The sequence below is a fragment of the Pseudonaja textilis genome, chromosome Z (assembly GCF_049901715.1).
Source record: "Pseudonaja textilis isolate UNSWEBS1 chromosome Z, rPseTex1.2, whole genome shotgun sequence".
Lineage (NCBI taxonomy): Eukaryota > Metazoa > Chordata > Lepidosauria > Squamata > Elapidae > Pseudonaja > Pseudonaja textilis.
This window is the reverse complement of record NC_142008.1, coordinates 49,464,170-49,536,258: the sequence shown is the minus strand read 5'-3', so window position 1 is coordinate 49,536,258 and position 72,089 is coordinate 49,464,170. Positions and strand designations below refer to the sequence as shown.

The following is a 72,089-nucleotide window of genomic DNA, read 5'->3' as shown; positions in this document are numbered from 1 at the left end:
ACCAATTGTAGTTCGAAATAAAAATAGTAGAAGAAAGAAGCCAAATAGTAATGATTAAAAAAAGAAGAAGAAAAAAGGGAGGACAAAATTTCTTCAGGTTCTTGTATACCTTAATCCAATCAGTGGTTAGATGAAGAAAAAGGCTTGGAAAAAAAAGAAAAGGAAAAATCTTCAGGTTCTTCAACACCTTAATCCAATTGAGAGGTCTCAAATAGAAAAAAGTGCATAAACATAAACCAGAAAGGTAGATGAAAAACAAAAATACCAGGAAAGGAGAAAAAAAAAGGCTATTCCCTTTAAAAAAAGGAAACATTAATACTAAAGCTTTCCCTTTAAAATAATAAGCAAGCGTAGAGATTGGACTTCCAAAGAAAAACAAAGCAAGCTCCAACAAAGCCAAAAATCCAAATAGCTATTGCAAAAAAAAAAAGATAAAATGAAATAAAATAAAGCTGGTGAGGAGGGATAGCACAACTTAGAAAAAGTAAAAAGAGCACACTGCACTTTGTTTAATTATCCAAGGCTCTTATTATAACTCTATTCTCCAAAAACTTATCACCATTTTCCCCCTATGTTTCAACACCAGACTCCAGCTGTTGATAGAAACCCAGAAGAGCACCTGCAATAATACTCTCCCATATGGAACTCTATCTTATCAAACAGGCAGTGTCCTTGAAAAAAAAGTCTCAATTCTTTCTCAGCTTTGTCTGGCCAAAGGAAAAGTAGTCTCTAGTTGGCAGTGTTACAAAGTTTCTTTAGCTTTCACTTCCCCCTCCTTTTCCGGCCGAGTATAATAAGAATTAGTTAAAAAAGGAAGAAAATTTTTTTTAATAAAAGACTAAAGGGGAGTCTCTGGCTTAATATATTATAAAATCAAAAAGGGGAAAGAAAAGAGTAGATTAAAAAAAAAGGAAAAAACCAGTCCAGTTTCGAAATATAGGATCATCAGCAATAAGAAAATAAAAATAAAAATATTACTGTTTAAAATCACCGCTTATTCACTTCTGTCAAAAAACTTACAGATTCTTTCTTTCCCTCAGGGTGTCCTCTCAAATCTTTAAATAAAGAAAAGTTCTTACCAAACCGGCACACTTTCTCTTTCATTCTCTTTCATTTCAGAGCTGTCCCAACTTCAGCAGCTTTCTGGCAAAGGTTTTTGAATGGCATTCTGCTGCGTGGTGTCCCTCCTTTGCACACTTAAAGCAACCAGATGTTCTTGGAATCATGGTGGTTTGGGGTTTGAAAACTTCCCATTTCCCCAGGGGTGGGGATCTTTTCCAAAACTTGCCACTGTGGTACCAGTTACAAGTCATGTCTATCTCCGCCTTCTCTGCCATCATGTACCATTCATGCAGGAGGTTTGGGGTCCCACAGGCCAGGCAGGCAACATATAGGTCGTCATTTAGTCCATCTTTGAACCAACAGGATATCCTCTGGCCAGTCAACTCGGCCAGCCAGGTCATGAAATTCCTTGGTATAGTCAGCTACCGGGCAACAGCCTTACTTTTTTTTTTAATATGGTTTATTAGTTTTTACAATTAAAATCAGCCAACAATACATACACAAATAAACAAAAAAGAAAGGAAAGGAGAGAGGAAAGAAAAGAAGGAAAAGGAAAGAAAAGGAAAAAAAAGAAAAGGGGAAAGTTAAAAGCTTCCTTATTTTTACAATTTGCAAGATCATTTTTCATAACCTTAATTTATGTCATGTACCCACACCTGTTCTTTACTTATATCACTACCTCGTTATTATAAATTAATACTTTTCTCTTATGCCTTATGATATAAAATTTATCTTTGGTCAATCCAATTATACCAACATTTCCAGCTATCATAATATAGTGACGAGTCTTTGTTTTTTAGCTCCAAGGTCAGTTTATCCATTTCTGCACATTTGGAAATCTTTTTGATAATCATTTCATCTGATGGGATTTGATGTTGTTTCCAGTGTTGAGCAAAAGCTAATCTGGCCACTGTTAGAATATGTATTGTTATGTATTTAGCTTTTTTGGAAATTTGTTTATCAAAAATCCGTAGCAGGAAGGACTCTGGTTTGTATTCAATCTGCTCTTTTGTAATTTCTTTCAACCAAGTTTTGATTTTCTTCCAATACTTTTGGGTTTCTGAACAAGTCCACCACATATGGAAAAAGGTTCCTTCTTTTTTCCTACACTTCCAGCAATACAGACTCATGTTAGGGTGCATCTTCACTAACCTCGAAGGGGGGAGGTGCCATCTATAGAACATTTTATAAAGATTTTCCTTATATGCAGCCGATTTGGTAATCTTATTATTTCTGCCCCAAACTTTCTCCCATTCCGCTAATGTCATGCTGCGCCCTACATTCCTACTCCAAGCAATCTTACTTCCTTTTACGATTTCTTCTTCTAATTCTGTTTCTAATAAGTAGTTATAAAATTTTGTTATGTTTTTTTATCTGATCCTAATAAAATTTTATCTAATTGTTGCAATTTGTTGTTAATTCCAAATTCTTTCTTGTCTTGTTTGTATCTGCTTTGAATCTGTAGGTAAACCCATTGATCAATTTTTTGCCCTTGTTCCTGAAGTTCCTGCCTCAGTTTCAAATTTCCTTGTGGGTCCAATAAGTCTTTGTATTTAATCATTTTGGTAATCTCCAGATTGTTTGGGTGAATCATCGCCTCCATAGTTGAAATCCATATTGGTACTTTTGTATAATGTTTTTTCTGTATTTTCCTCCAATTTGTTAGTAGTGCGTCTCTGATTAAGTGTCCATGGAAATATTTTTGATTGGTTTTCCCTACATCCCATAAAAAGGCATGCCACTCCCTTTGTAAATCGTGGCCTTCTAGGAATAATATTCTTTTATTGGTTAAGTTCACCCAATCCTTCAACCAAACTAACAAGGTGGCCATATGGTATAACTCCCAGTTTGGAAATGCTAACCCTCCCCTGCTCTTCATATCCTGCATTGCTTTTACATTTATTCTGGGTTTTTTCCCTTGCCAAATAAATTTCAGGGTTATTCTATTGAGTTCTTCAAAAAACTTTTTGTGTAGTTTAATTGGGATCGTTTGGAATAGGTACAAAAATTTGGGGAGAATGTTCATTTTAATAGTGGTGATCCGACCTAGTAGTGAAATTTGAAGTTTACCCCATAATTCTAAATCTTTCTTTACCTGATGTGTCAATTTATCATAATTGTTTTCTTTAAGTGTCTTACAGTGGGGTGTTAGCCAAATTCCTAAATATTTCACTTTCTTTGTCACTTGTATATGCATTGTTTCTTCTAGTTCTATTTCCTGTTTTTCTGTTAGATTTTTAGTCATTAATTTGGCTTTTTTTTTCTATTTATTTTAAGTCCTGCTACTGCTCCAAATTTCTCTAGTTCACTCATCAATTTTAGTCCCCTATCTATTGGTTCTTCAATAAAGAAAATCATATCGTCCACAAATGCTTGCAATTTATATTCCTCTTTCTTAAGCGTTAATCCCTTTATATCTGAATTCCACCTAATTTGCATTAGTAATGTCTCTAATGCTAATATGAAGAGCAGGGGAGAGAGTGGGCAGCCCTGTCTCACTCCTTTTTCTATCTTTATTGGGTGAGTACATTCCCCATTTATTATTATATTAGCTTGTTGTGTGTGATATATGGTTGTTATAATATTTTCAAATTTGGTGCCCAGGTTCAGATTATAAATTTAGATTATCGAAAGCCTTCTCTGCGTCTAAGAACATAAATGCTACTTGTTTCTTGGGGTGGGCTTCATAAAATTCTAGAGTGTCTAGTACTATTCTTAAATTGTTCTTTATTTGCCTAGTTGGGAGAAATCCATTTTGATCTTCGTGTATATACAAATTCAACATTCTTTTTAGTCTGTTTGCTATAATAGAGGTGAATATCTTATAATCAGTATTTAAGAGTGAAATCGGCCTGTAATTGTTTATATATCTGGGGTCCGTATCCTCCTTCAGGATCAGTGAAATCAACGCCCCCCTCCATGAGTCCGACATCCTGGCTGCGAGTAAAACATCATTGAAAACACCATAAGTGGTCCAATTTGTTCTGCAATTGCTTTGTACAGCTCCCCTGGAATCTCATCTGGGCCTGGGGTTTTGTTATTTTTCTGGTTCTCTATTGCTGATTTCAATTCCGATTCAGTAATGTCTTTATTTAGTAGTTCTACCATTTCTTCCCCAATTGCCTTGTCTGTCACTTCATCTAAATAATTTCTTATTCTGTCTTCACTGACGTCCTCTTTTTTATATAGATCTTCAACGTATTTGTGAATAATTTCTTTTTTCTGTTCTATTTCTGGTATATATCTCCCTTACTATCTATTAACTGATATATCAATCTCTTTTCTTTCTTTCTTTTTAATTTATAAGATAGCCATCTTCCTGGCTTGTTGGCATGTTCAAAATAAGTTTGTCTAGTCAAATTCAGATTCACGGTCATTTTCTCTTGTTCAATTAAATTCAGTTTGAGTTTAACTATTCTTATCTGATTTGGCAGTTTTAAATCCTCTGGGGTATTCTGTAGAAAGGTTTCTAGCTCCTTAATTCTTTGTTGTAATTTGTTTTGTTGGGAATATTTTTCCTTGTTTCTCTTGGCATTATAAGAGATTGTTATACCTCTTATTACCGCCTTCATTGTGTCCCAAATATTTTGTTTCGTGGTTTCTCCATTATCATTTTCTTTTATAAAAAAATTTAATTCCTCCTTTAATTTATTAATATATTCTTTCTCTCTTATTAATTGAGTGTTTAGCGTCCATCTTTTCTTTGGTTTTGCCCTACCCTTCCATATTATCTGAATTGGGTTATGGTCTGCCCATTCATTAGGCAAAATTTCCACTTCTTTTGTCTCGTTTGCTATTTTCCCATTCATCCATGCCATATCGATCCGTGTCCATATTTGGTGGGGATTTGAATAAAATGTAAATTGTTTTTTTTCCGGGTGTAGTCTTCTCCATATATCTGTCAGATTTAGCTCTTTCATCATTTCCCTACAAATCTTAGGGAGCTCTCTCTTCCCCTTTTTATTCTTTCCGACATTACTGTGGTCTTTTTGAAAATCAGCAATGGAGTTGAAATCTCCTATAATACAATTCAACCAATTTTCTATATAGGTGTTTAAAAAACTCTTTTTGATCTCCATTTGGGGCGTAAATTACTACTAAAAGAATTGGGATGTCATTAATCCAAATCTGCAAGCCCAGAGTCCTTCCTTCCAAATCCCACCATATTAGCTCAGATTTCATATCCTCTTTCACATATACTGCAATTCCCTTCTTTTTCCTCTCATCCTCTGGTGTGGTAAATAACTTTCCTAATTTCGGGCATTCTAAATATTTTTCATCTTTCTTCTTTATATGAGTTTCTTGTAGGCATATTATATCGGCATTTTGTTTGATTAATTTAGTTAATATCCTTTTTCTTTTATTTGTCGAATTTAAACCATTTATGTTTATTGATAGTAATTTTTTTCTTTTCCCATCTATCTAGTTCTGTTTTGCTCTTTGTCGTGTAACAATTCCTCTCTCTTCTTGCACTTGTATTTGTGTGGTTCCTTCTGTCTTTTGTTGTAAGTAAGTATTCTCTTGGTTCCCTGCAGTTCCAGTTCTATTTTTATGTCCACCATATTCTTCCTGAGAATTTGTTTCTAATTCTTCCCTACTACTTTGCTCCTGTGGGCCCACCATCCATTCGTAGAAGTCCTGAGCCTTTTCCATAGTGTCTATTTTAATTTTCCTCTCTTTCCACGACACTAGCATCCCTTCTGGAATAAGCCATTTGAATGTAATTCTTTTTTGATTTAAATAAGCTGCCAGAAATTTATAATCACGCCTTTGTTCCCTTACTCTCCTCGGTATCTGTTTAAGGATCACAATTTCTTTATCTTTGTACATTATTGTTTTATCTCTAGAGGTTCTGTATATCATATCTCGGACACATCTTCTAGTGAATCGTATGTGGACTTCCCTAGCGCATTTGTGGCATCTTGCATAGTTTGTATTGACCCGGTAAACTTCGTCAAACTCTTTTTGAATGTCATCTTTGTCCATCTTCAATAGACCGGCCAATATTTCTGCCATAGGGAAGGCTATTGTGAAGGGTATACCCTGTGGACCCCAGGGACACTGCAAAGTCCCTGGATGACCCGGGAGAAGTCCCTTTTGCTGGCAGCGGAGAGGCAGCCCCCAAGCTGCTGAAGACGGGGCAGCTCTGGAAAGGAAGAGGCTGAAAGAGAAAGTGTGTCGGCTGGGTGAGAAACTTTTTTTTTCAACTTTTTGAGGTTTGAAAGGACACTTCGATTGCTAGAAGAAATCTGTGTGATTTTTGACAAAACTGATCAAGCGGCGTTTTTTTAAGGGAGACGTCAAAGCGAGGCTTTATTTTTTTTTATTTCTTTTTCGCTACCGGACTTCATTGTTATTTACTAGATAACCGGACTGTTCTTTTTTATATAGATATTTCCTATTCTCCCTTTGGATTTCTTTTTTTTCCCTTAGGCTAGAGGCTCCCTTTGGTTATTTTTTTATTCTTTGTACATATATGTATATACTTCTTGCATTGTTTTTTTTACTTTAATTATGCTGTTTTGAGAGGAGGGGGAAAGTGAGAACTAAGAAACTTTGTAACACTGCCAACTAGAGGCTTGAAAATATTCTACTTGAAGTGGAGAGAGATGTGAAAGACTCCTTCTCAAGGACATTCCTTGATAAGATAGAGGAAGAGCGCAGTAGAATATTATTACAGGTGCTCTACTGGATTTCTATCAACAATTAAATATTTATGGCTTGGCTTTGAAGCTTGTGGGAAAGGGAAGAGAGTCATAATAAGAGCCTTGGACAACTAAGCAGAGTGCAGTGTGTTGTTTCTCTTTTCTCTTTCTAATCTTTTTTAGTTTCGCTACCCCCCACCAGCATTATTGTATATTTTTATTCTAGTAAGGTCTTTATTTTTACTTTTTATTTTCAAGGGAAGCCTTAGAATTTTTTCATTTTTATTTTATTTTGATTTTTTTTTCTTTCTTCATTGGGATTTTTGCTTTTTTTATTTATGCTCTTGGATTATTTTGGTCTCCCTTTTTTTTTTTTCCAATTGAGATTTTTGGCTGGATTAAGGTGTGAAGAACCTGAAGAAATCTATCTTTTTTTTTTCTTTTTGGCTTTGGTCTTGTTTATTATTATTATTATTTGGGTCTTCTTTTTTTATTTTTATTTTTTATTGTGGACTATTTTATAATTGGACTAGGGTCAGGAAGAACCTGAAGAATTTTTTTCTCTTTTCTTTTCTCTTCTTTCTCCTTTATTATTGGGCTTTTTATTATTGGACTTTTCCATTTTGGATTATAATTGGCTACTTTCCTAATTGGATTAAAATTTGAAAGAACTTGAAGATTTTGAACCATCTAAAATGAGTAGGAAACTTATACCTTCAGGTGCCTCTGTGTCTACTTCTGCCTCCCCACCATCTGGACAACGTTCAATTCAGGTAATGTTAAAGCAAGACAAAGAACAAGAAAAAGTAACCTTACAGATGATTATGCAAGGAATTCAAAACCTTAAGATAAAAACAGACACCATTGAACAAAGAACAGAGAGGACTGAGGAAAAAGTGGAAAATATCCAACAGATGATGGCGAAGTATGATGAGAGACTCCAAAAAGTTGAAGAAGAGGGTAAATGAAGAGAGGAGAAGATTGGAAATATTGATAGCAGACTAACAGTGGTTGAACAAGAAAAAGTGGGATGCTGAAGTGGGAGATGGAGAGGTCAGAATTTTATCTTAGATTTCAAAATATAGAGGAAGAAAAAGGGCAAGATTTGGCTGCGATAATGATAGAAATTCTGGCTGATGCTTTGGAAATAACAGAGGAAAAGATGATGGATGGACTAGATGAGATATACCGAGTCTTTACAAGATATGCGATGAGAAATAATTTACCCAGAGAAGTCCATATTAGATTTACTAAAAAATCTATCAAGACACAAATTTTACAAGCGGCAAGAGAGAAGACGTTGAAATATAAAGGCAAAGAAATCTTGGTCTTAAAACAAATACCCAGAAGAGTGAGAGAGATGAGAAGAGAAGAGAATATCGATTTCTGACCAAAATGTTATTGAAAAAGGAGGTGAATTACAGATGGCTGATACCAGAAGGATTGATGTTTACATGGCAAGAACAGAGACACAGAATTGATTCAATTGAGAAAGCAGAACTTTTTTATGTAGAATTTTTTGGAAGGAGAGAAGAAGAGGCAGAAAAAGAGATCTCATTAATTGAATTCCAAGAGGAACAAATGGAGATTGAAAAAGAAGGCGCAGTAGGTGGACAGGTGGATATTAAAGATCAACGTGAACCAAGATCTATGAGAGCTGCTAAACCTAAATATAAAATATAACCATGGAAGAGAAAAAACTGATTACAATGAATATAAATGCACTGAATTAAGCTGCTAAGAGAAGGAAGACCTTTCATAAATTAGGGAAATTAAAATTTGATATAATTTGTTTACAAGAAGTACACATTAAAAAGCAACATGAACAATTGTTAGTACAACCAAAACTAGGGAAATTGTTTACTTCTTTGACCCAATGTAAGAAAAGAGGAGTGGTTTTATATATCAAAGAGGCCACCCCAGCAAAATTGATTTACGCTGATGAAGATGGGAGAATATTAATGGTGGAAATACCAGACAATAATATAAAGTTACTTTTGACTGCAATTTACGCTCCAAATGATAAACAGGAAGAATTCTACAAAAAATTACATATGAAAATGGCCGGACTGGACTACACTAATATAATTATGATGGGAGATTTTTATGGAGAGAAAGAAATGCTAAACTTAAGCAATATACTTTCTATTCAAATAGACATTTATCATGGTCCAGATTAGATATGATTTGGATTTCAACAGAATTAATATCTAGCATTCAAGAAGTAAACATTGAAACAAGTACTTGGGCTGACCATAATCCATTGACAATTAAATGGAAGGGACAAAAAAAAAGATCGAGATGGACGTTAAATAATACTATTCTAAAGGAGAAAGATTTTATACAATGGATGGAGAAAGAACTGGCCTTTTTTTTTTTAAAGAAAATAGAAAAGAAGATACTTCAATACAGAATGTGTGGGATACAATGAAGGCATATGCTAGAGGTTTGATAATAGACTACACAAGAAAAAAGAATATTAGGAAAAGGCAAGCCATTAAAGCCTTGGAGGATGAGTATAAAAGACTTGAAAAAGAACTACAGAAAATGCCACAGAAAAAAGATATCAAACTGAAACTGGACATAACTAAACATAAAATGGACTTAATAGAGAAAGAAGAACTGGCACAGAAAATCAGGAATGCTAAACAGAATTATTTTGAAGATGCAAATAAGCCAGGTAGATGGCTAGGATATAAGCTGAGAAAGGAGAAAGAGTCGAGGAAAATATCGCAGCTAATAGATGACCAAGGTCAAGTTTGTTATGGCAGCAAAGAGAAAAAAGAAATTATTCGAGATTTTTATGGACATCTATATAAGAAAGAGAATATTGATGAGGAGAAAGTTAAACAGTACTTGCAGAATGCAAACTTACCTAAGATATCCAAAGAGACTGAAGAAATGTTAGAAAGTAATATAACAATGATGGAATTAAGTCAAGCACTTAAGAAACAAAATAATGGGAAAGCACCAGGTCCAGATTGGTTCCCTGCAGAATTTTATAAAACATTACAAGAGTCACTGAGTATTCCACTGTTAGAAGTTATGAATGAAGCTATGTCAAAGAAGATGATACCTAAAACATGGTCAGAGGCCTATATTACACTTATTCCAAAAGAGGAGGCTGATCCACTGCAAATTAAGAATTATAGACCGATTTCTCTATTAAATGCAGATTATAAAATCTTTGCTTCAATATTAGCAGAAAGACTTAAAAAATATTTGAATAATTTTATTCATCCAGACCAAAATGGATTTTTGCCAAAGAGGCAAATTAGAGACAATATGAGAGTAATTTTGGACACTTTGGAATATTATGAGGCGCATCCTGAAAAGCAAATGGCTCTGATATTCTTAGACGCCCAAAAGGCATTTGACAATGTGAATTGGAGATTTATGTTACTCTTATTGGAACAGATGGGTTTTGCTAGAAGATTTATTCAAGCAATAGAAGCAATTTACCATGAACAAACAGCAAAGGTAATGATGGAGGGAGAATTTACAGACTCTATTAATATAAGGCACAAGACAAGGATGTCCCCTTTCTCCTTTGCTATTTGTATTGACCCTGGAAGTGTTGAATAGAAACATTAGAGAAGACAAAACTATAAAAGGAATGAAAATTAAAAAGGAAGAATTTAAATTACAAGCCTTCGCGGATGACTTAGTCTTTATTTTGGAAGACCCTGTAGAAACGGCTTCGAAGCTATTGGAAAAGATAGAGACATATGGTGAAGTGGCCGGTTTGAAAATAAATAAAGATAAAACAAAGATTTTGTCAAAGAATATGCTATTAAGACAAAGAGAAGAATTGGCAGATTTGTTGAAAATTCAAGTTACGAATAAGGTTAAGTATTTGGGGATACATTTGACATCAAGATGTAGTACATTAAAAGAGAACAATTATATTAAACTTAAACAACAGATAGCTTTAGACTTGAAGAAATGGGAAAATCTACAACTGTCATTAATAGGGAGGATTTCAACAATTAAGATGAATATTTTACCCAGAATCTTATTTTTGTTTCAAACAATACCAATTAGGCTCAGGAAAGACTATTTTGAGGATTTAAATAAAATTGTGTTGAAGTATATATGGCAAGGTAAGAAAGCGAGGATAAAGCTAAAACTCCTGCAAGATGCTAGAATTAGAGGAGGTTTTGGCCTGCCTAATTGGGAGCTGTACTACCAAGCTGCAAATTTGTTGTGGGTTAAGGAATGGATAACATTAAGGAAGACTAGATTGTTGACATTAGAAGGTCATGATCTGTTGTTGGGTTGGCATGCTTTTCTATGGTACAAGGGAACTAAGACACAGGGCTATTTTCGAAGACATTATATACGGGAGTCTTTGTGGTTAAATTGGGAGAAGATAAAAAAACAATGTTATTTGAAAATTCCAGTTTGGTTATCGACGATAGAAGCATTTTCTTATCCTATTATCTACAAGAAGGAACAAACAGTTAGATATGGGGAATTATTAGATGAAAAGGGTGAACTTAAATTGATACAAAATCTAGAGGAACAAGGTATAAAGATGAATTGGTTTTCATATGTGCAAATACACTCAAGGTATGATGAGGATTCCAAAACAGAGGGATTTTATGATAAACAGACTGATTTAGATAAGATCTTGATGGGTACTAATGAAAAGGTGATTAAAAAATTATATGGTTATTTATTGGAAATTAAGCTAGAGGAAGAACAAGTTAAAGAAACTATGATTGCTTGGGGGAGGAATTTTGGATATGGGATTGATTTAGAGAAATGGCAGAAACTATGGTTGCAAAATTATAAAATGACAATGTCTACAGCTTATAAAGAAAACTTGTATAAGATGTTTTACAGGTGGCATTTTCCCCCGACAAGGATAGCAAGAATGTTTAAGAATAAATCTGAAAAATGTTGGAAATGTCATCAGATACCTGGCTCATATTACCATATGTGGTGGACTTGTGAGGACGCTAGAAAATACTGGACTAAAATCCGCATGTGGCTGGAAAAAATGACAAAGAAACATATAGATTTGAAACCGGAGTTCTTTTTATTGGGAATTCTACCAGATGTATACAGTAAAGATTTGAAATATCTGATTGTAAATGTATTAACTGCGGCTAGAATTGTATTTGCTAAAAATTGGAAAAATGAGAAAATTCCATCACAGGAAGAAATTATTGAGTCCTCCATTTCTTTGCTCGCGTTTTTAAGATCTTCATCCACCCTTTCTTTTCTTTTTTATAAACAAATTTTATTGATTTTTTTAAGACAAACAAAACATAAGACATAAAGGCATAAAACCTCCTTTCTAAAAATTACTTATAAGTTTTAACAAGACAAATAAAACATTATTTTTTAAGACATAGTTCCACATTATCACATTTCCATTTAAGCACGTATATATCTTTTCCAAATTTCTCATTATTTCTCCCTTCACTTTTATTCAATTATATTTCTTTCTATCAAGGTTTTATTAATTCTCAATCAAATACATTTATACAGCATGGTTCCAGATTATCACATTTCCATTTAAACACCTATATATCTTTTCCAAATTTCTCATTGTTTCTCCCTTAACTTTTATTCAATTATATTTCTTTCTATCAAGGTTTTATTAATTCTCAATCAGACATAAACACAAAAAATACAAAACATAAAACAAGACGTAAAAGCATAAAACCTCCTTAATTATCATTTATACACATCTTTTCCAAGTTTCTCATTGTTTCTCCCTTTAGTTTTATTCCTCCAAGGTTTTATTAATTCTCAATCGAACATAGCTAACCAAAACACAAAACATAAAACATAAAACTTCTTTTGAAAAGTGGCTTAGTCCCGGGTTACATCTTTTTTTACAGACCTATATCAAATTCATGCTCACCTTATATACCATTTTTATCTTATTTACCATTCTATATTTTCTATATAACTTCTCCCTTCTTTTCACTCTCTTAATTATATTTTGTTTATTTCATCTTATTTTAAAATCATCATACTTGTATCTTTTGTCCGTTCTTTTCCAATTATCTATATATCACTTCTCTTTAACAGAAAATTTCTCTGTGGTCACTTTTAAAGTGTAACGCCTTTCTATCTTTCCCCTAAGTTAACACTTAAAATAGTAGATAATTTCCATTCTGATTCTGCTTAGTACATTCTACATGTTGCATTTTAAAATAAAGGAATAATAAATTTATAATATTGTTAAGTATATAATTTCCATTCTAATTCTAGTTCTACTTAGTACATTATTTTAAAATAAGAAAATGAAATAATAAATTTATAATAACATTAAAGCAATAACAAGTTAAACTGTAACTAAACATTAATCATTTTACACATTCTCTTTGATATTTTATTGAGTATTGAGATCTATCATTATTAAACATTTTAATATTTTATTAAATCTTATAATATTCCAATGGACTATTTCAAATGCAAATACTACAGTACTATCTTATGTACTCTTGCAGAATCTTTCCTTAATACTCTATCCTTTATATCTGAAAAAAATATGCTTTTTTACATCTTGTTTCAGGCCTTTATGGCTTTTTTTCCCCTTTCCCTCCCTTTCTTCTCCAGTCTGGTCTTTTTGCGCCCCCCTCCTAACCTCCACCTTTTTAACTTCCTGTCAGCCTCAAGATATCTTCTGCTATCCTATCTGCTATTTATCTCATATCCTATCTGCTGCATCTTCTCTGCTGACAGGCTTAACTCTTTCGGCTGTCATTAGCAACGGGGGGAATTGGAGGGAAAGAGAGCTGGAGGTGTTTTTGCATTCCTTTACTGTGGGTAAGCAAGGGGAGGGGGTGTATGAATTCTTGTCTTTAACTTTCCATTTCCTTGCTAGCTTCTATCCCCTTTTGCGCAGCTGCGAAGTTTTATCAAAATATGTCAAGGTCAACGGACAGAGGCCTCATCACCACCTGAAGATGCCCACATGATCATATTCAGAACTTTTAATTGGAAGAGTCTTTTGGACTTTGGGGGTGGGAACAATTCCATTCCTTTGTATATGTGATCTGCGCGCCAGTTTCTCAGATTAAAAATTCAATCTGTAGCTTCCACTTTGATTTCCAGTAAAGGATAACTTTGCTCTAATCCAGGGAGTCTGAGTATTTCTTTCTTGGATCTTGAAGGGAGCATGCAGTGACACTTCCCCTCTCTGTTATGCAGTGACATTATTCCGAATCTCCCCATCAGCCCACCCAGAGAAAATATCAACTTTTCTTCCGAGGGGGTTTCACATCATGTCATCTCCAGCCAGCGATGAAGACGACCAGGGAGCTGCGGGGGTGGGGTGGGGGCATCCGATGCTGCTACCAGAGATGCCAGCCACCAACCTGCTGGCTGACCTTACTCTGGAAGAAACCCCAGCTGAGAGGCCCAGATGGTCGTTAGGTGTTGGATGGAGGGATCCCGAAGAACCACCCCCGCCTGGGATCACTGTAAGTCAGAGAGGTGCGAGGGAATGGCTGTGGCAAGAGAGGGAGGAGATGGAGTGCAGGCTGGATCAAGCTGGGCAATTCCTTAAGAATGCTTCTGAGAAGCCCGGCATAGCTCCAAGGTATGAGGGGGAAGGGGGAGCGAGTTCAGCCTGGGGAAGTCAGGCTGCCCCCATCCCCCTAGCCCAACCTACACCAGCGCAACAGCTGGCTGCTGCCCGGGGGAACCCAGCAATAGGTGTGATCCCTGGAAGACGCAACCTGCCCCCACTAGATGTGAAGTTTGGAGGAAATCCCAAGGATTTGGGTTTTTTCCTGGTACAAGTCGGGAGCTATATGGCAGAATATGAAAGGGATTTCACCTCTGAAGCAGCCAAAGTGAGATGCGTTACCAGAGCCCTGGAGGGGATGGCAGCAGACTGGATGGTGACTTTGTAAAATGATAACTCCCCCCAACTCCATATGACCTGCAGCTGTGGCACTTGCTAGCGGAAGAAGTGGAAATAGATCTAACCTGGAGCAGACGCAGAGGAGGCCCCACATGGAGCAAACCACTCCCCCCCACATCCCCGAGAGGCCCGAATCCCTCGGAAGGGAGGAGTAATGGTAAGAGCCAAATCCACTGCCTGTTTTCGTTGTGGAAAGGAGGGCCACCAGATTGTGGATTGCCAGGTCAAAGGGAGTGCGGGGCCCAGGGAGGAAGCCCGAAAAACCCCCATCCAAGCCTCGCAAAACCGGGCTAAAGGTAGGGGAGGTTGTAGAGGTCGCCCCTCTGGTGGGAGAGGAGCTGAGACCTCCAACTCCCCTCGATGAGAGCGAGACTGACTCGGAAGATGATGTCCTGGTAAGTCCTAACAAAGGGCCATGACCATCCCAATAAAGTTAAGGGTGCCCACCTCAGGGACCGAGGGGGAGATGTTGGCCTTATTGGACTCAGGGTGCACAAGGTGCGCAATCAGCATGAAAGTAGTTAAGGGCATGGGCATCAGACTGAGAACTTTAAGAATGCCCATATCCTTTTGCCAACTGGATGGATCTGAGGCGGGAGGTTGCCCTGCATGTTTTATAATGGAACCCCTAGAGATGACCATGGGAACCCACAGTGAGACCCTGTTTTTTATTGTGGCCACTGGGATGGAACAGCCTCTAATATTGGGATTGCCCTGGCTTCGGAAATGGAATCCCCATGTGAACTGGAGAGAGGGGTGGATACGGGTCCACACTGATCGGCAACCGGAAAGGGAGGAGCAAACTTATCCAAAGTTTCAAAGCCCGGCTGAGACAGCTTCCGCAGGGTCTGAGCGCGTGGAGGGGGAAGAGAAAATCCTGAAGGAGTACTGGGACTTAAGAGAGCTGTTTAGCGAAGAGGCCTCTGATGAGCTCCCTCCTCATCGGTCAACCGATTGTAGTATTGAATTCCTACCGGGGGTTAGGCTCCCAAAACCGAAGCTGTATTCGATGACACCATGGGAATTGGAGGAGTTGAAGTCATTTATTGATAAGAACTTGAAATGTGGTTTCATCCAACCCGCTAGACCTTGAGTGGCGGCCGCCATGTTGTTCCGCGAAAAGAAAGATGGCTCCAAATGCTTGGTGGTTGACTACCGAAACTTAAACACAGTTTCTGTGGGAACGTGTACCCCCTCCCCCTGATGAAGGACATGTTAGCCCACCTGGCCAAAGGGAAGATTTTCATGAAGTTGGACCTGAGGAAGGCGTACTACCGAATCCAAATTAAAGAAGGAGATGAGTGGAAAACTGCGTTCAATTGCCTGATGGGCTGTTTCCAGTTCAATGTTCTCCCCTTTGGCCTACAGGGGGCACTAGCCATTTTTATGCAAATGATTAATCAGGGGCTCCACTAACATTTATCCAAGGGGGTTCTGGTTTACCTTGATGACATCCTTATTTACACGGAGACTAGAGACGAACATGTGAAACTGGTACACTCAGTGCTGCACAAACTGCGGGCTGCCAAATTGTATGCCAAACTGTCCAAATGTGAGTTCCATCAAGAAAAAATTGACTACCTAGGATATCGTATTTCACATGAGGGCATCGAGATGGACCCCGAGAAGGCGCGAGCTGTATTGGACTGGGCCCCGCCGAGAACCCGAAAACGGCTTCAAAGTTTCCTCGGATTTGCTAACTTTTACTGGCAATTCATCCTGTCTTTTGCTAAAATAGCCATGCCCATCACCAATCTTCTAAAGACAAAGGGGGAGACAAAACCAAAGCCCAACCAACCCTTGAATTGGTCCATGGAATGCCAAGCTGCTTTTGAAAAGCTAAAGCAACTGTTCACCGCAGAACCAGTGCTGAAACACCCAGATATGGATGCCCCTTTCGTGATCCAAGCTGATGCAAGTAATGTGGCTGTTGGGGCGGTCTTACTTCAATTAAAAGAGAAGGGGACACTACAACCTTGCACCTACACATCCCATAAGTTGACTGACACTGAAAGGAGATGGGCCGTTTGGGAGAAGGAAGCTTTTGCAGTCCGTTGGGCTCTACTAACTTGGAGACATTTCTTGGAAGGAGCGAAACACCCATTTGAGGTATGGACTGACCATAAGAATCCAGAGGCCTTAAAAACACCTCAAAAGTTATCCCCTAAGCAAGTTAGGTGGCCCCAGTATTTCAAACGATTCAATTTCTCTTTGAAGTACATCCCAGGAGGAAAAAATTTTATGGCAGATGCTTTATCTAGAATGCCACAATAGAACAGTGTTCGTCAAGAAGTGATACGGCCGATTGTGTCAACCACACAGCTGGCTGCCCCAGTGGTCACCAGAGCGCAAAAGAGGAAGCAAGAGGTGGATCTGTCCAATGACTTGATGGAACGATTTAAGGAAGCCTTGAAAACAGATGAGTGGTTCCTGGCAAATGCGAATAACACTGCACCGTTAGAAATGGTTTAGCCTGGGTGGGTGCGAAATTGTATGTACCACAGACTTTGAGAAGCCAAGTGTTACAGCAGACTCATGACTCCAAGGCGGCTGGTCACTTTGGGTTTGTGAAGACCCTACATCTGGTGAAACGACAGTTCTGGTGGCCTTCATTGAAAAAAGACATTGAGACTTATGTAGCAAGCTGTCCAGTTTGCGCCTCAGCCAAAAGACCTCCTGGTAAGCCACCAGGTCTGTTGCAGAATGTAGCCAGGCCAACTGCTCCTTGGAAGGAAATCTCCATGGATTTTATAGTAGACTTACCCGAGAGCACATGGTCATCTGGGTGGTGACCGATTTGTTCTCCAAACAAAGCATACTTCATACCTTGCTCCAAGATTCCCTCAGTGAAGTCATTGGCTAGACTCTTCATCATACATGTCTATAGACTGCATGGTGTCCCTGAGCGTGTAGTTTCTGATTGAGGGGTCCAATTTACCTCGAACTTCTGGAGGGAATTTTTGAAATTAATAGGCTCCACCCAAGGCTTAAACTCCACCCAACATCCCCAAACTAATGGGGCCTGTGAGAGAACTAACGTGGTGCTGGAGCAATATCTCAGGTGTTATATAAATTATCAGCAGGACAACTGGGCTGAACTGCTGCCTTTTGCGGAGGTGGCATATAACAACTCTGTCCACAGCAGCACTGGGTTTACCCCTTTCAAAGTGGCCACGGGGCAAGATTTTGTACCCATACCTGAGCTTCTTCCTGAAAGACCCAATGTCCAGTCATTGGACGACTGGATATCTCAACTTCAACTCAATTGGCTGGTCGCTCGTAAAGCTTTGGATGAGGCGCACCAGTCTCATAAGAAATTTGCCAACAGAAAGAGAACCCCCCAGAAGTCTTATCAAGTAGGCGACATGTACTACATTGAAAGAGAATAACTATATTAAACTTAAACAACAGATAGCATCTGATTTGAAGAAATGGGAAAACTTACAATTGTCATTGATAGGTAGAATTTCAACAATCAAGATGAATATTTTACCCAGAATTATATTTGTTCCAAACTATACCAATTAGACTTGGTAAAGATTATTTTGAAGAATTAAATAAAATTGTGTTGAAGTTTATATGGCAAGGTAAGAAAGCCAGAATAAAATTAAAACTTCTACAAGATGTTAGAATTAGAGGAGTATTTGGCCTTCTGAACTGGGAGTTGTACTACCAAGCTGCAAATTTAATGTGGGTTAAAGAATGGATAACATTAAGAAAGAGCAGATTGTTGACATTAGAAAGACATAATTTATTACTGGGATGGCATGCTTTTCTGTGGTATAAGGGAACTAAATCGCAGGGTTATTTTAGAAGGAACTATATAAGGGAGTCTTTATGGTTGAACTGGGAGAAAATTAAGAGAAAATGTTATTTGAAAATCCCAGTCTAGTTATCAACTATTGAAGCCTTTTCTTATCCTATAATATATGAGAAGGAACAAACAGTTAGATATGGGGAAATATTGGATGAAAAGAGTGAACTTAAAACAATGCAAAAACTAGAAGAACAAGGCATAAAGATGAATTGGTTTTCATATGCGCAAATACGTTCAAGGTATCTTATAGATTCTAAAATGAAGGGATTTTATGATAAATTGACTGATTTAGATAGGATTTTGACAGGTACTGATGAAAAAGTGATTAAAAAATTATACAGTTATTGGTTGGAAATTATATTAGAGGAGGAACAAGTTAAAGAAATGATGATTGTTTGGGGGAAGAATTTTGGATATGGGATTGATTTGGAGAAATGGGAAAAATTGTGGTCTCCAAATTATAAAATGACAATGTCAACAGCTTATAAAGAAAACTTGTATAAGATGTTTTACAGGTGTCATGTTCCCCCGACAAGAATAGCAAGAATGTTCAAGAATAAATCTGAAAAGTGCTGGAAATGTCATCAGATACCTGGCTCATATTACCATATGTGGTGGACTTGTGAGGACGCAAATTCGCATATGGTTGGAAAAAATGACAAAGACACATATAGACTTGAAACCAGAGATTTTTTTATTGGGAATCTTACCTGATACATATAATAAAAATTTGAAGTATTTGATTGTAAATGTATTAACGGCAGCTAGGATTGTATTTGCTAAAAACTGGAAGAGTGAGAAAATTCCATCAGACGAAGAAATTATTAAGAAAATATTGGATTGTGCTGAAATGAATAAATTGACATTTGAAATTAGAGAACAAGAAGATAAACAATTTTATGAAGTTTGGGATCTTTTTTATCAATGGTTAGATAATAAAACATAATAATAGAACATTTAGACTTAGGATATATTTTTTTTTGATATTATTTTTATAAAACTTTATTAAGATAGATTTGGTATGATCTTACGATTCATTGCAAAATAAATTAAGTAAATTATAGTTATCTCGTTAAAGTATGAGTTAATAAAATTATAGATAAATGATTTCTTAGCGATGATATTGGGTTATACAATTATTGATTGATAATATGAGTTATTATGTAATATAATTATATTAGCGTTTAGGAAATGGATGCACAAAAAAAAGTGGTAAACCAACTGATACACTGTTTGTAAATTTATGAAGAAGGATGATGTTTTTTATGTTTTATGTTGTATGTTTTATGTTGTTTTGTTTGTTGTTAAAATAATTTTTTTTAAAAATAAAGTAGGCGACAAAGTTTTCCTCTCAACCAACTATTTACAGACCACCCAGAAATCGAAGAAGTTGGGTCCTAAATATGTGGGTCCCTTCCCAATTGAATGAATTGTGAACCCTGTGACTGTCCAATTGACTCTACCAAAAACTCTTCGTCGAATTCATCCGGTTTTCCACGTTAGTTTGTTGAAACCCAAGCATACCTGTACATTGAGACTGACCCAGACTGATCCCCCCATACCATTGCTAATTGAGGGCGAACAACATTTTGAGATTAAAGAGATTTTGGACTCTCGGAAATGGAGGGGTCCTCTCCAATATCTTGTAGCCTGGAAACATTTTCCCCCATCCTATGCCGAGTGGGTAAATGAGAAAGACATTAGGGCTCCTGAACTGCTCAAGAACTTTTATGCTAAGTACCATGATAAACCATAGAAATGTATGCAATTGTTAACATATTTTTGTGTTGTTCTCTCTTACAGGGACTAATGTCCTTTTTCTAGGGGGTCCGAATGTCAGCCTCAAGATATCTTCTGCTATCCTATCTGTTATCTATCTCATATCCTATCTGCTGCATCTTCTCTGCTGCCAGGCTTAATTCTTTCGGCTGTCATTAGCAACGGGGGGAAGGGGGACTTGGTGAGAAAGAGAGCTGGAGGTGTTTTGCATTCCTTTACTGTGGGTAAGCAAGGGGAGGGGGGTGTATGAATTCTTGTCTTTAACTTTCCATTTCCTTGCTAGCTTCTATCCCCTTTTGCACAGCTGCAAGTTTTATCAAAATATGTCAAGGTCAACGGACAGAGGCCTCATCACCACCTGAAGATGCCCACATGATCATATTCAGAACTTTTAATTGGAAGAGTCTTCTGGACTTTGGAGGGTGGGAACAATTGCATTCCTTTGTATATGTGATCTGCGTGCCAATTTCTCAGATTCGGAATTTAATCTGTAGCTTCCACTTTGATTTCCAGTAAAAGGATAACTTTGCTTTAATCCATGGAGTCTGAGTATTTCTTTCTTGGATCTTGAAGGGAGCATGCAGTGACACTTCCCCTCTCTGTTGTGTTTCTCTTTTCTGTTGCTTTCTAACATTGTACCTTTTTTTCACCTTTTTTTCCTTTTTCTTGGTTGTTTTATTAAAAATTCTCATTTTTCCTTCCTCTCTTCCTATTTTCTTTCTTAAGTGAACCTTTTTGTCCATTAAAAATGGCTTCTTCTTCTTCTTCTTCTTCTTCTTCTTCTTCTTCTTCTTCTTCTTCTTCTTCTTCTTCTTCTTCTTCTTCTTCTTCTTCTTCTTCTTCTTCTTCTTCTTCTTCTTCTTCTTCCTCATGTATTTGCTGATATGTAGAAACCGCCATTTCTAAAAAGTGGAAGACAGCTCTCAAAGAATCCTTGCCTTCTTGTTCTCTTTCCTTTAATTTTTCATATTCCATTTTTAATTCATCCACAGATAGTGCCATTGTAAATTTTTAAAAAAGCAACCCACATGTTTTTAGTCTTAAAGTAATTTCCAAATGCCAAAGTTATCAAACAGTCCAAACAAATACAAAGTATTTCCTCTTCTTCTCTTTGCAGTTTTTCCTCCTGGGGCAAAATCCCAAAATATATTCTAAAGCCGTATTACAGTTAGTTGCTGGTCCTATAATCTTCAAGGCATCTCCTCCAACAAATTTTTAAAGGTTTTTTTTAGTCCTCTCCTTCCCACTATATAACAAAGAGCTTATTTTTACCTTAAAGAAGCAGGTTTTTCAGTGCTCATTTGCTTTCTCCGTAGGGAAGGGAAGTAAACTTTCCTTCAGCACTTTTGCCGCTTTAACAACTTCTTTCAGAAACAAATGTATCAATCCAAAAGTCAGGTTTCCGGGGTGTTTAAAAGTATCTTAATGTCCCAGTTCAGCCAAGAAAACCTTCTCCTTCTGATTCTTCTTCCTGTACAGATCTTATCCGGTTGAAGATTCCTTTGTGGCTGCCATTTCTGACAGCCGCTCCTCCACCTCAGGAAAAAGGAGTCTAGCCAGCTGGGGAAAGAGGTTGCAATATCCCCAGACCCCTGCCTGGATCTCCTCTGTCTTCCGCTACCTCTTCGGGGTAGCAACAACCCCCAAATCCAATTGGATCGGGGGTACCTCAGCGGCGAGTGCAGCAGGGACCCGCAGCGTCACGGATTCCTGCCACCGTCGAAGCCTGCAACCGGAAGTTCTTCATCCACCCTTTCTAATTCCCTTTCCATTCATTCAGTTCTTTTCTCTACCTCTTTTATTATGACTTCATTTTTTCCAAGGCCTGTTGCAGTACTCCCACTTTATCCTCTACTTTGAAGATGTCCACTTTCATTTCTGTCTTTAACTTCCCCATCTCTTCCTTCAGTTCGTTTAATGTCAGCTCTTGTTTCACTGTGATTTTTAGTCATTGTTTCCTGCAGTCTTGTCAATGAGTCCTGTAAAGTTAGAAACATTGCTTGAATATTAGCATGCGAGATGCCAGTTTGTTTCTCTATTGGTAGTGTTTCCTCTATTGTTTTTTGTGCCATAGGTGAAGTTGTTGCCAAGATAGTTGTTATTGTGGGGTTGATCTTTCTACCAGATTTCAATGCTGTGGTGGCTGTAGAAGTCATTTCCTTTAAGATCTGTTTTTGCTGTTGTACAATGCTGAGTATATTATTCCAAATTGGCATTCAGTGTTTTTGGTTCTATTACTAAAATTGACCAAGATCTATCAATCTGTTAAATAACTATATTCTTAATTAATTAGTAAGATATATATGTATTTCTCTGATTTAACTTAAATGTAAAGTAGCCTTGACTACAAAATATTTTACTTTCATAGATATAATCACACAATGAATTATAATAATGATCTAGAGAGCTCTAGAATTGTTAGATAATTAATACTTAAAGTTTTTACTGTCTCCCCTATATTCCCATTCAAAATATAACAATCTCTATTATTAATGACTTAACTAAGTTAATTGATCCAATATTTTAACAATCTAATATTTCTTTACTGAGTATGCATATCTATCGAGAGAAAATCAAAAAAGAAAACAAGCATATTTCAACATAACATAACATCAACTAATAGGAAAGAAGGGAGACTATTTTAAGTAAATATATACACACAGAGGAAAGTAAAAGGAAGAAAAAGGGAAGCTCTAGAGATAGGAATTTTTAGTTTTCACTTTTCAATTTGGGAGCTTTCACTTCGAGCACACCAGAAGTGGAGGATGAAAAATTGCTGAGTAACAGCTACCATTAAGCAACGTTCCCACTCGTTCAAAGACTTGTGATTTTACTTATGTTTTAAAGGTCCTTAGTTCAATTGTTCTGGTTTTCTTCAGATGGAGAAAAGGAACTATCTCCTCTGATAGAGCAATGTTCTCAGGTTTCCCAATGTTTATTAAATAAATTGTATCTGATCAGTCAGTTGAGTCTGTTACTTTGTTGTGGCCACTTCAGCATTCTAAAAAAAACCTCTGGCGCCACTCTGACTTTTTTCCTTCCCCGATCTGGCATCAGTTTAATAGCGTCTGTCCAAATGTCAATGGTAACTAAATCTTTTCAATCACTCCCTAATACTGGTCTTCTAAATTCTTCTTTAAATCTTGTTATTTCAGTCTCTCTTCTGTCTGCCGAGCCCCTTCACTTTCACTTGTCAAGTTCGCTTTTAGCCGCTTTCTCTTAGGGCTCCCGGCAGACGCTCAAACAGTGTATAAAAGCCTAAATTCAATCTGTACTCTTCCAATTTTCCTCTCCGCCACTAACTTTTACCACCACTCTCTTTCCCAACAAGCTTGCAAACTGTCACTCACTCTTTCCTTCACATCGGTGGCAGAACGGACTTCGGAGCCTCCATTGACATGGGGCTGTTCTTGACCGTTGGGCTCTGGAGGGCTTCCTCTTCGTTGTAGGGGGGTTGCCTTCCCCACACTACAGTCCGAGGTTCCCCCACACTGGCACGGGTCTCTCCAAGACTCGAGCACCCCAAAAGATTGCATCAAACTCAAGAAGAGGATAGCTGGAACCATGAGCGGATTTCTGCTCCTCTGTTCGTCCTTGCCTTGCCATTGGAAGTCCAGGTATGTCTCGGCAGCAGCCTTACTTTACGACTCTGATGCGGTCTCAGGCTTTTCTATCGGCAAGAGGGTCCTCGAAGTGGTAGTGTAGGGCTGTCATGAAGTGGTCGAGGTTCCTTAATTCTGGGGCATTAACATTGTGGAGTGTCACAATTCATCTGGCTGCTGCCCCTTCAAGGGCCAAGGTAACAACTCATACTTGGCACCCCTGGGTTGGGAAATTCTGCCCATATTCTTGCATGTAGGTGAGCACTTGTGCCAGGAAAAATCCCAGCTTCTGGGGGTCCCCATTGAATTTTACTCCCAGGTGTGGGACCTTCCTCTGCAGTAGTATGTCTCTGGGTTGGCCAGGGTTAATCCCCTGTTCTGAGGCATTTAGGGGTTGGATACCTGGTATGGCTGCTGGTTCTTCAGCCTGTCCTGCTGCCCGATCATTCTCAGCTGAATCCAGGGTGGCGGTTTGGGTTCTCTCATTTTCTGGTTCCCTCACTCTCCTGCATTGGCATCCTAGTGCATCCCTCACCTCAAAGTTCTCCAGGGCTTCTCTCATGAGGTGATTTATGTACCGTCTCAGTCAGTCATCGGCCGGTGGCTCCTTGCCCCATCCTCCCTGATTCGATAGGGCCTCCAGCTCCAATCCAGGTTTACGATTGCCCCAGGTGAGGGTTACTCCCCTGATTCTTCCGTCCCAGCTGTCTCTCTTTCCTACACCTATAGACCACTGGGGCTTTGTGGAGGTTTCGTAGGCAGCTTCGCTATCTTCGATGGGGTGCACCAAGTCAGTATCTGACTGGGTAACTGTCAACCTTTCTCCCCAGCATTCAGCTTCCCCTTGGTCCTTGCTGCACTCAGACATTTTCCCTTCTTGCAGAGTCTCCTTGGTAGAGTGAAGGGTTTTTTTTAAAAAAAAAAATTCCTCTCTGGGGTGACCTCTATTGCAGATGCTGCTTTATGTCAGGCTACAAAACTTTTCCCATTCAATCAACTAGAATGAACTTCTGAAAATGTATCAAAAAGTATCAAAAAGGAATCCTTTATTGAGATGAGACAATTCATATAGGGGTTAAAAGCAGCATCTAAGGTCTCTCAGGCATGCAGTGATAGATAAGGGAGTTTAAAACCCCTCCCCTTATCTTGATGTGATTTAGTAAAACAAAGAGCCAACATGTTAATTCCCCCCACCCCCTTTTTAAAACGATCTTTTTCAGAGTTTTCCAGGACATATCTCATTGTGGAATTTTTATGGTCTCTTCATCTCCTGGCTGTCTCTCTCAGAGGTGATAGGTTCCGGCCATCTGGGTTTCATCTCTCCATTGTATCATGTGTAGGTTATACAAATTTGATATAAGATTAAATATATTCAGGTTACATCAAGAAGGATTTCTTTATCAATCCCCGCCCCCTTTTCTTCTTCCATTGAAGAAATGACAGATACACGGATCTGACAGATACGTTCCCAGAGAAGGAGAGGAGAGAATTAACATGTTGGTTCTTTGTTTGACAAAATCCACATCTAAATAAGGGGAGGGATTCTAACTCCTTTTATCTATTACTGTATGCCTGGAAACATCTTAGACTCTGCTTTGACTAGAGCTGGGATTCACTCCCTTTTCAATAAAGGATTCCTTTTGAAATATCTAGTTTTCAGAAGTTCATTCTTTTCGGTTGAAGGGAAAAAGTCCAGTGCTTACAGATGGCTTTGAATTGCTATAGAGTCTTTGTGGGAAATGCCCTTCATTGGCAGCAATGCCCTTTCCTCAGGGTGCCTTTTGATAAGACATAACATTGACGTACATCATTCATTAACTGCTCCATGTGAAATTATCTTTAATTGCAGAAATTATATTTCACTCCAGAAACTTCAAGTAAATACCTGATTTAAACCAGCTATAGTACACTATTCTTCAAAGAAATATATGAGCCTTTAAAGAAAGAGCAAAAGACCAATATATTAATACTGATTATATTTCTATTTATTTTATTGGATACATAATGTGAAACCAAAAACAGTGGAGAAAGCCCTGATTCTTAGAAAAAAATGACTTTAAAAAGGAATTGACAGAAGACGTGACAACTTGGTATTATATCTATTGATTCAAGCATGAGGTTATAGCACTCAAAGAAACATCTACAGAACTAGCACAATCTTAGCAAATGGCTAAAGAGTTGCAAATTAAGACACCCGGCTTGAAACCAGGAGATCATGACTTCTAGTCCTGCCTTAGGCATGAAAGCTGGCTGGCTGACCTTTGGCTAGTTAGTCTCTCTCAGTCCAAGCCAGTTTACATGGTTATTGATGTGGGGAAAATAGAAGAATTAGGAAAGAATGTTGTATGTATTCTTGTCATGAATTATTTATAAAAATAATATATCATATACCTTATTCTATGTTGATTTCCACTTTAAGATAATTAAGGCAATTTGTTGCCATTATTTTTTCCACATATTATTTATAGTAAGTTTATGTAAGCAATATTTATGCCTTGGTTGAGCAATGTCTTCATTATTGTTTGCAATTTTCCAGGGAGACCCAAAATTTGAGAGAACATGCTAAGAATTATCTTCCTGAAGACAAGTGTTTCCCGACCATGGCAATTTAAAGGTTGGGAAGTGTGGACTTCAACTCCCAGAAAGTCAATTTCCCATGCTGGCTGGGGAAATCTGGAAGTCCACACATCTGTAATTTGCAAAGATAGAGAAATACTGCTGCAGACAGACCTAGGTTTTATGCATATTGCTTCTGTGCAGAAACATTCAGTTAATGGATGGACTATTATATACAACCCATTTTCCCACTTTCTGTGATGCTCACATTTCTGACATGGATCCATGTAGTTCAATCAGGAAAACTTGTGCTATCCTGTGGATTCTACCCAAGAACTTCCTCAGACTTTTGTGTCTTTTAGTAGAGTAGCAAATCCTCTTTGCAGAACAAATTACAGAGTGTCAAAGTGGGCTTACTTATTTTGGTCCTCAAGGGATACCTTTAAAAAATAGGTATCCTGTTTTATTAACTAGGAGCATGGAAATTATATGTCTGTTAGCCTGCCTGCCTGCCTGCCTGCCTGCCTGCCTGCCTATCTGTCTGTCTGTCTGTCTGTCTGTCAGGCTACAGAACTCTTCCCATTCACTCAACTAGAATGAACTTCTGAAAACATGTCCAAACGTATCACAAAGGAATTCTTTATTGAGATGAGACAATTCCTGTAGGGGTTCAAAGCAGCGTCTGAGGTCTCTGAGGCATACAGGGACACATAAGGGAGTTTAGAACCCCTCCCCTTATCTCAATGTGTATTTAATGAAGCAAAAGCCAGTATGTTAATTCCTCCCCACCCCTCTTGTAAGGAACGATCTTTTCCCAGTTTCCCAGGGCATACCTAATTTTCCCCCACCCCCTTTTTAGAATGAACTATTCAAGAGATTCCCAAAGTACAATCTCACTGTGAAATTTTTATGACCTTCTCATCTCCCGGTTGTGCCTCTCAAAGGTGATAGTTCTGGCCATCTGGCTTTTCTCCCTCCATTGTATCATGTGTGGGTTATACAAATTCAATATAAGATTAAATATATTCAGGTTACATCAAGAAAGATTTCTTTATCAACCCCCCCGCCTTTCCTTCTTCCACTGAAGAAACGACAGATACACGGATCTGACATCCTGCCCTCCTTAAAAAACAGATAGGTCCACCTGGAAAAAAACAAAAATCATGCATTACATTTGCAATTCAGGATGGTTTATCAGGGTATTTTTGGTGGAACTTACATAGTAATGTGGGTGCTTTTACGTGTTGTTTGGCTACCCACTCATTTTCTGAAGAAGGAAGGTGTTTCCAAGCTACTAAATATACTTTACATAAATGACCTTTGTGATCATATTAAAAACAACTGTGTCCTCTTTGCAATAGATGTAAAACTATTCAACATCACCAACAATGCTGCTACCCTTCAAAAAGACCTTGACTATGTGTCAAAATAGTCAAATAAGCTGCTACCCTTCAAAAAGACGTTGACTATGTGTCAAAATAGTCAAATAGGCAACTTCAAGTCTACAAACAACTGCTCTATCTTACTTATTGGCAAAAAATCAAAACATAAAATACAAGCTGAATGGATATGACCTTGTAGATGACCCCCACTCTGTTAAGGACTTTGGAGTACTAATCTCTAATGATCTAAGTGCTAGACCCCACTGTAACAACATAGCCAAAAAGGCATTAAGAGTTGTTAACCTAATCCTGGGTAGCTTTTTCTCCGGTAATATTGTACTACTACTAGAGCATACAAAACATTTGCTAGACCAATTCTCAAATACCGCTCATCTGTCTGGAACCCACATTGTATATCTGACATCAATACAATGAGACAGTCCAGAGATATTTCACGAGAAGAGTCCTCCACTCGTCTACTTGCAACAGAATACCTTATGCCACCAGACTTAAAATGTTAGGCTTGGACAACTTAGAACTATACCATCTTCAGTCTGACCTAAGCATAGTATATAAAATTATCCATTGCAATGTCCTAACTGTCAATGACTATTTCAGCTTCAACCCCAACAATACAGGAGCACACAATAGATACAAACTCAAGGTAAACCACACCAAATTTGACTGCAGGAGATACGACTTCAGCAACAGAGTGGTCAATGCCTGGAATACATTGCCTGATGCTGTGGTTTCTTCCCCAAACCCTGAAAACTTTAACCTTAGACTGTTGACTATTGACCTCACTGTAGAGGGGCATGCATAAGTGCACCAACATGCCTACTATCCCTGTCCTATTGTTCCCTTTTTATTCGTATCCATTTCATGTTTATACTTATATTTGTTATCTAATACATGCTTGACAAATAAATAAATAAATAAAAATGTTTTCCTTATCTGATTTAATTCATTATCAATCCATTATCTATCCTATTTAATAATGTGAAGTTGCTAGTAACACAATTAAGAAGGCAAAATATTAATAACCATGTTCTTCTATAGCCATTATTCTATGCAGCCTTCTTATAGAATTGACATTTCTTATAAGTTCAAATGAATGATAGTTTAGATTTAGCTATTATAACAGATTGCTGACCATATATTGAAAAAAGTTAGTTCCATTCTGATCCATTCATTTTTCTATAATTGTCAAAAGAAGATTATGATGACAAAACATCCAGATGTATTTTGTATAATCTCTGGAAAGTCAAGCATAGATACCTAAAAGCTGTCATTTTTTTACACCTGATGGATATATTTCTGACCCAAGAGTTTAGGTTGAGACAAGCTGCAAGAAATAAGGAAATCAGAGTTGGAAGGAAAGTGTGGAAAAGAAGTAAACTTGGTCAGTCTAAATAAAGGTAACCATAAATATGCTATGTGAACCTAGTGATTAGAGTTTTTGTTTTCTTCTAAATAAGAGAAAGAAAATTAGAATGGGAGCAAAAGTGACAGGATTCCCATCACACCAGTGATGGGATTCAAAAAAAATTATTACTGGTTCTGTGGGCATGGTTTGGTGGGCATGGCATGGCTTGGTGGGTGTGGCTTGGTGAGTGTGTAAGGGGAAGAATACTGCAAAATCTCTATTCCTTCCCCACTGCTGGGGAAAGGTTACCACCGGTTCTCCGAACTACTCAAAATTTCCGCTACCCGTTCTCCAGAACTGGTCAGAACATGCTGAATACCATCTCTGCATCACACCAAATCAAGAGTAATCAATAGTTTCTCCTAAACATGCTTCTTCAGGAGGTAACTGAACTTTCTTATTTTTTCTTTGAAGACATTTCACTTCTCATCCAAGAAGCTTCTTCAGCTCTGACAAGATAGTGGGGAATGGAAGGATTTATATTGGCATGGATTTCCAAGGGAAAAACTGCAGGCTTCAGGAACCAGGAGTACTATTCAGGTGACCCTGAGGACACAGATAAATCTTCAAGTGCTTCAACAACCCTCTAAAAGGATGCAAATGACCCGTTGTCTACAAGGAATATAAATCTTTCCATTCCCTACTATCCTATCAGAGCTGAAGAAGCTTCTTGGATGGGAAGCGAAACATCTTCAAAGAAAAAATGAAGTCCAGTTGCCTCCTGAAAAAGCACCTTTTGGACAGACTTAATAGATTCTGTTAATTAATGATTATTAATTATTTCTTAATAGTTAAAAGCCATATTTTCCTGAATTCATATAATGCAAAGCTGTAACTAAGGGTGGGATTCAGCCAGTTCAGGCTAACAGGATATTAATTTTACATCCGGTTCGATGAACCAGTAGTTCCGATGACCAGGTGGCCCTGCCCCACCTGCCCCCCCATCCCAGGAGTCCCCTTGCACTCCATTCTGGCTCCCAGGTAAGTGCAGGGAGGCCTCCTTGGCCCAAAATGGGGCATGGGGTGTCTGGTATCCCCCCCCACATCCCATTTTGGCTCCCAGGAGGCTCCAAGAAGGCTTGCTAGGCCAAAATGGAGTGCAAGGGGGTGCAGCATATCCTCCCTGCACTCTTTTTGGCTCTCCTGAGGCTTCAGGGAGGCTTCCTAGACCCAAAATGGAGCATGAAGATTGCAGCATGTCCCCCTACAGCCTGTTTTTCTCCCAGGAGGTGCGGGGCCCCCTGCTCCTTCTCTTTTACTTCCAGGAGGCTGAAGGAAGGCTTACTCAGCCCAAAATGGGGCATGGGGAGGGTGTGGTGAAAGAAAGAAAGAGAAAGAAAAAGGGAAGGAAGGGAGAAAGAAAGAAAGAAAGAAAGAAAAGGAAGGGAGAAAGAAAAAGAAAGAGGTAGGGAAGGGAGAAAGAGGGAAGGGAAGGGAAAGTGAATGAGATTTGGATGGATGGATGGATGGATGGATGGATAGAGGGAGGGAGGGAAAGAAAAAGGAGAGGAAGGACCTCAAACCCTGGCATAGATGCAGCTTCAGAGAATGCTTTGAAACAGCACAACAATCCAGGGCTGGTAGGGACCTTGGAGATCATTTAGTCCAACTCCCTGCTCCAAGAGCACTGTTAAAGTGAGTTTCCCTCTTTTGACCCACCCAGTCACATGACCACATAAGCCACGCCCACCAAGCCACGCCCACAGAATCACTAGTAAAAATATTTTGAATCCCACAACTGGTTGTAACCCAAGTTTTACCAACCACAACAGTTGGATTTGAAGAACATGCTAATCTAAACAAACTATAATATGAGATGGGATGTAATTAAACAACAACTTTTACTTCCCTCTAATGTTAATTTTCATTGGGTTCATGAGGGAAAGATGGAATATGCCCATACAATAGCCCTCCAATCAGTGGTGGGATTCAAAAGTTCCCACTACCGGTTCTGTGGGCATGGCTGCAGAGATGGGATCACGCGACTTGCATGATTGTGCGCACGCACGCCAAACACGCGCTTTGTGCATGCGTTAAAACAGTAAAAACTAAGCTACTGCACCTCTCAGCTGTTTAGCACAGCAATCCTCTCTGCTGCCAAACAGCTGAGAGGTGAAAAAGGACTTAGGAGCAGGGGCAGGTGGGTGGGCCCAATTGCAGAGCGTTGGAGAGACTTGGAGCGAACCAGTTCTCTGCCAGCTGATCTTTGGCACTACCGGTATGCCAGAACAAGGCTGAACTGGTAGAATACCACCACTGCCTCCAGTCAAAAGTATGTGCATGATGCATCCAATGTATCTGCATGATGCAACCAAAAAGAAACAAGGAACTAATACAACTATATATTTAATGTCACTTTTAATTTGGCCCTAATTAGTTTGTTTAGCATGCTACATTTAATAGCTCATTTTGTTGTGAAATGCCCAATCCCATCCTATTTCATTACAAAAGAATGCAAAATCTATCCTTTGGGGAAAAATGAACTGCTGATGTTTGCCATTTCTTTCTTGAACCCATGTTCCTTTCTCAATTCCTGTCAGCAGGAGCAGAAGAAAAAGTAGAGACTAAAATTATTCCAGTCTTTCTTTTTGTAGCAATAGCAATAGCAGACTCATACACTGTGCCATAATGCCTTATAGCACTCTCTGGGAAGTTTGAAATGTCCGTATATTTCCCCCAACAATCTAGGTATTCATTTTATTGACCTCAGAAGAATGGAAGGCTGAGTCAACCTTGATCCTGTCAGCCTTGAAGTCCTGGCAATGGGCAGGGTCAGCCTGCAATACTGCAGTCTAACTATTGTGCCACCAGGACTTTTGTTGCTAAGCATCTATTAAATATACAGAAAGTTTAACTCGTAGCAACAGGTAGGATAGGATTTATCAACTTTAATGGGTGATCATTACAGTAACAAGAATAGAAAAAATCAAAATAGTTTTGGTTTTGTTATAAACTTTCACATCACAGTTGAATGATGACTGATCATTTCAAAAAAGAGACACAGCCATCACTTTAAGAAAAGTTTGACTTCTTTTTAGAATCAAATATGCAGAAATAATACAAGTTTTGACAATTATGAGTAGAAAAATTTAGGCATTTATTATCTGCAATCATAAACACAAACATTATGGTTCTGTTGTTTGGTGTTGTATTTGTACTTAATGACAATAGAATTTTTGCAATGCATGATAATATCTTGCTAAGATTGTCTTAGTTAATACAAAAATCCTTTTTGTTCTTACATCCTTACTCTGGACCCTCATGTTTATCTATTTATGAAAAGATTGCCCCTCATCCTCCCCGCCCCCAGTTTTGTGATCTCAGGGAATTTCCCTTTGTCTGCATTTCTTAAGGTGAATAAAGTCAAGATTGACAATTGAAAAGCAATGTAGGGGACTCCCATTCTTCAGGTATGGGTTTCTCTTCTGTATTAGAAAAAGTAAATGATAGACATATTGTAATGAACAAAAAAATGATATAATGTTGTTTGCTATGTCACTGTTAAAACACTCCATCCCAGCCCATGTTCTTTCATATCATTACTGGAAATTATGTGTATATTGTGCTGGTAAATATGAGAGTGTATGTGTGTGCTTTCTGACTGTATTTAGTTTTTCTCCTTCTTTCATATGTTATTATACATATGTTCTATGCATAAAATATGTATAAGATGTATAATATATGTTCTATGTCATATATCTTCAGTCACTATTATCTGCAGCCATAAACATAATCATCATGGTTCTGTTTGGAGTAGTATTTGTATTTAGTGACAATAGAATTCCTGCAACTTGTGATAAATATTTTACTAAGATTGAGATGTCATATATTACAATATATACTCAACACACACTCATATATTACAATACATATTCTAGTATCAACCTTGTAAAGTAAACTTTAGTTTATATTAAACCTTTAGTTTAAATGTTTTGCAGATATCTTTTCTTAAGTCATAACAGAATTACATGGAATGGAATTTTAAAAAATTCTGTTTCTCTACAAAGAATGCTTAGTGGTTAGAAGAATGTAATTGCAACATTACATGCAACAATATAAATGTAAAAATCAAGCCCACCTTTTCAGGGGCATTCAAAATGATTCCCACACCTGTACAATTAAAGCCCCTCCCCTTTTATGTGTGTCACACATTTGAGATACACATAAAAAGAGGGCTTCAACTATTTTTTTTCAAAAAAGGCCACTCTTTTGATTTTAAAAAATCTTGCCTATAGATGGTCTGCATACTTCCATAACACAAGAACTGGTGAAGTATATCCCTCATCATCTTCAAAACCATTTTTATTTAACAAATAGCAAACGGAAAGAAAAAAATCTATCTGATATCTAAGATATTTAGACCAGAGATAAGTGATTTACAAGACTAAGAACCAAAAGGGATATTTTTTTGTATTGCAAAGTTTTCAGTCATAGAAAGAAAAGAAACTGCCTTCCTTAATACTGACTTTGGTTTATCTTGCCCGGTATTGCTGGCAATTACAGGCAATATTTCTCCATTATGGGATCTTTAATTCTCCATTAATTTGAAACTTCTCCACCCAATAAATTTACTACAGTCTGAACTTGACAGTGGTAGTTTACTCTATCACTGATTTTGGGCCCCATTGAAAAGGTAGATAGGTCATGAACCAAAATCAAAACAAAAAACTCTATAGGGATTGTAGTCTTCTAGACATGAAATCAGTTAGTTCCAAAAGAAGCATGACTCATCTTGTTAGATGTCTGTTTGCTATTGCAGGGAGATAAAACATAAAAGGTGAAAATCTGGTGGTTATTAAGAAGCATATATGTATTCTAATAGGTAATTATATAATTTAGATGCATTTTTCTCTGGGGCCCAGGAGTATTTTACCTAATTGAGTGTCTTTTATTTCAAATCCATGTTCTTTTACATCCCTATTATATCTCATTTTTATCTGAAAGTAGGACCAATTGTCAATGATTATTTCTTGGGTTTCTAACTCCTGAATCGATTTAAGGTTTCCCTTACTGTCTAGAATTTGGTGGTATTTGAGCTTTTTGCTAATATCCATCATGTTGGGATGGAACATCGCCTCCATTGTTGAAAGCCACCTCGGAATTTTAGTGTAGTGGTTCCTTCTGATATCTGTCCAAATTTTAATCAGAGATTTACGTAGAGATGTCTGGAAAAATATGAATGGCTTTTATTGTTTGGATTCCACAAAAATGCATACCACCCTATTTGTAACTCATGACCCTCAAGTGTTAAGATTCTTTTGTTTCCCAATTTAATCCAATCCTTTATCCACACTAGTACCATCGCTTTGTAATAGATCTCCCAGGTGGGAAGCCCAAAGCCACTCCTGCTTTTATTGTCTTGTAGATAGATTTTTTTTTTCCCCTGCCCAAATGAATTTCATTTTGTCCAAATCTTTAAAAAATTTGTTTTCCAATAATATCAGAATTGTTTGAAATAAATACAAAATTTTGGATAGGACATGCATCTTGATTGTTGCTATTCTACCTAATAATGAGATTTGCATTTTACTCCAATTTTCCAGATCCTGTCCAATTTGTTGCAATAATTTGGTATAGTTGTCCTCCCTCAAGGTTGATGTTCAAGGCTGATGCCTAAATATTTAATCTTATTTACAATTTGTAATCCCATCATTTCCTCTAGTTCTTTTTGTTTACTGCTTGTTACATTTTAACTAGAATTTAGTCTTTTCCTTATTAATTTTTAATTGCCAGATTTATCTATTTCATTTAATAGTACTGGTCCTGAGTCTACTGGTTCTTCTATGACAAATACCATGTCATCCGCAAATGCTTGTAATTTGTACTCTTGACTTTTAATTTTTGTTCTCTTAATTTCTTTGTTCGATCTAATTCTATCCAATAATGTTTCTAGAATTGTTATAAAAAGCAGAGGTGACAGTGGGCATCCCTTGCCTGACATCCTTTATCTCAAAAGGTTTGGTAGCTTCTCCATTTATCAGTACATTTGCCTTTTGTGTGGCATAAATTGAATTTAGCATTTTTGCAAAATTACCACCAAATTTCATCAGATTAATCTGGTATTTCATGAAATCCCAATTAAGGTTATCAAAGGCCTTTTGCGCATCCAGGAAAACAAGGGCCACTTGGTTTTCTGGGTGCAGCTCATAAAATTCTAATATATCTATTATCGTTCTTGTATTATATCTAATCTGTCTCATAGGATTTTTTTTGGATGTAGCCTTTTTCTTTCAGTAGTTGCGAATTAAGTGTCCATCTACTTTTCTTGTGGGTTTGGTCTTTCCAGGTTATCTGCAATGGGCTGTGGTCTGCCCAGGTGTTAGTTAAAATCTTTATGTCCTGAATCTCCTTAAGTAAGTCACTGTTGACTTCCAGTTGCAAGGCTTCGGAGGTGGCAGGAATCCGCTTCTCTGCGGGTCCCTGCTGCACTCGCCGTCGAGGTACCCCCGATCCAACTGGATTTGGGGGTTGTCGCTGCCCTGAAGGGGCAGCGGAAGACAGAGGAGATCCGGGCAGGGGTCTGAGGATATTGCACCCCCCTTCCCCAGCCGGCTAGACTCCTTTTTCCTGAGACGGTGGAGCAGCTGTTATTTTTTTATTCTAAAACAATGTACTTATCAGAATTAGAATTAGAATAGAAATTATACATTTAACTATACTATAAGTTTACTATTCTTTTATTTTAAGATTTAATATGTAGAATGTACTAAGCAGAATCAGGATGGAAATTATGTATTATTTTAAGCTTTATTTTAGGAGAAGGCGTCATACTTCAAAAGTGATTACAGGGAAAAAATTTTGTTAAAGAGAAGCGATAAATAGATGTTTGGTAAAGAACGGACAAAAGATATAAGCATAATGACTTTGAAATAAGATGAAATAAATAAAATATAATTAAGAGAGTGAAAAGATGGGAGAAGTTATATAGAAAATATAAAATGGTTAATAAGATATGAAGGGTATATAAGGTGGGCATGAATTTGATTTAGGTCTGTCAAAAAAATGTAACCCGGGGCCAAGTCACTCTTCAAAAGAAGTTTTATGTTTTATGTTTTGTGTGTTGATTATTTATGTTTGATTGTAAATTAATAAAATCTTGGAGAAATGAAATCAAAGGGAGAGAAATTGGGACATGTATAAATGATAACTAAGGAGGGTTTTTTTTTTCTAATGTTTTGCTTTAGGTTATGTATTTTGTGTGCTTATGACTGATTGAGAATTACTAAAACTTTGATAGAAAGAAATATAATTGAATAAAAGTGAAGGGAGAAATAATGAGAAATTTGGAAAAGATATATATGTGTAAATGGAAATGTGATAATGTGGAACCATGTTTTAAAAAAATAATGCTTTATTTGCCCTGTTAAAATTTATAAGTAATTCTTAGAAAGGAGGTTTTATACTTTTATGACCACCTCTACCATTAATATTCTCCCCGTTGTATCATTATAGATCAATTTTGAGGTCATTTCCTCTTTAATATATAGTACAACCTCCTCTTTCTTGTATTTTTTTCCTGTCTCATGGTTTCTTTTTCTATTTGGGAAGGTGGGGTCTTTCTTCATTGCTTTAATACTATCTGGCACTGTCCTTTTGGGGTATACTTCCAAGAAGCAGGATGCAAGCTTGGCACTGATTTTTTTTACTGCAGTTCTGGGAGGCATGTGACCTTTCCTTAAATCTGGGTGATTTCCTTAGGATATCTTGTGAGGTGAATGAGACCAGCTAGTATTTTTAAATGGTGCAAATGGATCTAAGGATTATTTTTCCTGGTTGTGCTTTTTCTGGAGAGCTTAAATGACCTCTCTGCTAAAGGGTTTCACTTTATGAGCAAGAGTTGGCTGTTTGATAGTTATCACTGCATTTTGAATATTTTCATTCCTCAAGGTGCTCTGGCACCCTGCCTGATTTGTAACTCTGGCTATTTTTAATCTAATGATTGGTATTTAGGGCAGCTTTTTGCAAGCAAAGAAGCTTTTTGTATTTTTGTACAGGTAATCCTTGACTTACAACAATTCATTTAGTGATCATTCAAAGTTACAATGGCACTGAAAAAAGTGACATGACCATTTTTCACACTTCTGACTATTGCAGCATAACTGCAACTATTGTTCTGGGTTCTGGTCTGGGTCAATAACTTGTGATCCAATGTAAGAAGGATGTTGAGGAACAAAGAGTGAAAGGGTGCAGAAGTATTCATCCAGAATTGAAAGTGAGCTACTGGGGAGAAGGAACATCTTTGGGACTGAAACTCATGTACTGTAGATACAATAAGAAGCATCAGTTGGGTCTTGGAAGGGTCACCAATCTGGAACATTAAAGGCTGAATAATTCTGCAACCCTCAAGAGGGTGGTTTCTTCTTTCCTTATATCAGATCCATGTATCTGTCATTTCTTCGGTGGAAGAAGCGGGGGGGGGGCAGACTGCCTTTTGCCTTTCTTCTGGGCTGTTCTTATTCTATGATACTGTAGAACTGGGGTTGCTCTGAGCATCCTCTTGTTTCTAAGCTGCCTCGTTTGTTTCTGTTGATTGCATGTATTTTTTTAAGACCCTGCATAAAGATTAAAAAGCACAGTCCCTGCCTGCAGGCTTATTCTCTGAGAGGCAGAGTACAATAGAACAGGGCCAAACTGGGAGAATCCCACCCCTAGGTGTGTGTGTATGTGTGTGTTTCAGGTGGGCTTCCTAGCTTTAGAAGGAGAGAGGGGAGGACGAAGGGACAGAAAGAGAGAGAGAGAGAAAGAGGGGGAGAGGGAGGGGACAGAGAGAAAGAGCGGGATACAGAAAGAGAGAGAGAAAGAGAAGGAAAGAGAGGGGGAAAGAAAGAAAGTGAGAGAGAAAGAGAGAAGGAACATACAAGAAAGAAAAGAAAGACAAAAGGGAAAGAAAGAAAAGGGGAGAGAAAGGAAGTAAAAGGAAGGAAGGGTGATGGAAGGAAGGGGCAGAAAGAAAGAGAAAGAAAGAAAAGAAAGAAAGAAAAAGAGAGAGAGAGAGAGAGAGAGAGAGGAGAAAGTAAATGAGATATATGAATGGATAGATAAATACATGGAAGGAGGGAGGGAGAGAGAGAAGAAAAGGGAGAGGAAGGAAGGACATAAACCCCGGCTTCAGAAGACTTTGAAGCAGCAAAGCAATCTAGGGCTAGCCTGCAAGGGATCTCAGAGGTCATCTAGTCCAACCCCCTGCTCCAGCAGGAGATCCTTACAGAATCAAAGAATCCTGTAATGAAAACTTAGAGTCTTTACATATCAACTGCAAGCCATTTTATTCTCCACATGAGTTCTCTTCATTTCTCCTAATAGCTGTGTATGTTCCTCCTCCACAAGCTTGTGTAAACAAGGAATACAAACTCTAGCTGTTCAGATTATGGAGGCTGAAGTCAAACACCATTCCTTCCCATCATTTTAGGAGATTTCAATCAAGCAAATTTAAGGAAAGAGATCCCAAAATATTTTCAGCATATCAATTGTCCCACCAGAGGCAAAAAATACTTTAGATCACTGCTACACAACATTAAAATATGCTTATAAGTCTTTACCATGAGCAGCTGTGGGACACTCTGATCACTGCATGATTCACCTTGTACCTGCCTACAGACAAAGACTGAAAACCACGAAACCAACAATTAAATCAGTGAGGGCTTGGACTGAAGAGGCAAAGCTGAAGCTTCAGGCTTGTCTGGATTGCACTGATTGGAATGTTTTTGAAGATACCTCTGCAGACCTAGATGAGCTCACAGATACTGTAACATCATATGTCAGCTTCTGTGAAGACCTATGTGTACCAACAAGGAACATACAAATATATAGTAACAATAAACCTTGGTTTACAGCTAAACTTAAGCAGCTACGTCATTCCAATGAGGAAGCCTACAGAAAAGGTGACAGAATGCTATACAATCAGGCCAGAAATGTATTAACAAGGGAGATCAGAGCAGCAAAAAGAAGCTACTCTGAAAAATTAAGATATCAGTTCTCAACAAATGAACCAGCAAACATGTGGAAAACTCTTAAAAACATCACTGGCTACAGCAAACCTCCTTCCCAGGCAGAAGGAAATCAACAACTAGCAGATGACCTGAATGTGTTTTACTGCAGGGTTGAAAGGAAACTACAACTACCTATCTCCACAACCCCCATCTCAAAGACACTAACAGCAGCCAAGCCTCCTACAACTGACCCAACCCATTGGGTTCACAACCTCTGGTGATCACGGAAAAAGAAGTGCAAGATCTATTTCACAGACAAAAGGCAGGAAAACCACCAGGGCCAGGCAAGTTAACTCCTTCTTGCTTAAAAGTCTGTGCTGACCAGTTGGCCCCCATCTTCACCCAAATCTTCAATAAATCACTAGAGATGTGCTATGTTCCTTCTTGCTTCAAATGCTCTACTGTCATCCCTGTGTCAAAGAAGCCCTCCATCAGGGAACTGAACAACTACAGACTAGTTGCTCCAACACCTGTAATTATGAAAACCTTTGAAAGGCTAGTGCTGTCCCACCTGAAAATATCATGGATCCGCTGTTAGATTCCATGCAGTTTGCATACCAAGCAAATAGATTGACAGATGATGTTAAAACGGCTCTGCACTACGTCCTACAATACTTTGAATCTCCAAGGGTCCTCTTTGTAAGGGTCCTCTTTGTAGACTTCAGTATTCAATACCATCATTTCAGACATTCTTCTAACTAAACTAAACCAGCTAGCAGTACCTCAACATACTTGTAAATGGATCATAAGCTTCCTAACAGACAGGAAGCAGTAGGTGGAAGCTAGGCAGAATCACATCTGGTATCTGTACAATTAGCACAGGACCCCCCCAAGGCTGTGTGCTTTCTTCACTTCTCTTCTCCTTATATACCAATGCCTGCATCTCAAACGATCCCTCTGTTAAAATTGAAGTTTGCAGATGATACAACAGTGATTGATCTCATTTGCAAGAACAATAAATCCACATACAGACAGGAGGTTGTACAACTTGCCTTGTGTGTAACCAGCACAATCTGGAATTGAACACACTCAAAACTGTAGAAATGGTGGTAGACTTTAGGAGAAACCCCCCCATACCACCATCTCTTACAGTACTAGACAACACAGTAGAGACCTTCAAATTTCTAGGTTCTATTATATCACAAGACCTAAAATGGATACCTAATATCAAAAACATCATCAAAAAAGCACAACAAAGAATGTTCTTTCTGTGCCAACTCAGAAAGCTCAAACTGCCCAAGGGCTGCTGATACAGTTCTACAGAGGAATTATTGTGTCTGTCATCTGTACCTCTATAACTGTCTGGTTTGGTTCTGCAACCCAACGAGACAGACACAGACTTCAGAGAGTAATTAGGACTGCAGAAAAAACAATTACTACCAACCTGCCTTCAGTTGAGGACCTGTATACTGCACGAAACAGTTTACGTCCAAGAAAGAGGGCTGTGAAAATATTTATAGACCTCTCACATCCTGTACATAAACTGTTTCAACTTCTACCCTCAAAACGACGCTATAGAACACTGCACACCAGGACAAATAGATACAAGGACATTTTTTCCCCCAAATGCCATCACTCTGCTAAACAAATAATTCCCTCAACACTGTCAAATTACTTAGTAAGACTGTATTACTATTCTTCTTCTCATTCTTTCTATTACCTACCTCTTCCCACTTATGACTATAACCATGTTGCTTGTATCTTTACAGTTTATATTGTTTTATTTGACTTCCTAATATGTTTTGATTGCATATTAGTAACCTATGTATGATTTGATTGCTTATAGTAACTTATGACTATCACTAAGTGTTGTATCTTGTGATTCTTGATGAATGTATTTTATTTTTTCTTATGTACACTGAGAGCATATGCATCAAAGATAAATTCCTTGTATGTCAATTACATTTGGCCAATAAAGAATTCTATTCTATTCTTAAGTTTCTATCTCCCTCTGCCTAATTAATTAATAATTTGGTGTTGCTTCTGAACTGAAGAGAACTTCTAGTGGCCAAGTTAATTGCTATGATATTGATCTAAATTATCATGTTCAGACTTATATTGGTACTTGCTGAATGACATTCCAATCATAAGCATATACTAAGAAAGAAGAAGGTAAAAAGAAAGAAAAATATGAAAAAGCAGGAATGTAGTAGTTGCATTAATAGTAGGAGTAGTGAAGATGATGGTGGTGGCGATGATGATGATGATAAGCATTGGCAGCATGCTGTGCCTCTGTATCAAAATAACATGCCAAATATGATTACTCTGCACTGACTTGGAGTGTATTCTGCCTCAGACGATGAAATGTCTTAGGTTAGCCATTTTCCACCTAAATTCAGAAATATTATAAAGGAGAACTTCCTTGTAATTAAAATTAGCATAATACAAGCATATAGAAAGATCAAACAATTCTGAAAAGTAGCTTCCATTATACAATATATGAAAGCAAATAACTGTACAGATAGTCTTTGAATTACAATCACAATTGGGACCAGAATTTTAAGGGGGTTACTAAGTGAGTTGTGCCCAATTTTATGACCTCTTTTGCCATAGTTTTTAAGTGAATCACTGCAGTTAAGTGAGTCACACAGTTCTTAAATGAACCCAGCTTCTTCCATTGACTATACCTGTCAGAAGTCATCTGGGGAGGTCACAATGACAATCCTTCAACACTGCAATGATTGTAAATTTATTGGTTGCAAAAATTCCCAAATGTTAATTATGTGATCATAGGGATACTGCAATTGTCATAATTGTGAGAACCAGGCACAAGTTACTTTTTTCAATGTTATTATACTGACATCAGTGGTTGTAAGTTAGAGACAACTTATATTGAATCAATCATGTTTTACTCTCTGGTAGGCCTGGGTAAGATTGTAGAAGATTGCTGATGAATGGAAGCCACAAAATAGTGATTTCATAAATCGGCTTTTTGGGGAGTCAAGATTAATTTCAGCTTTCTCATGTGCTTGTAGAGAATGCCATAATTTTCCCCACAGAGCACTGCAGGTATAAATTATGTGGTGTAGGAATGATCAAAAGATTTTTAAAAAGTTGCATTTTTCTCCTTGTCCTTGCAATGTTACTATAGGAACAATTATGAATCACTAACTCCTCTTTTTGTGCACCTGGGTATTTTCTTTCTTTTTTCATTGACACTATATGCTGAGGTTATGCATGAAGACTGTTACTTTTGCAGATCAGTGAGTTAAGCCTCCTGCTGACAGGTTTGATTAGTGGCATGTTGATCCTGTCAGTGTTTTGTTAAAATGCTGCCGTGACGTAAATGAATATTTCATTAGAACTGTTTCCTGTGTGACAACTGGCCTGAGGTCACAGGAAAACTACATACCTGATCTCATCTGCCTTAACCTTGAGGACAAGGCAGAAAGGGATGTCATGTCAGGAATGACAATGTTATTTAAGGAAAAGAAGGAAAGAGAAGTTGCTTGGAGTATTGTTAATATACCCCACCTTCTCCCAGCAGTTATGATATCAAATGATATCAAATTACCCAGGCATCCAGTTGTTTTGGAAATGGGACCTTGCTTTATGCATATGCAGCAGTGGAACATTGCATAACATAAATCAAACATAGTGTTGCAAATGAATCCCACTTATGTTCAGGTAACAGCTGTTTCTTCTCTTCCCTTCCCCTGTTTTGTCTTTGATAGAAAATATAAGCATGCTGAAAGACTCATCACTAAATGAGACATCAGAAGTAGAACATTTATCATCAGTAAAGTACACCATAAGAATTCAAAACGAGAGAAATATGGCATTACTCAACAATTCCCAGGAATAGGATTCAAATTTCTTAACAACTGGTTCTGTGGGTATGGCCTAATTTGTGGGTGTGGCTTGGTGGTCATGCGACTGGGTCAGCATGGCTTGTATGTACATATTATAAATATTTGTAAATATTATATGTAAATATTGATTTTTTTAATTAAAAAAGCAATTTTTACCCCAAAGCAGGCAAAGCAGGCAGGCAGATTGAGTTGCTCACAGAATCACAGATATACTTAGATATCTATCTGCAATCGACTATCTGAGTCTGTCACATAAAATTTGCTTGCAAGCAAACTCACAAAATTAACTCACAACACACCATGTATGTAAATATTGAATTTTTTATTTTTTTTAAAAGAGCAACTTTTACCCCAAAGCAGGCAAAGCAGGCAGGCAGATTGAGTTACTCACAAAATCATAGATTCACTTAGATATCTATCTACTACCTGAGTCTGCATTGAAAAGCTTCAGTCTTAAGGAAGGTTCGGCTCTGCTTTTAGATTAGCTAGACAGCAAGAAATCCAAGGATTTCTTACTTTCTAGCTTATCTAAATCTCCTGGCAGAGCTGAACAGCTGATGGTCGGGGGAAAAAAAGGAAAAATAGCAACTTACCAAACCAGGCAAGTTGGATGGCTCACATGCCCGGTAAGGAATGAGTGGGCGGGGAGGGGTGGGACCAGCCAGTGGAGTGATTTGCCAGTTCTCTAAGCTGTGGACAATTGTGTGTGCAGCATTTGCAAGAAATGATCAGCTGTGCCTCTGACAAGCACTGCGCTCGGATGTCCAGCATTTGAAAATCCTCTTGTTTCCTGCTTTTTCAACCTCAGCTGTGCTGCACAAAACAGTTGAGGAGGGAAAAGCAGGGAATAAAGGACAGCCTAGAGCCTGGGGAGGCGGGTGGGCCAAACACCAAACTGGTTCGGTGCCAGCTGCTCTTTGCAGCTACAGGTTCTATTGAACCGGGCCGAACTGGTAGCATCCCACCCCTGCCAATTCCTCCCAAACACAAACATAAGAATTTACAACCGATGGTATTGCCACTTCTAGAATACTGATGCTTAATATTTGCATTAACCAGTTTTCTGACTTTGAGATGCATTGGATTACAACTCACATTATGCAAAGTCAATAAGGTCAAGAGTAGGGGATACCTCCAGGGGATGCAGCTGAGAAAATGCAGGGATGCAACTTGGCTATATTGGATAGTATTTCACTAGATGCCATTTTCTGAAAGGCAAGGAGAGAATGAAGTGGTATGAAAGCCAGAGCAATAGTAATCTCAGCAGGTGATTTGATTGAAAAAAGCTACTTCTTGCTTCTAATGATATATTTAATGAAATATCCTCAAAGGAAATTGGACTGTGGCTAGAGTGAAGACAATGGCTACATTGTCCTTTTTATTGTTTTGTAGAATTGATTTAATTTCTGACATGATAATGCCAACCTGCACTGAAACCCTGACATCAGTTTCTTTTAAGCATATGAACAATTTAAAGTTTTTTTTAAAAATCTCTCTCCTCAATAAAGTAACACACCAAGTGTCCTTATTCACAATTTCCTTTTGAGTCATGGTAGAGCAAACCACAAACCACTATTAATTCTATTTTTGATTCCTTTCTGCTACATCAACCTAAAATTGTGTGACTGAAATTTAGCAATTTTGCCATTGAATGATTGTAATGCAAATATGTAAATAGACTGCTGTAGGTTATTTAGTTGTTTGCAGTACAAAGGTTGTTTATCCCTGTCCTAAAAGAGCAGAAATGTACCCGGTCTTTGGATCTGCTATTATTACTAAGTAACTTGGAAAGGCTTTTAAGCTAATAATAAGCTAATAATAAGGATGATGCAATATGAAACAAAACAAATATAATGAACAGGTAACTATGGTCATATTTGTATTGAGATGTGAAACCTGGAACCTGCTTGCCAAATGAGAATTTTTTATTTTAAAAAATAAAATAAAAGCAGGGAGAAAATTGAATAATGGGATTACTAGGTATGTTTAACTGATATGATGGTAGGCATTTGGAGAGAGTTTTGAAAGGTTGAAAATAAGCATTGAAGGATTATGAATTAATGTGAAATATATGCATTGAGAGATATGATTGATATTATTAATTTTGCCTATACTAAAATGTATGATATATTGATGCCATGCTATTACTGTATGGTTGTGCATATGCAGATTGAAATAAAAAAAATGGGGGAAAAAGGAAAGGCTAAAGCTGAATGTGAGATGCCAACTGGGAATAGATAGACTGCAACATCTATTTATACTCAGCCAAACTTCATTGCGAAATATAGGGTTTCATTTAAAAACTATCCAGAAATATCTATTAGTTCAAAACAGGTTGTGTGCAATTATCTTACAGGGAAGAAAGGAAGGACAAAAGTAAGGACTAATAAAATTGATGGCATAGTATTAAATATATTAGTGATTTCATTCTAGAGCTAAATTTCACTAATGAGATTTTCTTTTCTGTTCTTTTTAGTTCCCTTGTTAGTTAATTTTGAATTTCCTTGTTAGTTTAGTCTTTCTAGCCAAAAAGCTGTATATTAAATATTTGCCTTGGCTGTGCTTACAAGCCCCTTCCCCCCCCCCCCAAATCATTGGCTAGGTGGACATGAAAAAATAGCTCCCTTGAGATTTCTTCTTTGACATGTCAAAAAGGATTTCTAGGACTGTTAGTGATATACACTTGTTTGCTGGCTATTCATATTCACCTGAAAATTATTTGTATTATTGATTGTATTAATACAATATTGAGGATATAGTAACTTTTTAAAGAATATATTTAATCTGATAAGTTTTTCAACCTTAAAGACAGAATATATACACTGAGCAACAAATAAATGGAAACATTCAGTGTAAGGACTTCAAAATTTGGAGGTTCAACCCACATTATTAACTGCAAGAGCACCTTCAGAAACCTGCACACAGAAGAAATGTAAACCTGTTTTGTGTCATTCTCCAAAGCAGGGCAGAGAATAATAGACATAAGATATAATGTAGAAGGCCAATTCTACTTTCTAAACAAGAATACATTTACAACAGCATTATTTGTCCAATGGGCTAATGAGCTTTCTTATACTAGCAAATGCTAGGTAGCCTTTTGCCATACTTTAATTTTGATTCCTACAAAAGTCAAGGTGCTATAGATTTGAAGGCCTAAATGGCCCCTGCCAAAGTTATGATTCAGCAACATTAATCAGAATAACATGTTATTGCCAAGCAAATGCAGTTTTCTTTCTGAACCATTCCAACATTGTTCAAAAAGCCACTCATTTCTACTTATGAAATAAGTTAAAGATTGAAGTCTAGTTGCTGCCATTACTGAATTGATGAGAAATTCAGTCTATTTCTTTGTTTTTTATTTTTTCCAATTCAAATGAATATTAGAAAGTGAATGTGCAAATGGAATTGCAAAAGAAAGATTGAATATGAAAATGGCTGGCTTTGGTGCTGTCGATAAAATCATTAGAACACATCCACCCTTTGGAAGCAACAGCTGAACAATTATTTGGAATATTCCAAACTGCTCCAGTCTAAGCTTCACCCACTCGCTGTTTATCATGTGGCCCAAGAGAGAGTGTATGTAGCTTATCATAAACACAAGGAAGGTATAAAAGAAAACCAGGAAAATTACATACACATGAACATACATATACTCACAGAAATGTACACAAAATATCTTACGTGGTTATACTGAAGAAAGCTTCCTAGCCGCTCCTGGTGAATGGATTGGAAAGAATTCCAGAAGCCATGCCTTGCAAACTTTTGCTAACTTCTTTTGTATTTGTTGGTTTGGTAGTTTTATACCTTGAGTTTCTTTCATGAGCTTAAGATGATGTTAACATTATTTTGGAGAAGTTAAACAATTGTAACCCTAGAAGGACATTTTATTTGGCCAAAATATCATTAATCATTATTTTCTATTCCTATCCAAAGCCAGGGAAGCAGGGAGGAAAGGACATACACATAAACACACTGTGAATTGCCTGAATGTCATTTTTATCTGCCTATTCTATCAATATGTCCACATTTTTTTCAAAAAAATAATATGGCAAAAATACAGCTTTTTGTTAAAACCCTGTGTCAAGTTCTTTACTTTGAAATGTAAAATATGAACTTTCCATGTTTTGCTTCTTTGCTGTTTACCCATTGCAAAAGTAATGGATCAGTTTTAAATCAATGAAAATTAATTAAACAGCGATTGTTGGGAGAGATGTATGTGTAGCCTGTTAACTTTTTTTCCGAAAGAATACAGCCCAGGACTAAGTGCATATTTTAGTTTGCTTTTGGCTTTTAATTTTAGCTTCATGCACTGTAAGTTATATTGAAAAATGTTCACAAAGGATTGGTGGGCAAATGTAGATGAAAAGGACATCCACAACTTGATGTGTACATGAAAAACTGCTGGTTTGGAAACAGTCCTTTAGCGAAGTCTCCATATGTAAACAAAACAAGCATGCCAGGAAGATTGTGATGTGGATGCTCTTCAGAAAAATCATTCCTTCCTTTAAAAGTATTTTGAATTGATATAAGAAAGGAATGGATGATGTTGTCTTTAACTGGCTCCTATCTTTTGGGGTTTTCACCTGAGTTTTCTTGCTGCTCATGAAAAGCACCGTTTCCTTCTTTTTAAAAACAGATTCAACAAGAAGGAGAAAATTCAGGTTATTCCTTGAAAATTTTATTTTAACTGAGTGAAATTATCAAAATTCTGCCAAATTTCTTCTTCTAGCCAAGTGACTGGAAATGCTGTAAATCTGTTTCCCTCATTCCAACAGAATAAAAATGAACTTATATATATTTTTTTGTTTCAGTTTGTTTTTTGTTAGGAAGCAGCCAGGCTGACAGAGAGGAAGAATGAAGCATGGGATTAGCCTGAAATGAATGCACAATTGCAAAAGAGCAAAGACTAATCCCATCCCCTAAATTCTTTAGAGCCTTATTTAATTGTCCCCCAGAATAGGTTGTCAGATTGGGGAGAGTCTTGTATGACAGGAAGAACATAATAGCTAGTTGAACTCTACACATGGGGGTCAGGTTGTTCACATCTGAGAATTTTTCCTTATATTAGTGTAAATCTTTATACAATATATTGTTTTGATGCTATGATATTTATATAATATTTAAACAGTATAGGTCTAAACTAAATTAAAATATCAAAACATAATTTAAAAAAAGGGAAAAGGGAACCATTGGGCTTCTGACTTCTCTCTTTTTGTACATCTGATAGTTTACAACACTATACTGTGAACATTTAAGCCCCTTTAGAAGTCAGATTGTAAGGGAAAATATTAGCTATGATGTGTGAAATATTGCATTTATGGGAACCATTCTTGCTTAAATCTGGTTAAATTTCTGTTGTGTATATTGTTAATTTTCCATTGCTCCATTTTTTCCAGGTTTAAGTTTTTATTCTAATATTGCTAGAATTGCATCTTTCTTCCAGTGGTGAGCAAGATGTAATCATGTTGCTCTAAGTAGGTATATTATGATGTCTTTTGTTGACTTTTTCTGAGATTATACTTAATAAAATTTGTAGTTTTATTTCAAACTTAAATTCCAAAATAATCTGCATTGTACTATGCATACCTTTTCAATAGTTCGAATTTTTTACATGACCACTATATGTATAAAATATTCTTTCTTCTTCATGGTATTTTCCAACAACTATTATGGCATAATTTCTCTATTTTAGATATTATTGATGCAGCTCTATACCATTTTGTAAAACATTTTGTATAAATTTGCCTTTAGGTTATAAGAGCAAAAATTTTATTTATTTATTCCACAATTCTTCCTAATGTTGTGTTGTGGTTAAAATTATACATCCATTGTTTCCATACAATTTTTCATCCATTCTGTTTCTATATCATATTAATAAAAGATGGTGTTTATTTAATATAAGCATTTTAAATTCTGTTTTTTAAAATATCCCTTCTTCCTTCTTGAGTTCTGATTTTATTCTTCCAGAAATTTATAAGCACATCAATAATGATATATCTGGTCTCACTGAGTAGCTCTTGCTGTATTTTTTAACCTAGCATGTCTCCAGCACGAAAAGGATTTGAGGACTCATTTGAGGATGAGTCTAGAACTGAAATAGTTATGCTTATTAATTTATTTAATTTATTATTAATAAAGTTAATGTATTAAATACAAACACACACACACTTATTTTTACAAATAACTTAAGGTGATGAGCATATTCAACACAACTTCCTCCTCCTATTTTCCATGCTTTTATCAAATGTCTAAAATTTGCCTGTCGTTTTACATTTTTATCCTTCTTTTTATCTCTATATCACTTTAAACTCTATAAAGTCCATTAGTTAAGCTAACTCCTTCCAGAATTGCTATTCTAGCATTCCTTCTACTATTTGAAGATTTTATTTTCTCTTTTATCTATGACAGGCAGCTTGAAAGGCTAAGTACTTTTCTTTTTAATTGAATAAAATTGACAAGTATTCTTCTAACTCTCCCTTTTCAGCACAGCTAGGAAGAAAAGTGGTGAAACTGCCTTGCACACAAATTGGAAAGCACTCAGTGCTTGCTTTCCTAGCATATGCAATAGGAGAAAGAGACAAGGGAAATTCATCACATGGAAGGCCATTTTGCAATACATAATCTCTAACTGTCCCTATGGCCAAAGAGGAAGAGGAGCACCACTTGAACACTATAGGCATTGACAAATTTGCCATCAGTCAATTGCAGAAGGCAGCTTTACTTGGAACAGCTTTCATCCTGTGGTGATATCTGAAACACCATCAAACATCCAGATTTCCCTACCCCCAGTCCTTGGTAAGGAGTCAATAGGTAGACAAAAATGCCAAACTGAGTCTGAGGCTGACTGTGCAATGAATAATAGTATCATTTGCTGATAACTAGAGATGATCTGTAGATATAATTACATTTTATATTTTTTACCATCCTTTAAAAATGTTCTTTGTTATTGTTGCAAGGTCCATTTTATTTTTATGGTATCCTAAGCTAAGAAATTTGGTATCAAAATAGTTATCCCAATGCTGATACAGCTGTGGCTTTCATTTGCATGGCAGGGATGAAGAAGAAAAAGAAAGGAAGTGCATTGCTTCCAGTGCTAAAAGTATACCCTGAAAATCTTAGAGAAATTTTACCCTGAGAGAAATCAGTTATTTTCTTATAATTCTACCATAAGCAGTCTGTTTGAATTAATGTTTCCTATCACTTTCTGATATCCTGAAATCTCTTTTGTTCACACATAAATATCAAATTTGTTGTTGTTCATTTGCTTAGCAAAAAGTTTAATATGTTGCAAAAAAACGGGGCCACTTTTGTAATGCTGTAGTATTTTATGTCCACATTGTGTTGTGTGAATTTTTTTATCTTTTTCCCCTAATATATAGCAAATTAACCAATACAGGTAGTCCTCTATTAGCAACTGCTTTATACAGTGACCATTTGCAGTTAAGTTAGTGATGAAAAAGTAATGTTGCAATTAATCCTTGCATTTATAACCCTTTTAGACCTGCAAAGCAAAAGAAAACTGAAGTTAAGATCATAAACTCAGTCACTGTTTCACTTAGCTTTGTTTAACGACCAAGTTGCCAGTCCCAATTGGAATAGCTAAATGAGAACTCTAATGATAAAAAGCATGTACACACATTAACATTTGAAATCCCCAATGCTTGATGGTGATAAGGTCATAAAATTGAAGGCAACTCTCTTAATAACCACGTCATTTAGTTCTAGACCTAACTATGGTTGTAAGTTGAGGTATGCCTGTAACTCTTTGATGCAAATAAGCAATATAATCAATCTCTGATCTATGCCCAACTAGAGAGGCTATTTTGTTTTCTTGAACAGTAAAAAGTTAAGAAGGGTTCTGTTCCAATGAAATCTGTCAGCAAGTAGTGTCTTCGTGATCTTGTGTTTTTCAAATCTTTGATTGTGTTTGGTGTGAAATTAAATTCTTACCATCTACCACCATAAAGTTACCATGTAATAGGATTGGGAACACATATCCTATGACATAGTAAAGGGTCTCATTTGTAACCTTGGAATATTTTACAAATGCAGGGAAATAATGGATGTAATTATATATATAAAGGTTAGAGAGCTTAAATGCTTTGACTTATTTCCCTTTTTCTTTTTGATATCTTAATGATAACTTTATGTTTCTTTTTTAATGCTAAGGGAGGGTTGCATAAGATTCCTCAGGGAAAGAATTCACTGCATTTACTGCACAGTGGCCAATCACAGTAGCCAACTCTTTAAGGTTGTCTAGATTTTGAGTGTGCTTGCTGGAAAGCAAAGCTGTAGAGAACTTAAATTCATATTAGAAAATATCAGATTGCTTTTCTTAAGGCCAGCTGAAAAGGAGTTTTCCAGGGAGCAAGCCAGTCCTGCTAAAAAAAGAAATGGCATCTATTTAAACTCCTCTTAATTAAATTTTGCAGGAAATGAAGGAAAAAATGGAAACAAAAATTGCATTTATAACTTCCTATAATAAAAGCTGAGGAAAAATCAGAGAGCTATAAAATTATTATGATGGCACACTGAACTGGAGAAAAAAAATCTTCAGAAATATGCATTTGCTTTCTGTTTTCTTTATGCAGACCCCAAAAGCTCTTGCTACATCTGAAACTTATTGTGAATCCAGGAGAAATGGAATTGTTCTGGTTTTGGTAACTCTTCCCAAAAAGGCAGTTGGTACAGGCATTTTAACAGAATAACAACAGAGTGAGTAGGGAACATGGAGATCATCTCTTCCAACATGCTGCTCAGAAACCATATAGCTTTTCAGACAAATGGTTGTCTGGTCTCTTCTTTAAAATCTCCAGTGTTAGAGCGCCCATAACTTCTGGAGGCAAGCTCTTCCATTGATAAATAGTTCTAATGATCAAGAAATTTCTTCTTAGTTCTAGACTGATTTTTGGTAGTTCCTATTTTTGGTCATCACACTTAGGGGAAATTTCAGTATTGTGTATTTCAAGGTTCACAAATATGTTAGAGACAAAATTATCTTCAGAGTTTGGTTTCTGTTTTTATTTCTTTTTTTCTCTGAGACCTGAGGATTCCATTCCTATAATAATTGAAGCTTTGTAGCTAACTATTAAAAGGATGTCTGGACTTCACAATAAATGATCCAACACAGCACACCAAAGTTCATTCTTATTGATTTTCCTTTTATTTGAGTAAGAACAAGATGAGAAGCATTTCTTTCAATATCACAAATCCTTTAATGCCAAGCAGCACTTGCCTAAAATAAATGTTTCTGATGGACACTTCCCCATTGTTCTGCCTTCTGCAATCCTAGTGATAAGCAATAGTCTACTGTTTATATAGCTTTGTATGTCTAGTAAAGAATTGCTAGGTTAACCCATAGCCCTATTTAGAATTAAGTAAGGACATGAATTACACTGGCTTGCGAACTTGACCATGCTGGTCAGATTTCAGCTTCACCTGAAACCATCTGCAGCAATAAACATGTTTCTTGTTGCTCACCATCTTAAGCTGATGGTCTTAAGACAAACTCAGTTTTGCTTAAAGAGCCTTGTCCTAATGACCTCTGGAACCAACATATTTTTACAGTGAGCAATGTCTAGAATTTATTGTTTACTTCCCTCAAGCTCTCTGTTCAAATCTGTTAAAAAAGCGGGTTAAATATTAGCTCTTTTTCTACAGATCATGTTTAGCTGATAAAATGAAACTAAATCTGCAAATATAAAACAGGCTGGCAATCAGCTATAGCATAGCATCATACTAATCTTATTAGATTGTTTTTCCTTTTAAATGTATACCATGGTCAATATTTATATTCCATAAACTAAATAAGAGACCCTTTACTTTTCAAATGTTAATTTCTGTAGTGAAACATAGAAAGCTATTTGACATCACAGTACTACATAATAACACTGTTATGACATGTAACAGTTAAAATTTATTGATAGAAGCCTCCATAACAAAATGCTTCCAGAATTCTTAATACATCCCTGTTGGCTTGGACATCTGACTTGTCTTTTTTAATTGACTGATTATGTGCCATTCTAGTTAGCATCAATTCCTAGTGAGCATATACACATATGTGGACCTTCTTAAAATATGATGATTTGAGCCTTATTATCAGGTGAAAACTCTGAATTAATTTGTTTCATGATCCATTTTATGTATACTCAGGGGTCTTTTCTCACACCAAAATTCAAAAACACCAATATTTCTTTGATTCTCCTTTTTCAAAGTCCAGCTGCCACTTCTATAGAGCGTTACAAGGAAACCATTGTATGCATACTTCTGATCTTTGTAGATATAAAAACTTCACTATACATTAATATGTCTATAGAGATTCTCAGTCATCCAAGTTATGGTTGTCCCAATGGTGCATTTTCAAGAGGCAACTGGATTTTCTGTTTTTTTCTTTGAAGTTGTTTCACTTCTCATCCAAGAAGTGCTTCAACTCAATTCAGTTGCCTCTTGAAAAAGCACCTTTGTGATATACATCAATATTTCTAAACAATTTGCTACTGTATGAAATGATAGTTTGTAGTTTATTTCTTAACTGCTATTTCCCTCACCTTTTTAGTAAATCCTAATAAATGTCAATTCTACAGTTGGTTATTGTACAAATAATCCTTGGGTTATGGCCATTTGTTCAGACCAAAGTTACATAAGAATGACATTTATGATAGGTCCTCATAATTCCAGTCATTGCAGTATTCCCATAATTACGTGATTGCAATCTAGGTTTTTTGCATTTTGGTCACAATTACAATGTTGCAGCAAGATACAATTACATGATCATAATATCTGATAGTCCCTGATGACTTACCACAAGCAAAGTCACTGGGGAAGCTAGCAGGAAGTTGAAAAATACAAATACTTGGGCTTCTCAATCCTGTGAGTATAGATTCTTGATAAACAGTTGTAGTGTTCTTTGCAAATCCATCCCAGGAACAACATTATCCCCTTTGCCATAATAACAACAGAAGTGGAGGAAATTGGGTTTTAGTTCTGCCTTATTAATCTACTTACTCTTATCAAAGAGTAATTTTGTTTTAAGTTCACTTCAGACTGCTCTTTGGAACTCAGTTTTTCAAGGCAATTCCTGTGATTCACATTTTAATGTCCAGCACTTAAACAATGTGTTAGTGTTTGGGGACAAACCCCCGAGCAGAGTGCACAGCAGCAGTCAAGCCAGGCAGCCAAATGAGAGAGAGGCTGGGCCCAAGAGTATACACACACTTGAGACAAAAACACTGTTTGTGGTTTTAAATAGGTATTTAATTCATACAGAGAGTAAGAAGAGTCATTCAGTCCATATGTCAGTATCCAGTATATCTATCCAGTTACCTAGTCTTTTAAACAGTACATACAATGTCTTTATCTGCTTGTAAATCTTCTTCTTAAGATACCTTTCTCTCAAAGACAATGCTGAATCCACAGCTCACCAAGCAAACAGTCCTTGTGTTCAGTAGAGAGAAGTATCTTGCACAGTAGACATCTCATACAGGAGGAAAACAGTAGGCAGACAGACAGCAGATAGACCAGAGACCGGTAACACCAGGAACCAGGAACTCGAAACCAGGATCAGAAACCAGGTGCATCCAGAAGCTCTAGGCTATTACGTTTCCCTTCCTACCTATATTGCTGCCTACAACCGCACCCACAATGACATTGCAGTTTCTTGTGCTTAAAGCTGCAAACACTTATGCCTAGGTTTTATATATTCATTCACCCAAACCAGTTGGTGTATTCATATACCCAACATACTCCCCTTTTGGGTGATATGAATATATAATGCCTTTACATTCTGAACCCATATTTTTCACAACTCTCTAGGTGCTTGATGGCACCTTGGGCTTTAGTAAAATTATCAGCTATATTGTCCTCCGACATACAGTACTCTAGCTGTATCAATTTACTCTGTACAGACTGTCTTACATTAAGATACCTCAAATCTGTATGTTTACTTCTCGTTTTAACTGCAATATTAGTGGCCATTTGAATTGCTGCCTGATTATCTTCATGTACAACTATGGGGTAATTTACAGTTATACCCATATCCTTCAACATTTGTTTGTACATAATTAACTCAGTACACAATAAAGATAAACAGGAGAATTCTGCCTCCATAGTAGACAAACTTATATGCTGTTGCCTTATTGACTTCCAGCCTATTAACGTCTTACCCAGCATTATGGCTGTTCCTGAAGTCGATTTTCTAGTATCTCTTTCTGCTGCAAAACTAGCATCTGCATAAGCACTCAATATGAGATCACCTTCTGGTTCTAAATACAGTGCATGGTGTAATGTTGCTTTAAGATATCTTAAGATTCTTTTCAATGCTATCCAGTGACATTGAAGCGGGTCATTATTGTGCCGTGCCAGCTGATTAATACTGAAAACAATATCTGGCCTTGACCAATTGCTAATATATGATAAGCTACCAATCAAAGATTGATATAATGCCTTATCAAACTTGGGACTTTGAGTATCCATTTTGCAAATATCCTGACTCATAGGAGTCTTTACAGGCTTACAAAGTTCCATCTTATAATCTAATAGCAATTTAGATATCTTATCTTCTTGAGATATCTTAAAACCTTTCTGTGTTCTCAGTATATTCAAACCTAGATATCTCTTTATCTCACCTAATTGCTTGATTTTTATTTTATTGGCTAATGATGAAATTATTTCATTTGCTTCATCAGTAGTCTTAGTTATCAGAGCAATATCATCAGTAAACAACAATAATGATATTTTCCCATTCTTTTCTCTCTTAAACAGACATGGATCGGCTAAACCAGCTTTAAACCCTATATTGGTCAGTTCCTTTACAATATACTGGTTCCATTCATAGCCCGATTGTTTAAGACCATAAAGGCTCTTCTTTAATAACCAACAATCATTATTATTGTCTCCTTTAAATCCATTAGGCCTTTTCATATACACAGTATGTCTTAGTGGAGCATGCAAGTAAGCAGTTTCCACATCTAAATGGTTAACTATATATTTCTTGCTTGCTGCCCACACTAAAACTGCCCTTAAAGTTGCTGCTTTCAGACTAGGTGCAAATACTTCATCATAATCTTTTGCACTTTGTCTAAAGCCTTGGGCTACTAACCTTGCCTTATGGATTGTGTTTCCATCTTTATCTGTTTTTATTTTAAAAATCCATTTGCAGCCAATGGTTTTTTCATTACTAGGTAATCTCACGTTTTCATATACTTGCATATCCTTCAGAGACTTCAATTCTTTATTGATAGCTGCATACCAATTTTCTTTCTCTTTAGAAGGATATCTTTTAATCTCATCCACAGTACTTGGGATTCTATTTTCCTGGCACACTGTGTTAGCCTGGTATCTATCAGGCGGTCTAGAAATACGTGTAGTCCTTCTGGGTATTACTGGGCTTGGTTGAGTTACTACCTGATCCTCATACTTCAGCTATTTCTTCCTCTAGGGCTGTACTTCTTCCTGTACTTCTTCCTTTACTTTATTTTTAAAGTTACAGGGATACTTAATGGGATTTCTGTATGATTCAATAATCACTTCGTTATTGCTATCCTGTTCTAACTTATCCCATCCTACGTGCTCTAGAAATTGGGCATTAGCACTACATAACACCTTAGATGTGCCTTTCTCCCAAAATCTATATGCCCTATGGTTAGCTTGGTAACCAACGAAGAAAAATTGTTTAGCTCTGTGTTGCCCTTTACGCCTGAGTTGTGTAGGGATATGCACCCATGCTGGTGCACCAAATGTGTGCAGGTAACTCAGATCAGGCTTCCTGCCATGCCACATGGTGAATGGTATTTCACCAGTAGTTGAGTTAACCACGTTGTTCAATAAGTGATTGGCACACATTGCAGCCTCCCCCCACAAAGAATCAGGTAACCCAGAATCAGTTAACATAGTACGGGTCATTGCCTGCAATGTTTGGCCTCGCCTTTCAACAAATGCATTGTGCTGTGGTCTGTATGGTGCAGATGTCTTATGAGCTATTCCAGCTGCCTTTAACCTATTCTGGAATTTGCTATTAACAAATTCCGTGCCATTATCTGTCACCAAGGTTATAAGTTGCCGTTTGGTTTTTCTTTCTGCAAACTTTAACCAGTTGAAGAAATGTTGATATGTTTCAGTTTTGCTTTTCATTAAGTAGCAAAACCCATATCTAGAGTAATGGTCCATAATGCTCAGTATATATATCGAGCACCCCCATACTGGGTTTCTTTGGACCTATAATGTCTGCAAATACTACTTCTAAAGGTTCTTTAGTTTTGAAACCATTTAGCCTATTTGCAGGCAATATTTTACTCTTATCTTCACAACAGACATTACAACGCAAATACTTATCACAGGGTTTTAACCTTATTCCTTCAGATAACTCTACTGTACGTTTTAGCATTTTAAAATTTATATGCCCCAAACGCCTATGCAATAAATGGATACAATCATCATGAGGCTTGGTATTATTAAATACAGTCTGTGCCTCCCCTTTCTTACTATCATGTAAGACATACAATGCTCCATTTAAAGCTGCAGTTACTTTTTTGCCATCTCTTTCCAGTATGCACTTATTATTCTTAAATGTAACCACATATCCTAGTTTATCCAATTCTCTTACAGAAAGTAAATTCATTTTTAACTGTGGTACATACAACATGTTTATATTCTGTTTTAAACATGGACAATATGCAATACCTTCACCCTTGGCCTTGAGATGCCAACCATTAGCGAGTGATATATGCTGAGAGCTTGTAGACATTTTTATAAACTTTGTCTTATCTCTCGTGATGCAGTGGGATGCTCCACTGTCCACCACCCATAAATCACTCTTCACATCACAGTTGCTGAACGTGGCTAGTTCAAAGGATTTCTTTGGCTTCTTTAAATTCTGGCGTTTTCCTTTTCTGCAGAATCTTGCCAAATGTCCTCTGCCTCCACAATTAAAACACCTTTTAATTGTGTATGCCGTTGAAGATAACTTCTCTTCCTCTGGGTGCTTCAGCTTACATAGCTGGTTTCTTTCAATCTTTGAAGATAATTTCTCTTCATTAGGCTTATCTGCTCTCAGCTGGTCACGTTCACTCCTTCTCCTGGCTTCCTCTAATAGCCTGCCGGTTATCTCAGTTACTGATAAACTGTCTTTAGGCAATACTTCTAAAGCAGTCACAAAATCATCATAGCTTCGATCCAAAGAAGACAGTATAATGTATACTTGTTGCAACTCATTAAATATAAGCTCTTTTTCTTGTAATTCTTGAAAAATGCTTTTCATACAGTTTAAATGAGTTAACATGTCTCCATTTTTCTCAAGATGTGTTCTAAACAGCTTCCGTGTAAGATTGATATGAGCTCCTACACTGTCTCGAACATAAACTTTCTTGAGATTATCCCAACAATTAGCAGCACTATCCACTCCACGAATATGAATCAGTTGCTGGTCTGAGAGAGTGAGTCCTATGATGCACAAAGCCTGTTCATTTTTTCGTTCATAGTCCTGTATCAGTTTATAATCCTCTTCATCGTTAGGATTTAAGTTTGATACATCTGGTGGGTTTGTTATTATGTTCCACAAACCTTCTCTTCGTAGCAGTAAACTACATTTCATAGACCATGAAACATAGTTTGTTCCATCTAACCTGGATATCATGGACAAACTTGGCAAATTTACTTGTGCCATTGCTCTGCAGAAAAATAACTATTTAACAAACAGTTTGTCTTTACAGCAATGTGTAACTCTCACTGGTATATCCTGGCTAGCTAGACTGTGCACACTGCTGGGCCCATAACCAATGTTAGTGTTTGGGGACAAACCCCCGAGCAGAGTGCACAGCAGCAGTCAAGCCAGGCAGCCAAATGAGAGAGAGGCTGGGCCCAAGAGTATACACACACTTGAGACAAAAACACTGTTTGTGGTTTTAAATAGGTATTTAATTCATACAGAGAGTAAGAAGAGTCATTCAGTCCATATGTCAGTATCCAGTATATCTATCCAGTTACCTAGTCTTTTAAACAGTACATACAATGTCTTTATCTGCTTGTAAATCTTCTTCTTAAGATACCTTTCTCTCAAAGACAATGCTGAATCCACAGCTCACCAAGCAAACAGTCCTTGTGTTCAGTAGAGAGAAGTATCTTGCACAGTAGACATCTCATACAGGAGGAAAACAGTAGGCAGACAGACAGCAGATAGACCAGAGACCGGTAACACCAGGAACCAGGAACTCGAAACCAGGATCAGAAACCAGGTGCATCCAGAAGCTCTAGGTTATTACGTTTCCCTTCCTACCTATATTGCTGCCTACAACCGCACCCACAATGACATTGCAGTTTCTTGTGCTTAAAGCTGCAAACACTTATGCCTAGGTTTTATATATTCATTCACCCAAACCAGTTGGTGTATTCATATACCCAACACAATGCAATGTTTTTGCCATGTTTCAAAGCAAAGACTTCTGGCAGGATTCCTGTTTTATTATGTACCATATCATAAAAAGAGGAAGAGTTTCCAATTTCTTTTTAGCCAGCAATAGCAATAGAGTTTGGAACATTCCCTTCATTAGTCTGAATATTTGAGTTTTATACTAGGAAAGATATTTCTGTTTATAAATTATGGAAATGTAACAGTAACTCTGCCCTTCTGATGCCCACTTTTAGTTTGGCATTCCTCTTTGCAACTTCTAACAGTGTATTCCTAGCAATGCCCAAGGTCCTATGAACTCTGAGCTAAGACAATACTGGCAAAGTTTTATGATTCACTGCTTCTTTCCCATTGGTAACACTAGACATGATTTGGTTCCAGTCAATCCAATGTTGGGAGGGATATTGGTTATTTGGCATTTTTAGAGCCCTTTCACTAGTCAGTTATATGAAGCATCAGCCAGTTGAACAAGAGGAGACTGGGGCATGTCACTTATGATTGTGAGGTGTTTTTTGGAAATAAAGTGAGCAATCATGTGGAAGGTACCTTAGATTGTAGCTACTATAAAGAACATGACATTATATATGAGAGATTATCATGAATGAAGGCAAATAGATGTGTCCCAGGATAATGTTGCAAGATCCAATCTAGGTCAGTAACTGGGATCAGAGCTTTTCTATTCTGAGCCTTCGGACTTGTACTGGAGCCCATCTTCAGGGAACTTCTCTCTAGCAGAGTGTGAGCTGTTCTGTGTATGATATTTATAGTACCTGTTGTATGTGGCTTTTTAGATGTTGATTTGGGTATCTTAATGGCTGACTTTTAAATCATTAGTTGTCTTTTGCTTATGCTGCCCAGCCCTTGCTTTCTAAGTATTGTTAGGCTGGTAGTAAATCAGCACTCCTGTTGACTGATGTGGGGTCTGTTTCCCAGGCTTGAATCACTGATCTGTCTGTTTTTGTGCCTGCTTATCCAACAATCTTAATAGCTGCAAAATTGAATGTGTTTTCTTGTTCATTACAGTGTGAGGCTGCCTCTTTGTTCAACTGTTTGCTTGAGTTCTTGCAATCTGATGTTAGCTTCCTCCCTGTCTGTCTTACATAGTCACAGAGGCAATCCATGCAGGGGATTTGGTAAATTACATTGGAAGTATCTTCTACCTCCAAGCAATCTTTGCAATGCATAATTTATACTCATATGGTAGCCTCTGGATGGTGTGTGATGACCACTTGCAGATCATGGAAGCTGCATTCTACAGCTTCTGAAATGATTTTGATGTATGGTCTCCTATGATGTAGTGTCCCTATTTACATTCATTCCTCCCCACTTGGCATATGAAGTAATAGAAAACTAGAAGTAGAGTATAACACAGATCAGAACAACTTAGCTATGAAACAAATCATGAAGCTATCCCAATACTTTCAATACACCTTCTTCATATTCAAAAGCAAAATGTACAAGGCACGCCCATTGGATCCCCAATATCAAGAGTCATTGCAGAAACAGTACTGCATTTCAGAACACTGTGCATTTCAGAATTACACACGCAAATTTTGGTGCTGCTACATGAATGATGTTTGTCATCATCAAGAGGCATGTACTTAAAGACTTTCATACTAACATCCATTTTTCCCGACATACAGTTCACAATGGTGAAAGAAACAATAGGCAATTACCATTTTTAGATGTACTTCTCAATAGACAAGAGGATGGAAGCCAAGAAACCATAGTTTATCACAAGGCTGTGGTGGTCTGGCACTTGAAATGAGACGCAGGGAACCGTCTGAGCAAATGCCAGCCCTGAGTAAACCCAGGCAGCAGCTTTTATTGAGAAACAGAATGCATATACAGAAAACAAATGACCTCAACAGGATGTTATCTCCACAGGATGAGAATATACATCTGCGGAAATTCCCATGGGAATGGCTCGGCTATGTACTATGACCTTTCACCGATATATCTGGTCCTCTAAGCCTGCAGATCATAACAGGACAAAAACACCCATAGCAAAGGCGATACTGCCCCCACCAGGGGCATTTTTAAATCCCTAGATCTATGCAATGCTATACAAGGACTTGCAGAATAAAATATATTACCACATTCCCTCCTTTTTTATTTATTCAAAGATAGGGGGTGTTTTAGTGGCATAATACACAGTTCCCTCGCGACTTTCGCGACTTGGTCCCATACGTTGAAAAGCTGAGGTACACACCTGAAATAGATTAGGAATACATTGAATACAGCAACACAACATAATAAGTATAATAACAATTGTCACAACTAATTGAAGCAATAAACGTAACCATGAGCTGTCAGGAAGCCAATCCCATAGCAAAGCCCAAAGTGACTTATCAAAGCCATCTTTCCCTGCTTCGTGTTTAGCTATGCGGTCTTCCATATCATGAACAGTTCTTGTAATGTTAGGCTCATAATTATGTATAAAAATACAACAATGTGAATGAATTAAAGCACAAACTCCTCCTTTAGCAGCTAACATTATGTCTAAAGCATAACGATTTTGTAAAGTAACTTGGCAAATTTCAGACACTTCTTCATTTAACATCTTAATGCTCTTAACAGTATTATTAAACATAGCAACAGTGAAATTATTTAAAATATGCAGATCCCGATAATTCATAGCCACCCCCAAAGGTGGTAATGCCGCCCTGGAAAGTTGAGTTAACCACCACCCTCCCGTGGTGAGACCCGAATCCACCTCCCTCCTGTTACGAATCCGGGCCTTGGGCAGTTGGTCTAACTTATAAATTACTGGGATGACATGCCCAATCGTACACACCCCAGACCAATCCTTTGGCCATTGTTGATAGGCAGTATCCCCACATAGCAACCATAACCCATCCGGAAGAGGAAAGTATTTTAAATGCTTATGATAGGTATTGCCGGAAGCTTGACTTTCCCACTTCCACATTAGCCACATCCAAGTACAGAGAACATATGCCCCGTGACCAATGTCAGGCCTCTTAGTGACTGTCTGATTTATGCAACAATCATAGGGACCTTTCAAAGTCCGGGATAACGTAGAAGATATCCGATTTATGCAGTTGTTCTTACCAGTAATGCTTTTTACACATCTCATACATCCTCCTTCCAAAGGAATCACCTTCTTACAGAGCGTAGTATTTCCCAGCAAAATAGATTGAGTCCCTACAAGGGGGTGGTAATAACAAACCGATGCTTTGGTAGTGAAAGTTACCTTTGTTGTGAACAATGTTTGATTCCACTCTTCAGGGTCTGGACCCCAGTGAAGCCAATGTTTAAAATCATTATAATCTAAATTAGCACTGGTTCGCTCATTCAAAGGAACACCATGTAACAAAACTCCACCTTTCCCAGACCCAGGTACATGCATACAAAGCCAACAATTAGTTACATTTAAACCCTTAGCCACCATCCGAATGTCCTTGATGTAGGAATTTTCTTTCCATAAATTATCACCAAGGTCTCTAGTTTTTGAGATAATAGCAGCTCTCCGCCTCCGTATTGGAGTCCGTGGAGGCATAAGACGAATGGAAAGAGAGTCTGTGTAAGGTAACTTAGGCAACTCCAATTGACACCAATATTGTCCATAGTCTGAAACAGAAACATTAAACAGGATCAGGTTGTAGCACAGGCTGAAGATATAATATCCTTATCAGGTCCCGAGTAAAGAATGTCTTGATCCTTATGCCAGGACCAATATGCTGGAAAAGTCAAAGGATGCTGCTGCTTGCAGATTAATTTAGTCCAATTCCCCAAAGGAACCTGCTGCATACAAGTTGGCAATCTCAGATAAGCAGTTATCTTTTCCCAGCCTTCACAGCGCTGCGCCTGAACTGCCAGCATCAAGAGAATCAGGAACCACAGGAACGCCATCCTGCTCCTCCGAAACCTCCTTTACTGGCACCTGCGAAGGCGCCTGCGAATGATCAGGCCGAACGCACCGACCAGGAACCCAACGAATTTGACCAAGATGTTCTACTGCTGCATAACCACGTCCCCACGTAATCAGCTCAGCAGGAACCCATGCCGGATCCGGAAGGAACCGCACCAACACTCGAGGCCTCGCTGCATCTGTAGAAGGAGAAGAAAAATGCCTGCTGGCCGCACTCACAGGGGGGTTACCAGACAAATTTAAAAAATTTAAAGTATACAAGGCTAGATTTAATTGATCTTGAATTGCCGGAAGCCCCAGGAGCTTCCCTCCTTTTTTATTTAATTTAGCTAACATGTTCTTGAGCGTGCCATTATAACGCTCTACAATAGCCTGTCCTGTGGAGTTGTATGGAATCCCAAATTTATGTTCCACGGACCACTGTTTGCAAAACTGATCAAAGACTGTGCTCCGATAAGCTGCACCATTGTCTGTTTTTAAAGTTTGAGGCGTACCAGCAACTGAAAATGTCTTAATGCAATGATTGATGACATGTTTAACCGCTTCACCTCTTTGAGGAGTAGCCATTAGAAATCCTGAGTAAGTATCCACAGTCACATGTATATACTTCCAGGGTGCAAATGATGGATATTGAGTAACATCCATTTGCCAAATCATTGAAGGTTTCAACCCCCTGGGGTTGACTCCCATAGGGATAGCCGTGCCTTGCTTTGAACAAGTTGGACATTGCTGAATTATGGCAGCAGCTTCTGCAGCAGTAAGCTTAAATTGATGTGCTAACGCTTTAGCATTTTGATGAAAATAACTATGGCTGTCCCATGGCTGGACAGTGAGAACTGAAGTTACAGCACTGTCAGCTTTGGCATTGCCTTGTGATAAAATTCCAGGCAAATTACTATGACTGCGAATATGGGCAACAAAACACACATTCACACGCTGCTCCAAACATCCTTGCAACAACAAAAGCAAACGTAGAATATTGGGTGATATTCCAGGAGACAAATAAGAACCTGCTACAAAGGGTAACAAATTATATACATACAAAGAATCCACTATTAGATTAAAATCCTGATTTTGAAAATTCTGAAAAGCCAAAACTACAGCAGCAAGTTCTGCCTGCTGGGCAGACTTCTGCTCTGATGTCACTTTTGTATGCCAAATTCCAGATTTATCTTTCCAAACACAAGCACCAAAAATTTTTTTTCCTCCATCAGTAAAGACTGTAGGAGCATCTGATATACTGATTTAGGTCACACCCTGTCCCATTGATCTCTCATTTTGCTGACTTTGGCCCCCTTCAGGAACCCGACATTGCGCTTTAAAATGTCCAGGCTTCCCACAATTGAAACAAGTTCCTTTTTTTGTATTTCCTGCCTGCAAAGCCAGAGCTAAAGTCTCCATGTTAAAAGTCTGACTCCCTACCTTTCTACATGCGTTAATTAAATCGGCGATCTCTCGCTCTCCACTCGCAATAAGTGGATTCAGAATCTTTCTGCAATCTGCATTAGCCTGTTCTACTGCTAACTTCAAAAGCAATTCATTCCGGGCAAATTGATTGTCAATTTGCCTTTCAATAGCCAATTTCAATCTGCTAATGAAATTTTCATAGGGTTCATTGTTCCCTTGTTTGATGTTAGTAAAGGTCTTCTCACCACCTTCGCCGTCAGGGAGAGCCCCTACGGCTTGGAAAATTAACTGTGGGAGAAGAACGAACCCCTCCTCAGGCATTCCATCTCTCTGTTGTTCTACTGTTGTAAAATTACCAGCTCCATAAAGCTGATCTGGGGTAACATTTGCTGTTCCCCTTTGAACTGCCAGCTGTCTCCATTTCTGATCTAACACCAAATATTGAGCTGGAGTTAGAATCATATTCAGCAAAGCTTTCCAGTCAGCTGGAATCATTTTATTTCCATAACCAACTGCTTCCAACAACGCCTGAGTATATGGCGATCTAACACCATATTCTTTTGCTGCTTGCTTAATTTCCTTTAAAATTCTGAGAGCTAGAGGCTTCCACACTCGCTGCGGATTTAAAGCAACATCCACACCAATTTCTACTGGATTAAGTTGAATCTCCACTCCAAATTCTACCAAGTCATCTCCTGATAATTCCCCTCTATTTGTTGCTTCTTGAATAGCTGCAGTAACTGCATCTACTTGAACTCTTAAAGGCAAACTCTTATCTTCTGACAAAGTATTTTCAGTGCCTGACAGTCCTCTGGATTTATCTGGAGGTGCTGTCGGTGGCAATAAACGCATACCGCATGGTAAGGCGGCAAACCTTCTTCGGGGGTGCTAGGAGCGGTTGTTCATGAGTAGCTAATGCATCCATAACCACCCTCCAGGTTAACAAAATTGAAGAAGGGGCACGAGGCTCCTCGTGCAAAAATTTCCTATCTTTTCCAGGACTCTACTTTAATACTACCTCCCTCTGGATATGACTGAATATGTTTCCAAACATACTGTAATAAGTCCTCAATTTCTTTCTTTCCTACTGCATGTCCTCTACTATGAACTCCAAACTTAAAACTATTCCCAGTGATTTCTCTCAATTCCCTAATGTGCCCTGTCTGAGCCTTCGAGAAATCTCCTCCCATACTCACGAAAAGAATCTATCTCCGTCCAGCGAAGAAGATGAGGGCCCAGTCGACGTCCGCGACGATGAGTATAGGATGCAGGAAACGTATAGCCTTTCAAAGCTATCACGTCGGAACGTATAGCTCTTCCAAACTATCACGTCGGGGTCACCACTTGTGGTGGAATGGCACTTGAAATGAGACGCAGGGAACCGTCTGAGCAAATGCCAGCCCTGAGTAAACCCAGGCAGCAGCTTTATTGAGAAACAGAATGCATATACAGAAAACAAATGACCTCAACAGGATGTTATCTCCACAGGATGAGAATATACATCTGCGGAAATTCCCATGGGAATGGCTCGGCTATGTACTATGACCTTTCACCGATATATCTGGTCCTCTAAGCCTGCAGATCATAACAGGACAAAAACACCCATAGCAAAGGCGATACTGCCCCCACCAGGGGCATTTTTAAATCCCTAGATCTATGCAATGCTATACAAGGACTTGCAGAATAAAATATATTACCACACAAGGCCACCAGCACTGCATGCATTCTGAATTTCAACAGCAACCATCTATTGTCACACAAAAACAGCTACATCAGAATATTATATGGCAGGATGAGGACCCATTGTAGCACCCATAAAATCAAACAGTTGGAGAGCAATTATCTACATGAACAATTCCAGCAGAATGGGGAAGATCCGGTTTGAGCTTCTTTGGTGACAGACCGAAACCTGTGATTGTGCACAGTTTTGATCTGTGCTCACCACTGGAGTGCCCCGAGCTGGCTGGTTTTGGGGCGAAGCCACCCCGTAGAGGTGGTGAAGAGGGAGGAGACTGCCAGCAGGGTCGAGGAGAGCTGCATCTCTCCTCCCCAGCTGGCCATTACTCCTTTTCCCAAAGGCGGTTGCAGCGGTGGTCAGAAATGGCCACCTCAAAGAAGAACTCAACTGGAAAAGAATGTGCAGGAGGAACATAAGAACAGAAAGTTTTTGGCTGACCAGGTCAAACTGGAAAAACAACAATACAAGGTACCCTGGTATTTGAATTATAAAGAACAACATTGTTCCCAAAGAAGACTTTGAAGCAGCGAATGAGAGACGGAAGGGAAAGGATTTGGTTTTTTTCTTTTCTTCCCTATATTGACAACTAAGAGATTTAAGCAAGAAATTGGCAAAAATTGACTTTGACATTAACAGGTATTTAAGCTGAAAATAAAATGTCTAAAGGATAATAAAGATTTCTGGATTCTCAAAGACTTTTAAAAGAAGGAAAAAAAACAAAAGGGTGGGATCTGGAAAAAGGGAGGAGACCACCTGGAAGTGAAAGGAATTAACAGTGAAACTTTAACAAGATTCCTAAAAGATACATTTTAACTGAAATTTTGTAACAAGATAAGAGAACCCCAGGAAGAGAAAGTGGAAAAAAGAAGCAAGAAGAAAGAGTTTTGGATTATTTGGATTACTTGGTAATTTTTGGTTTTTTGGCTATTGGATCTAAAGGACTAAAATTAATCGGGTAGTTGTTTAAAATTTTTTAAAATGGTATCACTCTTGGAAGAATTGAGAATGGAACTTAAAAAACAGAAAGAAGATGCACAAGGAGGAAGAGGTTCTTTTGGCTTCATATTTCAATTTTTAGAAATGGAGATCCTGAACTATGAGAAACAACAAGAAATGCTTGTAGAACAAGAAGGGCAGGACAAAGAAGACCAAGTATTTCTATGTGGGGAAAAGAAAGGAAAGGGAGGAAAGAGAGTGAAAAATTTAAGATCTGAAAAAGCAACCCCCAAAAAGAATAGTTTGAAAAGTAATTATAACATTAGGAAGAAACAGATGAGAGGATTACAGAAGAGAGAATCAGAATTAGAGAGGGGGGATCAAAAAGGGAAGGGAGAAGAAGAGGGCGAAGAGGGAAAGGAAAAGAAGTTATAAAGGACAGAATCAGGACATAGAGAAACAGGGAAAACATACAAGACACAGAGATAATGGGTGAAAATCTAATTGAAAGGGGAATTCTGCAAGGGTACATAAGATAGTATTGTTATATTAGAAATAGAAATGAACTTTGAAAATATGAAACAAGTGTGATTAAAATGATAGATAAAATACTCATTGTAATGGAATGGAATGTTTAATAAATAAATGAAATAAAAAGAATGAGAGAATGAAAGTAGGAAAGGAGGGGAACATTTTAATTATTATAAATGTGTTATAAAAATTTAAGTGAAGAGGAATATGAAAGAAACATTAAAAAAATTATGGAAATATTATAAGTGTTCCTAGAAGTATGATATCCCATTGAAAAGGAATGTTAAAGATGTCAAGGATTATAACTAACATTAATGATAGAGCTGAATTGGAATAGAATAAGTATTTTATTTATTATTGTTATATATATATTTTCTCTTTAAGAAGTTAGTGCATATTTTAAGAATGTACCAAGCAGAATTCGACTGGAAGTTATATGTTATATTGAATGTTATAATTGTAACGGCATAAATTGAAGTTTAAATAAGAGTTGAATGGATAAAAATTAAAAGATACAAAGGTGTCATACTCCAATTAGTAACTACAGAGGAAAATTTTGTTTAATGAGAAAAGAAAATATGAAATTGAAACAGGACAGAAAAAAGTATAAATATGTTGACTAGAAAGGTATTGAAACTTAGAAAAAGATATATATATAATTGAATTTAGAAAGGAATGAGATAATTAAAAGTAAGATTGAAAAAACTAAAAGTGGGGAAAATTATTGAGAAAATGTTAAAATGGTAATAAGATATGGAATAGAGCACAAAGATGAATATGAAATTGAATTTGTGTCTGTATGGAGAAGTGATAACCCGGGACCATGCTATTCTCAAAAAAAGAAATTTTACTTGTATTATGTTTTGTGAAAACCCAAATAAAATTTTTATATTAAAAAAAAAAACAATTCAAGCAGAATGGGTCCCTACAATCATTTGTGAAGATGTCTGTGCAACATGGTGAAGAGAGAAAGGAAGAAACAAAGAACAACTACATGGAACATCCAGCCATACATCAAAAACATTTTGGAAGATGTAGAATGCAGTTTCCATGAGTTTCCGCAAGTAGGCATCACAAACTACTCCCAGGCTACTATATGAGGACATTATGCATTGCAAAGATCACTTGGAGATGGGAAATCCTTCTAATATAATCTACTAAATCCCCTGCATGGATTTCCCCTGTCACTAGGTAGGATAGATGGGGAAGAAGCTAACCCACCAGATTTTAAGAACTCAAACGAGTGGTCATACAAGCAGATCAGAACTCATTGGTAGCTTCACACTTTAATGAACAAGCTCACACATTCAATTCTGCAGCTACTAGCTACAAGAATCATGGTGGTGCAGTGGTTAAGAATGCAGTACTACAAGCTACTTTTGCTGACTGTCAGCTGCCTGCAGTTCAGCACTTTGATTTTTACCAGCTAAGGGTTGACTCAGCCTTCCATCCTTCTGAGGTCTATAAAATGAGGATCCAGATTGTTGGGGGCAATATGCTGACTTCTGTAAACCCCTTACAGAAGACTGTAAAGCACTGTGAAATGGTATATAAGTCTAAGTGCTATTGCTACTAAGATTGTTGGACAAGCAATAGCTCGACAAAACAGCCAGGGAAGTGATGAAAGCCTTGGAAACAGGCTCCTCATCAGTCAACAGGAGTGCTGTTTTACCACCATCAAGGAGTTAGAAAGCAAGGGCTGGGCAACACAATCAAATGACAGCTTTTGACTTAAAGCCAGCTATCAATGCACACCAATCAAAATCTAAAAAGCCACATACAATAGGCACTATAAATACCATACACATAGAACAGTTCACATTCTGTTTGAAAAAAGTTCTCTGAAAATGGGCTCCAGAACAAATCCAAAAGCTTGGAATACAAAACCTCTGCTCTTGGTGCCTGACCCATATTGGATTCTGCATGATAGATTATATTTCATTTCTTAATTAGAAGCATTCCCTGGGAGTGTTTCTGGTTTCTTACATATTTGGAAGGATTATGTATGTCTTGCTTAAATGAAAGTAGCAAAACAATCCTTTCTTATAACTCATCAATGCATTTTTGGAAGCAAATAACTTTTTCCTGAATGCAAATTTTTTGTAATAGGATCAAGGACCATTTGCAATGGAAGATAGCAAATTCAGAGCATTCAGAGAACTAGAGTACAACTAAATGTGACACTTAAGCTAAGGTTCTGTGTGACTTAAACCAAAAGCAACTCCAGGCACATGATGCTAAGATGAATTTTTGTACATCCCTAATACGGCCAGTTCATAATTACATGTTTTTAAATGTCACTGATATTTAAACATAGGAAAAAAACAATTAGAAAATAATATAATATAGAAATACCATGTAAAAATGATTGAACAAAGAATGACAATTGCAGAGAATATTCCTTATGCTACAAGCATCTTTAGTGGCATTTGAAAGGGAAAGGGAATGAGACCATAGCAGGGAAACAAAGCATATGGTTTCCATGCAGACATAGGCATCTGGTATCAAATGCAATGATGAAAAATAAAAGGTCAAAATGTACATTGTGACATTATAACACACAGCTTGCCTTTGCACACTTGTATCCTCGCTTTCAGTAGAATACATGTATCAAAGAGTTTGCATTGTGATCTCATAATATATGTTTTGTCAACTCTTCTTGGTCATATGTCTCCAGAAAGAATGGAATGTCAAGTACAACTGAAAGATAAATACAGAATTCAAAATGAGTTGTCTATTAGAATTATAGCTTTGGCTCAGTTCTCTTTTTTAAATCAAATTAATTTTGAATGGCATCTTGGTTGGTTTAATCGTCACAGCATGGATTGGGTCCATGGGTCACTTATTCATAAAAGGCTTAATATGCATTTCCTTGAAACATAGCCTAACAACAGCAGCAATTATAATAGAAGTAATCCTTCCATCTTTCCTTTATGCAGTTTTGTACTCAGGGGTGAGATTCAGTGTTTTTAACAACCAGTTCTGTGGGTGTGGCTTAACATGTGAGTGTGACTTGGTGGTCATGTGACTGGGTGGGCATGGCTTGGTGGTCATGTGACCGGCTGGGTGTGGCTTAGTGGTTATGTGACTGGGTGGATGTGGCCAGGTGGCCATGTGACTGGCAAATCAAATACAAGTGGTCCTCACTTAATGACTGGTTGCTTAGCAAGTGTTCTAATTTATGACTGACCTCCCAGAACTACTTGACCTGTTTCTGGAGTTTTGACAGCTATGCACACACACACACACACACACACAATTCTAACCGTGCTGGAGCAGGGGGTTGGACTAGAACAGGGGTTGCCAACCATTTGGACCTCAGGGACAAACTCATAATTTTAAATCCTAGGGACCACTAATATGAATTTTGACTGACAGTGACTTGCTGACATTGGTGGGAGAGAGAGAAAGAGATCTGATCTAACCTCTCTCTCTCCCTCCCTCCCTCCCTCCCTCTCTCTCTCTCTCTCTCACACACACACAGGCAGGGGTAGGATTCAAATTTCTTAACAACTAGTTCTTGGGCATGGCCTTATTTGTGGATGTGGCTTGGTGGTCATGTGACTGGCTGGGCATGGCTTGTATGCAAATATTATAAATATAATTTGTAAATATTGATTTTTTTATAAAAAAGAGCCACTTTTACCCAAAATCAGGCAAAGCAGGCAGGCAGATTGAATTGCTCACAGAATCACAGATTCATTCAGAGATCTATCTTTCTCTCCTTGGATACCTGCATTGAATAATAGAAGCTTCAGTACTAAGGAAGGTTCGGCTTTGCTTAAAAGCAGAACAGAAGATCTAAAGATTAGCTAGAAAGCAAGAAATCCAACCATTTCCTGCTTCCTAGCTAATCAAAATCTAATGGCAGAGCAGAAAAGCTGATGGTTGTGGGGGGGAAGGAAAAATAGCAACTTAGACAAGTTTGCCAGGTAAGGAGTGAGTGGGCGGGGAGAGTTACTGCGGGCCATGTGGGCGGCACAGCCTTGTGTTCCCGTGCAGCCTGAATTAATTGCTTTGGGGGGGTGCTCTGGGAGGGTAACATTTCTCTGCAGACCACCAAAATTTTCTCGCAGACCACCAGTGGGCCGCAGCCTACCAGTTGGCGACTACTGGACTAGAAGATGACCTCCAAGATCCCTTGCAGGCCAGCCCTAGATTGTTGTGCTATTTCAAAGAGTCTTCTGAAGCCAGGGTTTATGTCCTTCCTTCCTTGTTTTCCTCT

General features: G+C 37.6%; 1 long non-coding RNA gene across 1 annotated transcript; it reads right to left on the bottom strand.

Moving 5' to 3' along the window:
* Positions 1–26,955: 26,955 nt before the first annotated feature.
* LOC148123999 (uncharacterized) lies at positions 26,956–46,820 on the bottom strand. The gene is made up of 3 exons (XR_015739919.1): positions 46,643–46,820; positions 44,057–44,169; positions 26,956–27,496 (listed from the first exon to the last, which is right to left on the bottom strand). It is a non-coding gene; the product is annotated as an uncharacterized LOC148123999 (long non-coding RNA).
* Positions 46,821–72,089: the final 25,269 nt, after the last annotated feature.